Source organism: Cornus florida, unplaced genomic scaffold, assembly GCF_030987335.1.
Source record: "Cornus florida cultivar Cherokee Brave unplaced genomic scaffold, ASM3098733v1 CherokeeBrave_3.0.0_Hap2_Chr03, whole genome shotgun sequence".
Classification (NCBI taxonomy): Eukaryota; Viridiplantae; Streptophyta; class Magnoliopsida; order Cornales; family Cornaceae; genus Cornus; species Cornus florida.
Genome location: NW_026775573.1, coordinates 44,661,080 through 44,733,168, shown reverse-complemented (window position 1 = coordinate 44,733,168; position 72,089 = coordinate 44,661,080). Strand labels below are relative to the sequence as shown.

General features: G+C 34.4%; 2 protein-coding genes and 1 long non-coding RNA gene across 8 annotated transcripts; all 3 read left to right on the top strand.

Annotated features, from left to right (window-relative positions):
• Positions 1-38,057: 38,057 nt before the first annotated feature.
• On the top strand, positions 38,058-40,004 carry LOC132301540 (uncharacterized). The gene is made up of 4 exons (XM_059798782.1): positions 38,058-38,082; positions 38,201-38,250; positions 39,066-39,350; positions 39,438-40,004. Exons 1-4 carry the CDS (start codon positions 38,058-38,060, stop codon positions 40,002-40,004), a joined length of 927 nt encoding a protein of 308 aa, XP_059654765.1.
• A 647-nt stretch (positions 40,005-40,651) lies between these two features.
• LOC132301539 (protein ALP1-like) lies at positions 40,652-41,344 on the top strand. Its single transcript, XM_059798781.1, has 2 exons — positions 40,652-41,180; positions 41,262-41,344. Exons 1-2 carry the CDS (start codon positions 40,652-40,654, stop codon positions 41,342-41,344), a joined length of 612 nt encoding a protein of 203 aa, XP_059654764.1.
• A 1,856-nt stretch (positions 41,345-43,200) lies between these two features.
• LOC132300402 (uncharacterized) lies at positions 43,201-58,722 on the top strand. Of its 6 annotated transcripts, none has more exons than XR_009480419.1 (6): positions 43,203-43,674; positions 44,612-44,700; positions 44,916-45,000; positions 45,690-46,109; positions 46,253-46,330; positions 58,550-58,722. It is a non-coding gene; the product is annotated as an uncharacterized LOC132300402 (long non-coding RNA). The 6 variants fall into 6 exon arrangements; XR_009480420.1 differs by lacking the exon at positions 58,550-58,722 and having other exon boundaries at positions 43,204-43,674; positions 45,690-45,825; positions 46,026-46,109; positions 46,253-46,534; XR_009480417.1 differs by lacking the exon at positions 58,550-58,722 and having other exon boundaries at positions 43,205-43,674; positions 45,690-45,825; positions 46,031-46,109; positions 46,253-46,534.
• Positions 58,723-72,089: the final 13,367 nt, after the last annotated feature.

Sequence of the window (72,089 nt, the reverse complement as noted above, 5' to 3'; positions counted from 1 at the left end):
GGATTAACGGTTTTGTTGGAATTAAACTAGGCAATAGTGTTTATTCGATTGCTTCTATTTTTATTTTATTTTTCATTGTATATTCTTTTCTCTTGTTCTTATTATTATTTGTTCAATTAGGTACTTGACTACAAGGAAGGCAAACTTTGGAACTTGAAGCAACAATTGGAGCTTTAAGCTAATATTAAAATTTGAAGTTGCTTAAGGACCGTTGTGAGCAATTCTTGGAACTCTTGTATTTTAATTGTTTCACTTCTTTGCATGCTTGTGATAGCCCTTGTTAAGGCTTATTATATTGCTTTATCTTTGTCCAAGTATAGGCCCTTGTTAAAGCCATTATTTGTTGCATTTAGGTTTTAATTGTGAATAGAGGAATTGTTTGATCCAAGTTTGGAAGGAAATTATATCCCTTCACCTTATGTCCCTCCACCATATTTTGATCCTTATGAGGTTGAGTCCAATTCATTTCAACATGCATCATCTTATCATGGACTTGATCACTCATTTAATCCTTCTTATGACTATTGCCCTCCACCACCATTTTATGATGAACCAATTCCACCACCTTCTAGGTACTCATCCGGATTTGAAGATAAAGTGTTAGCTTTACTTGATGTGAATATTTCACAAACTCCACTTATTAATTCTCATTCTCAAACTTTAGCCAATCTTGAAGCTCAAGTTGAGCAAATTGCAAGTACTCTTTCTCGTCAAGAGGAGGAGGAAGAGGAAAATAAAAAAATGGCAAGAACTTCAATGTATATAGATGATGATGATGAGAGTGAAGATGATAAGACAAGTGAGCTAATGCCTATCACTCTATCTTGTGTAGAGGAGGAAGTGGCAAGTGAATTAGTGACTAATCCAATAGAGCATAACATGATTAATGAGGACTTTCCTTGTTTTGATTATGATTTTATCTATGACCTTGCTACTCTAGAGAGTGAAGAGATGTTGACCACAATAGAGGTAGGAGAGAATGAGGAGGAACTTGTTGAAGAGGGCCTTCCTTCTATTATCTCCAATGACCTTCTTGAGGAATGCCTTTTTGAAATGGATAAAAATTGTGGTTTTAATGAAAGCTCTAAAAATGAAATAAACTCTCTAATGGACTCCTTAGCTAACTTGGAAGGTGAGGAGATGGTTATTTTTTAGGAAGAGAAAAGGAATGAAGAGAAGGTGTTTATTGATATTCCAAATGAGTCTTTGAAAGATATTAACTTGCCAATTCATAAAAAAAGTGATTCTTTGAATACACTTCAAAAGCACAAAAATGAGGCAAGGCTAACCATGATTGATTTTGTTTTCAAGACCGTGGATGAAAGAAATAATATCATCTCTTTCATTTCTTTTCAAGTCATTCTTTTGGAGGATAATTTCATTGTTGTAAGTGGGACATTAAATGAGAAAAATGAAAAGAGGATCAATAAGGATGTTTCATATCCGGTTTTTGATTCGTTTGATTAGTGAGTTAACCCAACGTCTTACCAGAGACGTTAAACACTAGTATTCGTAGAGTTTTCAACTCTATTCCTCTCCCATTTCTTTTTATTATTTATTATTATTTTTATTTTTCATTTTTGTGTACATTCTTCTATCTATTTTTCAATCTCTATTTTTGTTACCATCATTGGGGCTTAGCATAGAGTTTTCTGCACTTTCATGTTGAAAATTGAGCATTTTGCATAAGTTCGATCGATCTCAAATGAGAGTTCGATCGATCGAACTTCATTCCTGCAGTAAACCTGCATCCAAATCACTCTCTGTCTCATCGATCCAAGGAAAATTTGGGATCTTAGTTATTTGTTAGATCGATCAGAAGACCTTCGATCGATCCAAACTCCAAGTTGGATCGATCTTGAGTTCCAACACTTGGAAAAAAATTTGAACCCAGAAAACCTGCATATTTCACCTTTCTGTCAGATCGATCGAGTATTTTGTCCGATCGATCGAACATGTCTGCAGGTTTTGAAAATTTATTTTTACTTTTACTTCTATTTTTATTTTTGTTCCTATTTCAAAAATCCCAAAAATATTTTTCTTTTATTTTATTTTATTTCCTTTTATCTTATTTCAAAAAAAAAAAAAAAAAAACTCCAAAAATATTTTCTTTTCTTTATTTTGTTTTATCTTTCAAAAATTCAAAAATATTTTCAATTTTTAATTTTTAATTATCATAAAAAAAAATTAAAAAAAAAAAGAAGAAAAGAAGAAGACGGTTTTTCAAAGTAGCATTCCATCTTGTTAGAGATGTTAAACTTAGCACCCACAAGACACATTGTGTCTTTTATCTCTTGTATAGTTCATGTTCGTTTGCATTTTTATCTCTTTATCTTTCTTGCATTTTGTTTCATTGTACATAGTTTCTTAAAAAAAAAAATAAATAAATAAATTTGCATTCCTTATTTCCTTGCATTTTCATTCCTTACATGTTTATTTGTTTTATTTTTGTGTGTGTGTACATACTTGTTATGTCATAAATATATATATATATATATATATATATATATATATATATATATATAATGAAAATGAAGAATAAAAAGTAAATTTTTTTTGTATATAGTTGCATTGTACATATTGTTTTTCATTTCTTGCATTGTATATATTATTTCATTACATTTTACCTTCTTTATTTTTCTTTTTATATTTTGTTCATGCATTTTATTCTTTATTTTTCTTACATTTTGTATATACTTGTTTTCATTAAATGAAAATATAAAAAAAAAAAAAAAAAAAAAAACTTCACCATTGTGCCCTTGTATGTATTCATGCTTTCACGCTTTAATTAGGGCTTGATCTCATATCTCTCTTTCATCTTGTGCTATATTGCCTTAGATTGCATGATTTAATTATTCTTATCCCATTCGATATTTGATGTGAGTTTGCTAATGTGGTTATTTAAGTAGGTTGTTAATTCTAAGTTTTAGGGAGACGTCTTTCGAATTGGGTCGCTACCGGGCTTCATGTCTATATCACCACGGTATACTTGATGAGCACTGAAAAGTGCGTATTTAAACCCGTTAAGCTTAAGCATTCTAGTACCTTTATCTATCTTACTTTGCCATTTTAGACTTATTACGTATTATTTATATTTTCAGGCACTAATCTCAAAATTGAGCTAACTCAGCCAAATAAGAGCTTAATTGAAGTAATCCTGAGATAAACCAAAGGAGGGAGCAAAGTGGAGAAAGAAAGGAGTAAAAAGGAATCAAAGTTGTGCAGCTGAAAAGTTCGATCGATCCAACTTAGAGTTCGATCGATCGAACATCTATGATCGATCACAGTACTTCTCAATAGATCCAACCTTGGCCTTTGCTGAAATTCCAAGTTCGATCGATCCAACATCACCTTCGATCGATCGAACCCTATTTTGTCTTATTCAAATGATTGATCTTATCCACAGCTGTACGCCTACCAACCACTTTTGTCCTTTTCCCCATAAATATCTTCGAAATATCTCAGCCTTGTCCTTATCCGGAGGAGTCGGACCACTTTGATCGATCCAAGATGTAGTTCGATCGATCGAACCCATCTTCGATCGATCCAAGTTAAGGTTCGATCGATCGAACTTCCTCCAGCGAGAAAAAGTTAAAGTCCAGCTCATTTATTCCGTCCTTCACCCAATCATTGGAGAATATGCCTTGCACGACCACAGCTCATCATAGGGTGTATTTGACCTACCTATATAAGGAATATGATACACTTTTTGGGAGGAGTCTAGAGTCTCTTGACACACATTGAAAATCATCTTGGAGGCTCTCCTTGGAGAGGAGGAAGGAGGGAAGCTAAAGCACCATTGGAGGAGATCTTCACCAACAAGGAGCAGCCATGGAGTTAGCCCTTGAGGGTTGGATCATCACTACCATAAGTGGCTAGACATTCTCTTGGGGCTAGAGTTAGCCCCAAGCATGCTTTCTATACTCTAATCTTGTGTATTATTAAGGGATTAGTGTTGTATGATACATCTTGATATTCATGTATATATAAATCTTGATTATTTCATGGTTTGTATGGTTTAATGCTTCCAATTGACTATTCTATTCTATCCATATGTCTATGTATGCTAAAGTAGGATATTCATGTGCTTATCTCTAGATTTAGTGTTTTTGATGCATGTCTATGTGTATTGATGCTATAGATCTAGAGATTATCAAGATAATATGCTTAATGGAATGCTCTTGTTATGTCTTTTGATGGTTCATACTTATTCCTTGATGGATTGTACCTCTCCCTTAGTTTATTTTCATGCTAGTAGTGTAGTTGTAGTGTAATGTTAGATGGGAGGACAATCCACTCTTGATGTTTGATGTTCCATGCTTTTGAATGCAAGAAGCATATGCTCTAATATTGTGGTGTAGTGGATTTTGAGCTTAATGAAGGATTAATGACTAGTTATGATATGTTGTATCTTTCACATGTGTTTAGACAATTTATTCCTCTCCCAATAGATATTTTGTACCTCTCACATGATGTTTAGATAATGCATATTTAACTAAGTCATCCTTATGGATTGCTTGGACTATGAGCTTAACGAAAGGTTTAATGACTTGATTTGATATTTTGTTCTCTTCACATGATGTTTAGACAATATATTCCTCTACCAATAGATGTATTGTGGCCTCACACATGTTGATTGAGACAATTTGCACTTGTTGAGTCCCTTACCAATTGAATGTCTTTTACACACACAACATTGTTGCAACACATTCATTTCCCTCATTAGTCACTTGATTATGGTTTGGAATAGTATTGTTTGGTGGTGATCTCTACACCCCAAGACCTTTCCTTCTCATCTCTTAAATCCCTATCTCTACTTAGTTTTATTTTTATTGCATTTTAATTAATTCTTTTCTAGAAGGAATCAACCAACCTAATTCTCTTTTGCAATCATTTGGTACGCTAGAGTCGAAGTTGAAATTCCAACACGTATAATCCCTTGGGACGATCCCTACTCACTCTTGCTACGTTAGTAGTGGTGTTAGTAGTGGTTTTTATAAATTTAAATTTGACATAAAAGGCTTTTCTTGAACTACACATTCACTACATTCAGTTTGGCGTATTACAAGCGACCTCGTCAATACTCTTTCCATCTTTTCCATTGTTCTCATTGCACATTGAGGACAATGTGCAGTTTAAGTTTGGGGGTAAGGTGTCTTGTTGTATTCTACTTAAAATTGAGTTTTAAATGCATGATTGAGATTAGAGATCCATGATTAGCGATGATTTTGATCTTTGGAGGACTATATTGCTTAAAATTTAAAAATTGCTTGACTTGAGAGTCCAATACTCCTTGTATGCCTTGTGGATGCCATTTAGGAGTAAATTTTTCGAAAGATTGATATCTTGCTTGCACTTGTGGTCCACATCATCCTGATTTTGTGATTGTTTTAAGATTCATTCTAAAATTCTACACTAGCACATGCGCACACTAGTATTCATTTGTGGGGTACATGCTTTGTTGATTATTGAATTGATTATATCCCAATTGGGCTAGTAGTGCATTGAAAGCTTTCATTCTTGATAAAGGTGGATAACAACCCCTTTTCACTAAGTAGCCGGAATTCTAACCTCATCAAGCACTGAATTTCTCACGCCGAAATGTGGAGGGCCCAAACTCTAGGTTAATAATTGAACTTGCTTACAAAAAAAAAAAAATTATGTGAGGACTTCTCCCAAATGGGGAGAAGTGGGAAATGATTAGATGGAGGTTGTCTTGATTTGTAACCTAGTTGATTTGAGCTTGTAAGTCCGTATGGGTGTTTGAACACTTAATGCCCTAAAACCGTCTAGTTTGGGAGTCATTGACCTAACGCTCGATCTCATGAATCACTAGAAAGCTTAAGAGATCAACACATTGCACCATGCTTTCATCTTTGATCCTCAATAATAATAAAAAAATAAAATAAATAAATAAAAATGAATGAAAAAAATAAGCGCACCTAGATGAATAAAGCTTTAATAAAAGGTCCACTTTTTGTCTTGATGATTGGTACTAGATTTGTATGCTAGTTTGAGGGTAAGGATGTGATTAATTCTTTAGTTGGTTAAGATAGCAACATATTTGATGCCGGTCCACTCAAAAGGATTCTAGAATTGTTTTGATTTGCATGATCATTTTCTTGATGTGTGGAGGACCATATTTGCTTGCTTGATGTTGAGATTTTAGGAGATTGCTTGGAAAGGGTTGAAAAATTGCATACTTGAGGTAGTTTTCTCTTAATGCTTGTTTGCAATATTGGTACCTCTTTTGAAAGAATGAGCTTAATGTTTGTGGGTATCATTTCTGGAAACCCTCACGAGACTTCACTCGTCCATTAGGGGTAACCTAGGGGTTTAAAAGACTTGTTGCATGTGCTAAGTGCAATCATGTTCCCTACGAAAGTGGCACTATTATTTCATTGCTTTCTAGTTATAGTTGTTTAGTTGTTCATTTCATTTCGTTACTTTGTAGTTCATTACTAGGGATTAGCAATATTTAAATTTGGGGGTATGATGAGCGCTAAAAAGTACACTTTTAAACCCCTTAAGCTTGAGTGTTTTAGGACCTTTATCTATCTTATTTACCCGTTTTAGTACTTATTTGTGTTTTTGTCTATTTCAGGTCAATAATGTTAAAATGGGCTAAAAATGATTTCTTAAGGCCTTTTTGGAGTCAAACTAAGTCTTAGTGATGATCCAGAGCAAAAAGAAGATGATTTGGAGCAAAAAGAGACTGATGCTGAAAATCTGCCAAGTTGGATCCATCCAACTTTCTGAGAAAATTTGGATCGATCGAAAATCAAAGTTGGATTGATCGAACTTTTGCTGGAAGCGAGCTATCTTATTCTGTGCGCGCCCAAAAGTCCACCTATCACATAATACGGGATTAGATATTTTTGGGGCTATATTCCTGACTTAGTGACTAAGAAATGGACTTTCTATATAAAGGGAAGTGACCCATTTGTAAAGAAACTTTTTATTTTTTTATTTTTTACATTGTATTTTTTATTTCTCTCTCTAGAAAGTTAGAGATTAGGGTTAGAAGAAAAGGGGGAAGTGGAGGCACATCTCAAGATCCATCTCTAGACCACTCTCTCTCTCCATCTCTAGAGCTTCAAAAAAGAAGAAGAAGGGGAAGAAGAAGATGGAGCCATATTTAGAGTTTGATTCCATGACCATATCCACCTCCTCCATGATTGGCTAGATCTACACTTAGGGCTTGGATGAGCCCTAAGTCGTATGTAATCTAAACCCTTGTATTTCTATTTTTGGGGATTTATATATAGATTGTTGTGATTAGTGCTCTAGCCTTGTGAATTTCATGAATCTTGGTATATTTCTATGATTTCTATGGTTTAATTATTCCTAGTAATTCTCTAGTTTATTTACATGTCTATGTGTGATTAAATTAGGAATTATTTCTTACATGATTCATATGGATTAATTCTTTCTATTGATTCTCTATTTGATTACATGTTGTCTTACGTGTAAGTATTTGGGAATTAATCTCTACACTAGTTTTTCTATATTAATTGCATGTCTATGTGTGGTTAATTGAAAATCTAGTGATGGCTAAGCATGGGTTTTCATTGAATGGGTTTGTCAATTAATTTGATGGTTTATACTTATGCTTGATGGGTTGTTCTACAATTTAATTCATGTTTGTAGGTAGGTAGACAATCTATGCTTGCTTAGATATTCCATGACTTATTATTGCAAATTCCATGATTCTCTAGATTGATGTGTGCTACAATTGTTGCTACTTAGATGGGTCATGCTTAAAATTGATGGGTTGTGCTACACTTAGTTTAGGTAGACAATTCATACATAAATTAGATGGTCCATGCTTAATATTGCAATTGGTAGTCGCATTTTGTTCACAACAATGTATTCCCCATTAATGGAAAGTAAGTGGTTAATTATATGAGCTTAGTGGTGATTCCAACACCTTAAGACCTCTCTTCATATGTCTTAAATTCCTATCTCAACTTAGTTTTATTTTAATTGCATTTTCACTAATTGAAGTAGTTTAATCACCTCATTAAATCTCTTTGCAATCTTGTGATACATTAGAGTTGAAGTTAAATTCCAACACGTATAATCCCTTAGGACGATTCCTACTCACTCTTGTTACTTTAGTAGTAGTGTTGGTAGTGGTTTTTATAAATTTAAACTTGACCCAAAAGCCTTTTCTTGAACCGCACATTCACTACATTATTTTAGCGTGTAGGAATGGCTCTCTGTCAATCGTCTCATATATCTTCACTTTTATATTACTCATCATAATATTGCTAATACATCCTTAAGCATTGGACTGAAGATTGAATTTGAAGATTAAAGGTTGAAATTGGGTTTTGAAGAGGAGTTTGGGTTTTTGAAAGAAAACTTAGAGGATTTAGTTGAGATTAAAACTTTGGGTCACTTTTGTTGGCCTAAGGATTTTATCTAAAGGTCAATCTAATGTTTTGATGATTACAAACCATTAATGATGTTTAAGCACTAATATTTTTATTGAGTGATGTATAGATTATCAATATTCAAACCTCAATGTTGAGCTAGAAGATCCATTCCAAGCATTCCGAGCATTCAAGCAATGGATTCAAGGAAGCCTTAAAAGTTGCAAGAAATAAAAAAAAAACTCGGACTTCAAAGATCATTCAAGCATTTCAAAGAAAGAATGCAAGTCTTCATCAAGCCTAAACAATCATGGTCAAAGAATGAAGAAAATGGTAGATAGGATGGTGAGAGCTTAAGATTTAATGTCAGAATATATTTGAATATATTTTAAAGCTCAAAATTATAGGATCATGTATATTCATTCTAATTCAGTTTTTAAATGCCTAAAATTTGCTCATAAACTTCATATATGCATTCTTAATCAAGCTACACATAATAGAAAGTGTATAGGACTTGGTTAAATTCATTTTTAGTCTTGCACAGCAATGGAGCCGCCTCCACTCAAGGTAGAGCCTGCTCCTTTCACTTAATTAGCTTATTTTGGCTCGTAAAATAATTTTTTCAGAAAAGAGTCGCCTCCCATTTTTAGGAGCCGCCTTTACTTAAAGTAGAGCCTGCTCCACTCATAATGGATTCGCTTCCACTTGAAGTAGAGCCTGCTCCATTCATATTGGGCCGCCTCCACTTTTGCAAAGAGCCAGCTCTTTCTGGTGTTTTGAATTTCAATGGCAATTTTTTCATTTAATGTTCTCCAACCACCTCTAATAGCTATATTGAGTTTCATATCTGTATAAATATAGATGGTTGGTCTGGTGAATATTCACACCACTTGAAAGAGCATTCAAGAAGAACATTCAAGAGCATTCAAGAGCCATAAATTCTTTCCCTTGAGTATTCATTTATATCACTACATTCTCTCACATCATCATAGAACTTGAGCTTCATTTATATTCTTATCTACTCTAGTTGTGAGCTGAAATTGTACATCTTTTCTTTGAGAGAGAAACAATCTTGTATTCCATTTATATTACTTCAAACTTATAAGGGTTGGTGTGACCCAAAAGAAGCCTAGGAGAAGGGAGTTCTCATAGCAAGGAAGAGAAGCAAGGTCTCGCTTCAATTGAAGGTTTTCTCTCCACCATTAAGGAGAAGCTCTAGTAGATTTGGGAAGTCTCAAGGGGACCTTGAGTCGAGGAGTAGGAGTTTTTGAATCTCGCTAAATCGCCGAATCATTGTTTGCAATTTTTTATCTCTATCTCCTTTTTACTTGTGCTATATATTGCTTAAACATTTCAATTGATTATTGTATGATAGTTAGTTGGAAATAATTTTTATAAATTGCAAAAATTGGCCATTGACTCTATTCACCCTCTTTAGAGTCAATTAGTGGTTAACAATTGGTATCAGAGTCTAATCTCTAGTAAAAGATTTAATCATTTTAGAGTACGATCATGACTAATACAAATTTTCATCAAGAAGGTCAATCTAACAATAGACCTCCTTGGTTTGATGGAAATGACTACAACTATTGGAAAATTAAAATGAGAGCATTTCTAAGGGGCCTAGATATAGATATTTGGAAAGCCACCAAACAAGGAGACCATGTTCCAACCAAAATGGTAGATGGTGAATAAGTTCCAACAACCGATATTGAATGGACCCTCAATGACCATAGGCTTATACAATGCAATGTCAAGGCTATCACCAATCTCTATTGTGCCTTAAGCAAAGATTGCGAAACGGCCAAAGAAATTTGGGATAAACTTGAAGTTACCTTATGTAGGTACTAGTCATGTTAAGGAATCCAAAATGAATATGCTCGTCCATAAATATGAACTTTTTACCATGAACAACAAAGAAACTATTAGTAAAATGTACTCTCGTTTTCCTAACATTGTGAATCTTTTGAAGGCTCTTGGAAGGTAATGTACATCGTCCGACAATGTGAGAAAAATTCTTAGGTCCTTGCCTAAAAATTGGGAAGTTAAGAAGACCGCCATCTAAGAGGCCAAAGATCTTAACACACTTCCCACTGATGAACTCTTTGGTTCATTGATGGCTTATGAGCTAGAAATGAATGATAGAGATGAAAACAAAGAAACTCAAAAGAAGGATCTAGCTCTTCAAGCTACTACCAAAGAAGTCGCAATTAATAAAGCTCCTAATGATGATGAAAAAGAAGATATTGCTCTTATTACCAAAACCGTGAGAAGAGTTTTCAAATGAAGAGGTACCAAAAGCGTAACAACTTCAAAAGAAATAGTTCATCAAGTGAGCAAGGAAAAATAGAAGCACCTACTTGTTTTCATTATGGAAAATTGGGATATTTCAAATCTGATTGCTATCCTTACAAAAATGAAAATGAAAGGAAAAAGAAAGGTAAAGCAATGCGAGCTACATGGGAGGATGATGATTTAAATGGATCCGAAAGTGATGATGAACTTAATGAAATAGTCAATCTTTGTCTCATGGCCGATGAAGATGAGGTAAATTATGATAATGGCTCATTTGATTTGGAAACTACTTATAATGAATTGGTTGATGCACATAAATATTTACTAGATGCTTTTAAAGAATTGCATGATGAATTAGGCAAAATGGTTCAAAAATGTGTTAGTTTTAGAAGAGAAAAGTTTATCATCTCTCAAAACCTTCAAAAACCTCAACTTGAAAATGAAGCTTTGAAAAAGGAAAAAGAATTAGCTAAAGAATTGGCCTCAATTGACTTAATTTCTGAAAATTAATTATTGAAAGTCATTATTGAGGATCAAATTGAGATTTTAGCCAAATTCACAAAAGGTAGAGAGAATTTGGGCCTCATGCTTGGAAAGCAAAGAAATGCTTATGTTAAGGATGGGCTTGAATATGATCCCCACAACAAAGATTCTTGTTTATTGAAAAAGAAAAAACATTTGAACAATTATTTTGTTAAAAAGTCTTCTTTAAGTCCAAAATGCAATTATTGTAAAAAGTTAGGACATAAGATCAATCATTATCCTATTAGGTCATGTATGATAAAAGAAATTTGGGCTATTAAAGGGACATATATGCCTCTTCCTAACTCTCATGAACCTAAGAAAATGTGGGTACCAAAAGAAGATTACTCAAATTCTTTTTGTAGGCTTGCTTGAAGACTCCATATTCATCCAAAGATAAATGGTTCCTTGATAGTGGATGCTCAAGACATATGACGGGAGGTCAATCAAAATTTTGTTCCATCAAACCTCATAAAGGAGGAAGTGTTACGTTCGGTGACAATTCAAAAGGTAAGGTCATTGGCATTGGAACTATTGGTATCTCATGTTCCTTATCTATTGACGACGTTTTATTTGTTAAAGGCTTAAATCATAACTTGTTTAGTGTTAGTCAACTATGTGATAAAGGATATGATGTTTTGTTTAAATCGGATAAATGCATTGTCAAAAAGGATAGTTATGAGGTATTTCATGCTCTTAGAAATGGTAATGTGTATACTTTGCTCTTGTGTGAGTTACATGATCAAGATGTCAAGTGCCTTGTATCTTCAAATGAAAATAGTTGATTGTGGCATAAAAAGTTAGGTCGTACTAGTGTGGATTTGATTTCAAAACTATCTAAAAATGAATTAGTCAAAGGCTTCCCAAAGACTAATTTTTCTAAAGATAAAACTTCCCTAGGATTACGAACAACCGATTCGAGATTAAAATCAACTGGGATAAGAGTAGGATTTAATGACCTATGACCATGCATGCACAAACAAAACAAAAACAAGTAACAAACAAGTAACAATCACTTCTCCTCCGCAATAAATCACAAATCAACAATCTTCCACATATAATGATCCCATACTCCCATGCTTTGAACAATATGTAAGAAAAATTAAATAGCCTCCATGCGGGCTCATAATTTAACTAGACAAAGAGTTTATAAAAGCTTAAAAAGTGTTCTTAAGCAACTTCAAATTAATTTCAATTTTTGTCTTGCTTTGCTTTGCAATTTTTTTAGATTTTTGCTTTTTATGCTTAGCTTAGCTTAGCTTTAGAAATTCCCCTTTGCTTCACTTCCCTTGGCTCAATTTACCTAGCCAATCAAGAACAAATACAATAAGTAATCAAAGTAAAATAAAAATAAAAAGGCAAGATCAAAAGAGTACTAATTCCAAATTGATTTCTAAAATACGACAGTGCCAAAATCCTCGGCAATGGCGCTAAAACTTGGTGTCGTCTCGAACCAAAGCTTGCAAAAGTGTGTAGTGTGACCAAGTTTAAATTTATAGATTGCCACTATCACTTCTAACTATAAATATAGCTAAGGTTAGTAGGGATCATCCCAAGGGAAATTGGGTGTATTATGTTTGGAAATCAAGGTTGGATTAGTAAGTCGAGTGATTAAAGGTGTTTTGGTTGGTTAATTAAACTACAATGTCAACTAAATGGATGTAAGGTAAAACAATTGAAGTAGAGTAAAATGTAAAGAATATAAGAGAATAATCTTGGGACTTAGAGGTTACCACTAAACATCATCTTTCTAGACATTCAATGTGTAATGAATGAGGGGGATTATATGTTGCAATATTAGTGTATGTCATTAATAGAATCATTAAGCATGGATAACTAATTAAGTATATATTGTCTAAACAAACTAGTGAATATCATAACATATCAAATTAAGCCATTATTCCTTTATTTAAGTCCACAATCAATACACATCATTAAATTAAAAAATATATATACTATTTGCATTCATAAGTATGGAACATCAAACAACAAGCATGGATTGTCCTCCAATCCAAGAAAGTAAGGCAACTACACTACAACTAAGCTGAAGATATAAATTAAACTAATTAAACTAAAGAAGATGCACAATCCCTCAAGAAATGAGTATGAACCATCAAACAAACCACAAGAGTATTCCATTAAAGTACTATGGCTTGACAATCACTAGATTCATAGCATCAACACATATAAACATGCATCAATATCACAAAACCTAGAGATAAACACATGAATATCTATTCTAACATACATAGACATATGAATAGAATGAAATGATCAATTAGAAGTATTAAACCACACAAATCATTGTAGAAACAAGATTCATATATAAATCAAATGTCAAGACAAAAATTACAACACAAATCCCCTCAAAATACAAAACATCAAAGTCTAGGATGCATGCTTAGGGTTATCTCTAGCCCCAAGAGAATGATTTAGCCACCCATTGATGTAGTCATCCAACCCTCAAGGGCTATCTCCATGGTAGGAATGATCTTCTTCTCCTTGATGGAAACCGTAGATGAGTGGAAAAACTCCCAAATGGTGTGTGTCTCTCTAATATCTAGACTCCTCCAACCTCTCTTGTGTATTTTGTTACTTTCTCTAAGATTGTATATGATTGTCTATGTGTAAAATGACTCATAATCCTTATATAGGTAGCTCAAGTGTCACACCCAATGGTCAGACCTCGTGCACTAGGACCTCCAAATTATTGCACCACGAGCAAACCTTTTAATTGGCTGGAACTCTATTTTTCTCGCACTTAAGGAGGTTCGATAGATCACAAGGATGGTCAGATCGATCGAACCATGGCAGCGTCTTTTTGGAATAAGACAAATTTGAGATATTTTGGGAAAATGACAAAAGTGGTAGGTGGGGATAAGATTAAAGAAGTCTGATCGATCGAAGTAATGTTGGATCGATCGAAGATGGAAATTTCCTGAGGATAAGGACAAGAGACTAGATCCATCTTGGCATGGTTGGAACGATCAGTATGAGATCGATCTGAGCTTGGTCTGATCAATCGAAGATTCCTGCTTTCCACCACTTTGCTCCTTTCTCCACTAAGCTTGAAATTGCATCTTTTATGCTCTAATTTAGTTAGAGTAACTTATTTTGGGGATAAGTACTTGAAAAGGAAAATAACATGAAATTAGACTAAAACGAAAAATTAAGATAGGATAAGGTCCTAGAATACCCAAGCTTAAGGGGTTTAAATGCGCACTTTTCAGCATTCATCATCATGTATGCTTGAAATTAATGTAAATTGTTATCTCATAATTTTTGTTCAAAGATAAATAAAAAAAATAAAAAATAAAAAATTTGAAAAATGAAAAAAAATCCAAAAAAGATTTTCCTTTTAGTTTTTATTAGGAATTTTCATTTTTAATTGGATGGAGATATCATGTGTGTGATTTTGGGCATGATTGATCTCATTTATCTTATGGATAGAATATGTGTTATCTTGAATACTTGTCTTTGATTCCATTGCTACTATATATCATCATGTTATTTTTGTGCTTATTGTTATATCTTATGCATAGATGATAGTTTTGATTCCTCTTCTTGTTAATTCTTCCACATTATTTTTTTTCCTTTTTTGTTGAGTTTTATTTGTCAATTTGTAACAAAAAGGGGGAGAAGTGTGCATATATTTGAGGGAGAGAATTTCTAGAATAGAGGGGGAGATATATATATATATATATACATATTGATATGTATCGTTTGTTTATTTTTCTTGATTAAGCTTCATATGTAGTTTTGTTGAGCTGATGTGCGAATTACAAGGGAAGAAAACTACAAGTGTTGAAGCTTTATGAGACACAAGAAAAGTTCTGCTTTTATTGGTTTTTGACAATCATTGTAATTTGTTTTTTTCTGCTTGGGTAGATTACATGTTATTTTTAGGATTTTGTCACAAAATTGTCAAAGGGGGGATTGTGAGATATATATATATATATATATTGTAGAGATTGTGAAAAATATATATTTTGTATTGGCTAATTTCGTTGTCAAAAGAAGTCCAATCGAGTTGTAATATTTCAGTTCAGAATTTCAAGGTTGAAGATCGGATGCGGAATTGAAGGAGTTCAAGTGTTCACACTCTAATACACTTTGGGATGATGAGAACAATGTTTTACAAAGGTATGTGAGTGTGTGAGAACACTTAGGAAGTTTTGGAAGTTTGAAGTTCTTAGGAAGTTTATATTCTACCTATTTAGTAGTGGTAGCTAAATCAAGGAACATGTAGCCAAATAAGAGAACTTCTATTCTGTCCATTGGGAACTAGTAGCCAACTTTTGGTACCGGTAGCCAACTTTTGGAATAGGTAGCCAGTTATGTTGGATTCTTCTCTGCCCATCCAGAATCGGTAACTAAAATCCAGTACCGGTTCAAGGCATCAGATCTGCTTTGGTAACTTCAGTTTCCTGATTTGTTTTGATTCCTTTTGGTCTAGACTTCCTTCCAAAATCCTATGCACGAATTTACCTTATTTTTTAGGCATATCTAGGTTTTCAAAAGTTTATAAAAATATGTTTTCTCAATTATGATTTCATGACTTTTGCACTACAACTTCAAAATTCTTAATATCCTTTTGAGAGATATTTTTATTCAGAAAATCAATCTGATTTTTTTTTATTATTATTTTGGAGAGCACACACATAAACACAAGAGTGATTTTGGAGTGTTGTTCTCTATCTCATCAGAATTGGAGCATAATTGAAGATTCATAAATTCTGAAAAGCAGAAATCATTCATTCTTCATCAAATTCAGATCTTGAAGAAAAGAGGTGAAGTGATCACATTTTAAAGGGGTCAAAACATTCGTGGAGTGTTGTTTGATCTACCTGCAACTCTTCTACATAGATCAAGAGTAAGCCTGAGGCCGAGAGTTGTTGGACAGGGGAGTCGCAAATCCAGGGATTGTCAGCGATTGGTTTTTGGTAGAACGATAGAGTGTGAGCCTGAGTTAAAGTTTGATGTACTTTGCTTCAAATACAGTGGATCATTTTTCTCCGGACTGCATAGTCCATGAGGTTTTTCCCACAATAATTGGTCTATTCTACCAATTGGGATTTCCTCGCTAAAAATCCTAGGGTCATCTTTCAAACTTTATTTACTTTACTTGCACTTTATTTTTGCTTTGTAGTTTTGATTTTAGTTTTATTTCAGTAAAATTAAAATAAGTAAAAATTAGATACAAGAGCAAGTTGAATCTATTCACCACCCTTCTAGGTTAATTATCTATATTATATTCCACAACTATTCCGCCGCATACAAACTCACACGTAATAGAGAGGGGGGCTTCCATGATTCCATCTAGGGCTATAAATGAACTGAGCTATTTGTTCATGAATAACTCGGGCTCAGCTCGGGCTCGTTCATTAAACAAATGAGCCAAGCTCGACTATGATTTCTAAGATCATATAGTAAACAAGTAGATCCCAAGCAATGTTGGGTTCGGCTCATGTAGGTTCGTGAACATGAGCTCATGTAGGGTCGTTTGTGTTCATGAATATGAGCTCATGTAAGTTCGTTTATGTTCATTAATTGTAGGCTTGTTTACATTTATTTTTATTTTTTAATGAAATTCTTTAATTTTTAAAAGTATAAAATAAATATATAGTAATTTACTAAATGAGTTGGCGAGCTTGAAAACGAGCCTGAACAAAATTTGACTATGAATTCAATTTATTCTTTTAAACGAGCCTAAACAAAATTTGACTATGAATTCAATTTATTCTTTTAAATAAGCAGGGCCTGAACCGAGTGGGAGCATTTTAACACCATGACCAGCTTGAGCTCAGTTTTTTTAGCTCACCACGAGCTCGAGTCGACCCCAAGCCAAACTATAAATTCTCTCTTCAGACTTGTTTGGTTCTAAGAAAAATAAAAGAAATACACATTTTTGTGCTTCATAACAATTTGCAATTTTTTATTTATTTTATTTATCTTTTTACTTTGACAAATAACTAAAAACTCACTTTGTCTCTATGGCCATCTACAGTAGCCTTTCCAAAATTTTGCGCTTTAAATTAGTTACATCAGCTTTTCCAAGAGCCATGTCAGCTTTTCCAAGAATCACGTACCAGCTTCTACTATTCAGATTTTGATTCAACAGAATCACTATTATGCTCAGCAACTTTTGCGTTGTGTGAGGCAGCGGTACATTCATTCTGACCGGGAGGGAAGCCATCGCTAGCTAATGAACTACTACTTTAAAGATGTTTTGAACTTTTAGGTAATAGAATATTTATTATGGAATTGCAAATTTTCATATTAGAAATAAGTGGGGGTATTTATAGAGTTGAAAAGTTTATTTATTTATTTTTTACCTTTTTAAAAAAAAATATAGCCGTTAAGATACTTATTGTGTCAGCCAAATAGTGTCTTAATGGATACATTAGAATATTTCAATGAGGGGGAAAAAGTGAAAAGTAATTATTTTTTAGGTAAAAAACAAAAAATAAAATATTTTTTATTTTATTTTGTATGCCAATATAGTCCTTAGGCACTATTTGGGTCCGTCAAAGAGTGTCTAATGACTATATTATTTATTCACTGATTTTGTAAAAAAAAAAAGGATATCCAAAAAGTAAAGAAAAAATGCCAAAAAAAAACTATTTTTAAGGTAAAAAAAAAAAAAAAATTGTTTTGTAGGTCAATATAGTCCTTAGGCACTATTTGACTGATCCAATCCAAACAGTGCTTGAGGACTATATTATTTCTTTACTGATTTTTTTATTCTTTTTCTAAGAAAAAGAAAAAACACACATACCAAAAAAGTGAAAAAAGGAGTTTTGGGGGCAACTAGTCAGCCAAACAGGGCCTTAGGATTGTTGCACCATTTTGTTTTTGAAAAACAGAAGTTGAACAGTAGCGTGTTGAAAAATTTATTTTTTATTTTTTATTTTTGAGAAGGATTTTTTTTTTTGAAAAAAAATTAAGATCGCGGGACAGCTCGATCTTAAATTTTAAAATATAATACTATATTTTAAAATATAACATTTAATATAATACTATATTTTAAAATAATTGAACATGGTTGAAATTGGTTGCAAGTGATTTGTCAGGGATGAAGTTGCCTTGAGTGTAAGAATTTCACTATAGGAAAGTCTAAGTACTTTCCGAAAAAAAAAAAAAAAGGTCTAACGGTGGTAAAGAGGCCAGATACATGGCCTGGAATAACACCAAACAAAACCAGAACATCATGGAGCCGCAGAACCAATCTAAGAATTGGACATCCTCCATGGAGCCACAGAACCAAGGAATATCATATGTCACTCAACTAGTAGTCAGAGATATAGAAAATCTTCTCCTGAACAATCTCCAAATTCAACATGAGAACTAAAAAAGTTCCTGAACTAAGACGCTATGTGCAACACACTACAAATGCTATGTTTTGACATCCAGCTAGCACAAAATAAATTCCCGTTGATGATCATCTTGTGCACAACAAGTATAAATCGAAGACCGTAAGCATGTGTTCAGTGAGCCAGAATAAACCTAGTGCAAGGTGGTCAGTAGCAAATGAACACCAAAGTTACTGCAACAATGAAATGTCAAGTATTCAATAGCAGGGATTACTCCAAAAGCCGCTCTCCTGAATCACTGACACAACACCACAATAGATGAAGTGATTTACATTGACAGGAGCTTGTAGACCAGATTGTTTACATAAAGGAAAGTTCTAAGCAGAATGAACAGACCAACTCGACTTATGGCACGCCATACATTGACAATAAAACAGCACAAGCATGAAGCAACAGACTTCTCAGCATAGAAATAGAAGCCTCCAATTGAAATTGGATCTTGCCATTCACACCCAATTGAATATAGTCCCATCAACAGTACACAATTTAACAAATATTAAGCATCACACATGGCAAAACCATCAATGACAGAAATCAATTTTGCAAAAATTAAAAGAAAGGACCTACTTATCTTGGGCTACCATTCCTGAAAGGTACAAAGGTCATAACTGCAGCTTAGTTTCAGGATTTGGGAAAATTTGCACGCTTTGTTGTGATCTTGATTATTGCTTTTAGAATGAGGCCAAATATTATGCTAAAATAGACTCAACTTTCAGATTCAAAGAAAAGAATCAAAGTCAAAGCTCAATACAAGCCCAAACAATGTATATAAGGGGTAAAGATTTCAGCAACGATTAAGCGCGCACAACAAAAAATTCATGACAGAAAATGGCATTAAAAAAAGAAAAAGAAAACAAAAAAGCGAGGGAGTAAAAAAAAAAATACATTTTCAGCATGGCATATAGAAGCCATGACAAACAAAATGGCTTTCTTTCTCCAGGCTAGCCACTTCTATCATATAAAATCATTCTCGTTAAGAAGAGAATATAATTCAGGTCAAGTCTCATATGAGTTGAATATTAGCCACAAATGAACCATTAGTCAAGCTAAGTACATCATCAATTTTAATAAAGTGTTAACATCGTCTCTGTGTAATAAACTAATGATATGAAAACAAGTAGTGAAACCAAAACCAAATGCGGTAACCAATAAGATCAACATTGAAACTGTAGCTAATACCCCACTAAGATAACTAAATCCAACTCTTTACTAGTAGAGATTCATGACCACTTATTTTGATGCAAGACCGGTTTGACATTCATATTACATCTCATACAAGAACTACTAATAGTAACACTGGATGTGAGCTTAAAAACAATTCCCCATAAGTGGGAACATATATCTTGCCTGCTCTTTGTGTCATTGTTCTTGCAATCCATTTGCTTTGTCGATTAATGCTAAGCTCGCTGTGTAAGTATCGACAGAAAATGCATAACGATGTCCACGGATTCCGAGATACTTGAATGTTTGAGCCTTTATGTCAACTGAAATCATCTCTTCATCTTTTTCCAAAAGAACTTCACCATTCCTCCTCAACCCAATAACTCGAACTTCCTGAGCAAATGCTCTATGAAAATTAGTCCATGACTCCATACCACCGTAATGTTCTCTGTGTTCTCTCAGATCAAATCGTCTACTATAATCAAGATGAACAAACATGTCCATGACTCCACAACACCATATTCTTTCATCACCCAGATTGATGCTTTTCGTTCGGAAGTGTCACTCTGGAAAACACAAAGTGAGTCTTGAAACACAGCAAGATACAAGCTACATGCTTGCCCTATGTGACCTAGAGTTTTTGGTAGCTCCATCTGGGAGAATACCTCAGTACCTAAGTCGAATAACACAATGAACACGCGACAATCCCGACCTCCGGTAACCCAATGGATAGCCCCATGGAGATAGGCATGTGATGGCTTCCAATCGATTTTAGGTACCGGATCAGAAACACTAATGCTTCTCCAACCACCCTGTTTAAGAGAAAAAATTTCAACCTCAGTGCCACCAGATATATAAACAATTCTAACAACCTTATAGTCATTCGTTGTGGAATCGAATCCGAATCCAAGAGCACGACCCCTTGTACAGAAGATGCGGGATCCTGGGAGTACAATAAGTTCCACAAATATAAACTACTATCATACAAGCTCAGTAAATCATTATTAAGGCATACCAAGCCATTGCAAGAACCAACCATGGCAGAAAGGGAATAACAGCCTGCGCCTGGAGGAAAAATGTTGTTGTCTATCACGTTCGGTGTAGTGCTCGAGGAGAAGTAGGTGAGTGTTGTTCATGTTGTTCATATGTTTTGTCTGATTGAACCAATAGGTAACAAAATCATCACCACTGATCAGGGAACACCAAGATTTACATACGCACCTGATTCGCAGAAGAGTTTTCACCGGTAATCTTCCCAGAATTTCCATCATCACTTCGTTCGGTATGTTGTCCGACATTGTTAAATTAATGATTCTATGGTTGGGGTTTTTGAAAGCTGCGGTTTAACCCTAGAAATAAGGGCTACAAAGGAGAGGAATGAACAGATTCTGGGTATTTTTTTTGTTTTTTTTTTTTTTTTTTGTGAGAGGAATGCTACGTATCGCGCTTCTTATTAGTTAGTCACAATTTTCATAATTAGACGTTCATTTATGATATGATATGTTTTGTACCTTTATAGAAATTAAAAATATAAAATTTTAAAAACAAAATAATCCTTCAACCCTTTTTTTATGTCTCTTTTTATTCTTCTCTCATCAGTTTTATGCTTATATCAATAATGTTTCATCCTTATATGAATAACATTCTAGATTGCCAAAAAAAAAATTGATTTATTTTATTTCCTTTTTTTTAATTACATTTTAACTATATATACATATATGCGCTCTATATATGGATTCATATTCAATTCCTATAATCACAATAATTCCTATAATCACAATTCATATTATTTTTTTTTCTTTTTGGATTTGCCAAAAATAGTAACATTATGAGAATTGATTATTTTATTTCTTTTTTTAAAATTATATTTTAACTATATATATATACACCTACTATATATATTTTATTTCCTTTTTTTAAATTATATTCTAATTATTTATATATTGGGGGAGTAGGGAGCAGTACACTCAATTTTATTTATAACCTTAGAATTTAATCCAACGACAATAACATAATCAATCTTTCTTTTCTCTATTTTAAGACACTTAAAATTTTTTACATTATCATTAAATATAATTAGAATGAAATGACAAAACTAGATCCCAATTAAAAGAAACAAAAATGAAAGATTTTGGCAACTCCCTCCTATTTCGGTGATTTCATAATTATTATTATTATTATGTTTTTTTTGGCCATATCCATTCTCATGGGAAAGAGGAGTAGCTAGAAAATTATTTGTTAAGAATTTAAACAATCAAAAATTTTGTATAGAAGAAACATCCAGTACCAAAAAAAAAAAAAAAAACATGACAATAAGATTTTACTAAGGTAAAAAATGAAACTAAAGGCTTATTAAAATATTAAGATCAGAAACCTCCACTTGTTTAAGAATTTTAAAATTATATACAAACAAAATCAAAATTTAAAAAGAATTAAACGAGGGCAAGTGTCGGGCAGTTTAAAATTTTGGTTTATGCAAGATGAAAATATAAAAATTCTTATATACCGAAAAAAGTATATATAAAAATTAGTAAGGAAGAACAACTACCCCATGTAGCGTTGTCAGTTTGTATAAGTAACAAATATGTCGGACCTTAAAATTGGGCATGCATGTTGAAAACTTGGTCGTCTACCTTGAATTGGATAGAATTGCAGTCCAAAACAATATTTGCATGAATTGGCTAATAAGTTCAATAAGAACTGGTAAATCCGTTCCACCAACAAATCTATTCATTCAAGTCTTTTAATTCTGCTTGCAATCCAATCTTGAATTTAGTTCCCCGTGGCAAAAAAAATTCTCAACCAAGAACCATATAGAGTTGCATTGCTGCACAATTGGGATGGATTGCAGGACCAGTTTGTATTCTTTTTTCTTTCTTTTTTTCCTGGTCAAATCTTGCATGTTATCATATATAGTTAAAATATAATTAAAAAAGAAAATAAAATAATCCATTCCCATAATAATAGTCACTTATATATATATCTCTTTAAGAGTTGTGATGTTTTGTTTTAGTATATTGACCGTTGTTTGCAGATAGATGTGTCTATTGATGGAACTAACGTTTCTCTTTATCTTAAATGATAAGGAACGGTCCCAACCCTCTATAAATATGCTGTAAAAGGGTCTAAAATCCATCGTTGGGTTTCGCAATAAAGGTAGAGGGTTGAAGAACGTTTCTCTCCAAACTGAATTTTTATATCGGGTATTTCTTCTATTAATTTATGCATTTAGATCCATGAGTTATTATTATTAAATTTTCTTACATAGGGGTGTTATGTGCACATTGTCTTATATATATATATTTAAAACTTTTTCTCTATATATATCTCTAAATATTTTTTTAAAAAAATTTTGAGAATGTGTACCAACACTGATAAACAAAAAACAAAAAAAAAAAAAAAAAAAAAATTCCCAATCTCACTTTGCACTAGTTTTCGGAGTTTGGAGCAGATTTGTTGCACCAGATTGAAACTTTAGGGGTATTTTTTGCACACGAGGGGCATCCTCCAATAGTGTCATTTTTGGTCATTTTACAAAATTATGTATTTTTATATATTTTATAAAATGATTTAGTAAGGGTAATTTAGTCAACTTAGGGTTTAAATTTGTCAGGGGGACATATTTGCACCAAATTGAAACTTTAGGAGTATTTTTTACACGTGATGGGGTGTAATATATACACTGTAAACATACTTTAGGGGTGATTTTTACACTTGACCCTTAAATTTTCCATCCAACTTCTTTCTCTCTCTACTCTCTACAACCACCATTACCAGCACCCACCACCATCACCACTACACCACCACCCACCATCACCGCCACCAATAGTTACCCACCTCCATTCTAAACACATACACAACACCCTATATAACTACCCACTCCATCACATGGTATGATATTGTCCAAGAGCAAAACCGTGCAGGCTCAGGCCCAAAACGGACAATATCATACCATGTGGTGGAGTAGGTCGTTACAAATGGTATCAGAGTTTGACCCAGCTGGGAGTGTGTCGACGAGGACGTCGGGCCTCCAAGGGGGGTGGATTGCGATGACCTTATGGGCGGGTGTGCCGCGGGCGGATGCAAGAGACACTGATAGGCTACCACACTGGCGAGCTACGGGTGCACAGTCCCACATCGCCTAGGTAGAGAAAAGGTGAAGTGCTTATATGTAGGTGTATCACTCTAATTGGTATAAGGCCTTTTGGGGTAAAGCCCAAAAGCAAAACCGTGCGGGTTCAAACCCAAAGCAGACAATATCATACCATGTGGTGGAATGTAGGTTACACCCTACCACTACCCCCACCAATAGCTTTAATTCCCTTTTCTTTTTCTTTAACCCGCACCAAACCTTACCTCCATCCCCACCGTCCACCATCAACACCCCTCATCGCCGACCACCAATCACTCCTACCATCTCTCTCTGTGTATACACACATACTTATATATATATATATATATATCACCAATCACGCCCACTACATATACCACCACCGCAGTTCCACCACCCACCACCACCACCGACCTAGTACCTCGGTGTCTCCCACGATGATGAAGACAAAGACTCAGAGTTACAGGTTTGAAGGAAGATAGAGGGAGAGCGTCGAACTGAGTGTAAAATGGCGAAGTGGGTTGCTGGTGCGATGGTGGGTGGTGAGAACCTCCGCGATGAAGAGGATATGCAAAGGCCATAGATGGTGGTAAGAACAAAGATCAAGAGGATGGTGACGTTGACGGTGAAGAACCCAGCGTAAGAGCATACCGGGGAGGAGTCTTACCAAAGGCAGATAGAAGGGTGGGCCTAAATGGGCTGTAGCCCACCCCAAAATAAATATAAAAAAATTTACTATACTAATATTAGCCCAGCCCAAACATATATATTAATAGTATTAGCCCACCCAATTAAGTCCAAGTCAACTCAGCCACCATACTAAAATTAGTCCACCCCAACTAGAAATTCTGGATCCGCCCTTGAGTAAGTTCACCTACCAAAAAATCAAACCCACACTAGTCCTCGACCTTAAAGATTAACCCTCTGCGACGCTGATTAGGAAACCATCAACTCTCCATTGACACCTACACCACCATGGAGACCCACGTCATCATCAACAACAATAAAAACACACACCACACTCAATTAGATCAACTTTTGCAATTGTGCCTAATGGTGGTTTGTAGTTGAAATAAAAGTTGCACATAGGTAGCCAATGGTACAACACTACGAGATAAATAATGGCCATAGTGAGATAAAAACCAAAAAATATATTTATTTATTTTATTTTTTCAATTAAACATAAAGGCCCCTATAATTCGTCCTTTATATAAAACTCATGGAAACATAAAGTCTTTTATAAACTGTGTTGTTTAATCTATTGTTTCAACTCTATCATTTTCGATACACGTATTGCACTTTATAGTGGCCATTTTTAATGTTTGGGCATCAGAAATACTGCACCCGTGCAACAACTCTTTGCTCCGGTGCTACTTCATTTTGTGGTTAGTGGTTGTAATAAAAGTTGCACACAATAAAATAATATTCCATCTGTTCCAAAAAAAAAAAAAAAATGTCTTACTTCTCCTTTTGGTCCGTCCTAAAATAATTGTCACTTTCCATTTACAAACAATATTTTTTTTATATCTTTTCATATACGTTCTTGGAGTTTAAAATTTCAAACTTGAATATTCAAAACTTAGAAGCGCAAATTAGTAACTTTTCAGGAAGACAAGGTATGTCTCACTTGTGCCCTTAAAAATTTCATACTCCCCAAAAGCGACATCTAAATTGAGAGAGAGGAAGTAGTATGAAACTTGGAGATGAAATCTAGACACGATGTTATAAAAGTTGTGTACTACGTACATCAGCAATTATTTATGTATGTATACATTTCTCCAGCTTTTTTTCTATGCGAATTTGACTACCTAATAGGCCAATTTTATTTATTTTTTCCTAGTTGGTACTCACACACACATATCTCCACCGAGACTCAAATCTTTAACCTCTCTTTAAGAAGTAGGGATTTGGTACTGCTAGGCAACTGGCTTGTTGATTAATAGGGGGAAATAAATTGATTGAAAACAAAGAAAAGGGAGTGGGTTTGTCAACTGCTTTGGTGGACAGTGGGTGGTGGGAATGGTGGTGGTGATGGTGAAGAACAGTGGTATTGTTTGGGTTGGTGGTGGTCAGGGGCGAAGCCAGAAATTAAATTTGAGAGGGCATAGTGTAAAAAAATAAAAAATAAAAATCAATAATTATGACAATAAATATAGATTCTATAAATTAAGAGGCAAATAAAAAAAATTACTCAAAATAATATGTCAATCAATGAGTAATTTAAGAAAGATAAATAGTTAACAAAAAATTTAAAAAGGAAAGAAAAATGAGAAAATTTTGAAATGGAAAAAAATTGGAGTTTAATTCAAAAAGGAAAGTTTGACTTTTTTAAAAGGAAATTAAACGAATTTAAAGAGTTAAAAAGAGAAAAAATAAATTTAAGAGATAATTTTAGAAAATAAAAATTTTAGGGGGGGAATTATATAAATTTAGTATATATATTATAGTAAGCGGGTCAGGTCCTGGCTCATGCACCCCTGGGTATACACTGGCTCCGCCCTTGGTGGTGGTGGTGGGTAACGGGTACGTGGTGGTGATGGTGGATAACGGGTACGTGGTGGTGATGGTGGTAGGGCCAGGGGTGGAGCTGGTAGGGGCCAAGGGTGCCCCTACCACCCAAAAAAAAAAAAATTCGAAATTTTTTTAGTAGCCCCCAAAATATTTATATTGTAAATAAACTTAATTTATAATCCCAAAATTCATAATAAATTTTAATTTGGAACCCCCCAAAATATTTTCAAAATATTTATTTATTAGCCCAAAAATAAAGAGTGAAAATAAATTTAACTTATTTCCCCTTTTAGCTCATACAATATCAATTTGAAATCTTTTAGCCATACTTTTGAAAACTTAAATCTTGTGAAATAAAAATGTAAATTTATTATTATTGCGATCCCTAACAACAACAAAAAAAAATGTTACTTCATTTGCATATATAGACATGAATAATATTCATTATATAAATTTAGGAGAGAGAAAGAAGAAAATTATACCAATGTCCATCATGTTTAATAAAATAAATAAAATTTTCTTTCCGGACATTAAGTGAAAGTAAGGGTCCGTTTGGTTAGACGGAAATTATGATGGAAAGTGAAAGAAAGTAAAAGAAAGGAAAATGAAATCAAGTTTCCCTTGTGCATTTGGTTAGCAAGAAAATTTTTCAAGAAAATTGTAAGAAAATATTATTTTGTGAGTTTGGAAAGTATGAAAATGAAAAGAAAGTAATTGTAGTTACCAAAACTACCCTTTTAGTTATAAGATTATTTTGTACTCTTTTGAGACATTACTCTATCTTTTGAATTATGAACAAAATTAAAATTTGAAGTTCAAAATGAAACAATGAATATGATATTTAATAATTTGATATATGTGATTATAGGTACAAGTTAGAAAGAAAAAACAGTTTGAGTCTAAACGAAATATAGTGCTTCAACTAAATTAGTTTGATACATCTAGTATATGTAGAATTAAAACTAAATTAGTTTGGTATATCTAATTTGCTTAGAGTCTTAAAGTCGAGAGAAGTCTATGTATGAATTAAATTGTAAATTGTATAAGTAGGAGATTAATCTTAGTTTTTCACCCTACACTCGCTCCTAAATATTCATATATATATATATATCACTCTAAATCATTATTAATTATGAAAGGAAAAAAATATAATAAAATTTTAATTTTATGCACACATATAACACTATATACAATTAAATTAATATTATATTTTCATATAAGCAATTTACAATAAAAGGAAACTGAACTATTAATGGAAAAAGTGGCCTGGGTATAATAGGAAATTAAGATATGAAGGTACCACTTTTACGGAAAAGTAAAATTTCCCTGTGTTTTTTGCGAGAAACATTTTGAGGAAAATTAAGCGATTGCGAGAATTTACTTTCCTAAAATTTTTCTCTTTCATGCTAACCAAACTCCTAACAAATTTAAAAAAATTCTATTTCTTTTCCTTTCTATCTACTTCATGCTAACCAAACGAACCCTAAAAGAAAGTGAAGTGAAGGAAAATTAAGTTTTCAAGTCAATTTGGTTAGCATTTGAAATTTTTTTCAAGAAAATTATTTAAAATTATTATTTTATGGTTTAAATAGCATGTAATTTACCATAAAGGCAATATTGTAAATTCACAAAACTTTCTCAATAAATCAAAATTTTCTTGTGATTTTTGGAAGAAAATTTTAAGGGAAAATTAGGTTGTTATGGAAAGTGATTTTCCTCAAAATTTTCTTTTTCCTGCTAACAAAATTCCTAAAATGTTTTAAAATTTTTCATTTCTTACTATTTCCATTTAACCAAATAAAGCAAATATGGCGTTTACAAGACAATTGTGTAGAATTAAATATAAATCTTTATCAACATGTCTTAGGAGCATGGGAAAAAAGAAAAACTAAAATATTGTGAGAGTACAATGGCAAAAATGCCAACAACAATAATAATATTATATATGTCAATATTTTTAGTTATAAATAAAAAAATCTATGCTTACTCATTATATAACTTATTAAATTACTTCTCTATTTTAATCATAGTAATTGTGTTTTATTAAACCTTGTGAGATCTGTTTAGTTACAGTTATTTATTAAAATTTTCAATGTTTATATATATTTGCGAAAGTACAATCAAAGTATGAAAAAAAAAAAAAAAAATCAAAAATTAAATTTTTGAAAATTTGAAACAATTACTAAAGAAATTTTGATTTTCTTTCTTATATTAGTTTTCCATATATATTTTTTTAGGTTGCAATTTTTTTTTGGATTATATATTTTCAATATATATGTATATATACACACCTACTAAGATCAATATTTATATAAAAAATTATATTACAATCTTTTACAATTTTTTTAAAAAATTTACGTAATACTAAATTGGCCCACCAAATCCAGATTCCTGGTTCCGTCCCTAAGTGTGGTGGTGGTAGGTATTGGTGATGGTAAGGGGTATTATAATGTAAAGAGAGAGAAAAAGAGTGGCGGTTGGCGGTGATGGGTCACCGGAAAAAATGGTGTGGTAGGTGGATAGTGTTGCCAACATTTGGTTCATGAGATTTCTTAGGAAAGAGGGAATTAAAACTATTGGTGAGTGGTAATCTGGACTCAAATTATATAGGTGTTTGTTAAATATGTAAATATTAGTGTAAAGTTGTCATAATTTTGTAGTACATTTGATTAGAAATATCATTTTTTATAATATATTTTGTTAAGGTGTCATTTTTATTCATTTTTATTTCTTTTCAATATGACCGTATTTGTAATGTATTCAACAAAAATTGTGGTAGTTTAAATATTTTCTTTTAAACCTTAGGAGGAGAGAGAGCAACCAGCTGGGAAAAACTCTGAAAAGTGAAAGCAGTTAGTGTAGCAGCGTGACAGAGGTGGCGAAAGTCCTAATAGTGTGGCATCCATGGGTTAAACGACGCCTTGTATCCAGCTGAGGGAGTGATCAAATTACCAAATTTACTATTGAATTAGGAAATCAAAAATTTTACTATTGAATTAGGAAATCAAAAATTTTACTATTGAATTTACGTATATGCCCCCACACTGCGTATGTTTAGAAATATGGTTTTAAAATATGTTAAATTTGAAAAAAAGAAGAAGAAAGAAACAATTTTTTTAAGGATGAAAGTATCAATTATCATTATATAATTTAATAATAAAATGCAGTTAAAATGTTGGTGCAATTTGTTAGAATTTAATAAAATAATTAAAAGATTTATTCACTTTTTTTTTTTTTTACTGACTAAATATACATACATTTTTTATTTTAGCTATTGGTAATAGTATATTTGAATCTTGAAATCTTATTTGGCATACATCAACCTTTTTTTTGCCAAAATACAACTTTTTTTTTTGTTTTTTACTAGGTCAGCCCACCAAGCACATTTTTTCCCAACTAAGCTAGGCCGGCTCAAGTCTAAGGGTGCATAACAGGCCAGGCCGCCCTGCAATTTTGGGAACCCAAGCCTGAGGCCACGTGCTTGGACTTTTCAACAGGCCGTGGCTAAATTGCATTTTAGGAATCCCAAGTCAGGTTGAAATTTTATAAAATAATTAAAGGATTTGGTTTTTTCACTTTTTTTTTTTTTTACAATTTTCTAAATATACATATATTGGAAATGTTGTCAGTGAATTTTGTCAACCCTTTTTTTTTTTTTTTTTTGATAACCCAGAACTCTCCACGAAACGGCCCTTACGGACCCCAACATATGGCACCAAACTGGAGGTGTAAGGCTGCCCCTACCGTACACCGGGTGAGTCGAGAGAATCTTAGCAGGGGGAAGGCTCGAACCTAGGCCGAGTGATGACCCAAGCCAATACCTTACCATCACTGCTAGGCCCGCGAGGGCAACCCTCTTTTTTTTTTTCTTATCTCAAAAAGTAACGATTTAGGGAACTTTTCCTTGCATGCAATTTGCATCAAATTAGTGTTATTTTCCACCATAACCATTTAAAATATATATTAGTTAAAGTTTTGTTGAACAAGTAAAACTATATAAGATTTACAAAGGCCCCTTCTTGATGGAAGATTGAGAACTCAAATCCTTAATAAATTCACGCGTATGATATTTAACTACTAAAAAAGGGTAAAAATATGTTTTAATTATCCTACAAATTTTATTTTCAAATCTCTCTTTCTTTAATGTCAGAATTTTCTTTATTTGCATATTTTACATCCATCTTCCATAACCTTCCTTTAACCAAATCATTTCATGAAATGCTATGACGATGTTTCCTTTTTTCTTTTTCTTTTTTTTGGCTATGTCAATCCACCGAGCACATTTTTTCAAGCTAAGCTAGGCCGGCTCAAGTCTAAGGGTGCATAACTATGATACCCCACGATTCCAAAACACAGGTCGATCAAGTCCGTGCACAAAACCGAGGGAATATCTGTTGACACCCTTTTTGGTAAAATCGCATGGGCAGTGATGTGGCAGTGTTTGAACTACAGATGGATGATATTTTCACGTGGATTAGAGCTGGAATTTCATGTAAGAGCGATAAAGATGAGAAAAGCCTTTGAATAAAGTGATAGATAGGGATCATAGTTTTAGTATTTATCTTTAAGTTGGTTTTAGTTAAATATTAGTAGTTATTCTTAAGATAGTTTAATTTAAATATATTGTTTGTTATGTGATGTAATCATTATGTAAGTCAAGTACTTGAAGTTAAAAGTTTGTTTTTACGTTATTCTATAAATAATTATAGAGGCATGCTGTGTTAGTGGTCCAGTACCCTCTAAAACATTTAATTATTGTTATTGTTTTCTCAAGTCCTTTCCCTAAATAGCATCCTTGCTATTTTTCTCTGGCTCTATCTCAATCTCTTCATCTAGTTCTATTTCTCTCCCTCTATCTCTCTCTTTCTATCTCTTCTCCCTATCACTTTCTATATCTATATTTTCTCCTCTTTCTATTATCAAATTGTTACTATAATTATTCACTTTTAACGTCCTTTTAATTAAGGCAATACTAAACTCACAGAAGAGTATACTTGTTCTATTTCTCTTCGCATCGCCTGAAAGTCAAAGTTCTCAAAGGGACTATAGTTGACAATTTATACTCGAACCATATTATTGGTTCTGGCACGCCTATATTACATCAATTTAGAATCGGCTCTAGGCAGCCGATTTTAGCGTCAACATTCTTGGCACGCCCAATGGGACCCCACGGGGGATAGCCGATGGCCAATCAGTCATATGGTTGGATTGAAAGTTATCAGCAACTAGTATCAAATTATTAGCAAAAGAATCAGGAGATTAAAGCAATGATGGCTCAATTTTTAGCCCTAATCCAGGCCGAGGAAGCTCAAGGGCGTAGACGTCCTCAACCACCGGTACTATATCAGTAAAATCAAAATCAGTAACACTCTCAAGCATTGCCAATTTTGCCTAAAAAAGAACCCCAAGAGATGAGGGCAATCAGAACTGAGGGAAGAATAACTCACAAGCTCCACTAGTACCACCGGGGCTACCGAGGGGCATGTGATTGCTAATTCGCAACGGGAATGGGTTGACCCGTATGCTCCACTTCAGCCTAACAATGATTTTGCGACTCTCACCGGTAGAAAATATCAGCCATATAATCAGCATGATTATTATCGGTCACCAGCAAAATTTCAGCCACCAGTATCATATTATCGGTAAGTTCCAGCAGCCGATTATCAGCAGGTGGTAAATCAGTCACAACAGATGATTTATCAACAACAAAGTTGGAAAATCTATCAGCCTAGTACTGATGAATGGAAGGGTACATCGGCTGAAAACAAAACGGCCTATGTACCAGAATTCTTTGCCGATTGTAATATCTAATAATCGGCAAAAACAATCATCCGTTAAAATAATTATTTTAGTTCCCTATCCTCAGCCCAATTTCAAGAAAAGGAAAAAAAGACTAGCCGATGTTAATTTCAAAAGGTTACTTAGAGCTCAGTTAAGAAAATCAGCAGAGACAAAATCGGCTGCAAAAAAATTGGCTAAAAAACCAGTGGCTACCGGGGGGCACGTGATTGCAAACCCCCAACAACAGTTCGTTGATCCATAAGCTCCACTTCAACCCTCCGATTATAGTGAGGTCATGCTTGCCGATCAATGGAATTTTAGGCATAATGCAGTCTTGCCGATAGAGCTGAATGCAAAATTAGCTGAAAAACAATCGGCTGAAAGGAAATCAGCTAAGAAAACTCCTTCTTAGCAAAATATCATAGAGATAATAGGCAGATCGGCTAGAATGACGTTTCACAATAATTTAATTCCTGCCAATCATGATCATGATTTGCTAATGGAGTTAGAAAATGCATAGGGGGCAAGTCCTTCCTGAGTTTATGGGCAAGTGATATCGGCAAACTTTATGAGATTATAGGAAGAAGCCAAAATCGGCAAATTTGGCTAAATAAAGATTACCTTAAGGGTGATTCAGAAGAAATAAAGCTTTGGAGTTCATTGATTTGCAATCTTATTCCAAGTGACTAGCGCAATCCTTGTTCAAAAGTTCTTTCCAATGTACTTTAAATTTCAAATATCTTATCGGCTTAGGTGGCCGATAATGTGTGTTTTTATTTATCAATAATAAAATATCACTCACAATAGAACGAATCCTTGTAGGATAGGGTTATGTTGAGGGTGTCCAACCTTAAGGACTGTGGTAGTTTATCGAGTTTTCAATTAATACTATTTTAATTTAGAAAGGAGATTTGATTTGTTGTGTTGTGATGTAATTCAATAACATAAAAGAAAATAAATGAAATAAAATAATTGAGATCAAGAGAAGAAATACTTAGGAATTGACTTCATCACGAACCTCATACTATGGTCAACTATTCAATTTTGGGATTTCAATAATTATGTATCATATGGAATTAAACTCAATAACATTCGTTTAATTCAGATTTAAAGAAAGATGTTCATGAATTTCAATTAACTATAACCTATCTTCGGTTATCACGAATTATTTACCTATCTACTTCTAACTAATTTTGCAGTATAACTCGTGTTCCCTAGGCATAGACTATGAAAACATTCATTCATGAAAAACGTTTGAACACCATTGCATGATCTCCATTCTTATGTCCGATAGGCCTCCACCAAATACCGTCCAATAAGAATAGGTGGAATATGATTTAAGAATAATTAAATCTAAGACAAGGTATTAATCATTAAAAAACTATGTAATCATTAAAAACCAATTGAATTAAGTCAATTGTTCAAGATTATGCAATCAAAATACATAATATATTAAATTCTCAAAGTATAGAACAATCAAACCATGGTATTCAAATTTGGGCTACATCAATGCCCTAAGAGAAGAATTAATTACTTATGACGACGCAAGATTTCATCTGTGTTGTTGTAGTCTTCATCGCCATAAACCGTCAAAACTCCTTTGGGATCTTCTTCTTCAAAACCCTAAAAGCTGCCATGAGAGATAGATTAATAACTATGAAAAAGAGATTTTTTGTAGCCTTCTCCTCTTTTTTTATAGTGGAGAATCGGTCCCAATCCCATTTGGATTGGTTTTACAGCTTTTGGTAACAATTGGGCCCATAAGGAAACAAAGAGGAGTCAAAATATATAATTCCCGCATGTATTTTTAACCTTCAGGACGTCAAAGCTCGAGCTCTGGAGTCAAGGCTCGAGCTTTACCTGCCAACAACTTATTCTGACATTGTAACGTGATTTTGACACATTTAGAGTGCGAATATCGAGATGGATATTATAGACAAAAACATTGGGCTTCGAGTTTTCTTTCCAGAGCCGCTGAGTTTACTTAATTTAGAGTTTTGAGTCAAAAGTTATACCTAAAATACTAAAGTAGGTCCAGAGTTTCCAGCAATGCTCGAGCCCTGAGTGGTTGTGCTCGAGTTTTCTGAGTTGGGCTCGAGCTTTGAAGCTTGGGCTCAAGCTTTGAAGCTTGGGCTCAAGCTCTGGGAGCAAAATATGTCTGAAACGTCTTTTTATTGATGGTGATCGATCCTTTCTTCAGTGTGCTCGATCCTAAGGTGTTGGGCTCGAGCTCTGAGGCTATGGATCAACTTTGCAATTCCAACACAAAATGTGCTCGAGCTCTTAGACAAAGGCTTGAGCACACTTAAATTAGGCTCGAGCTCTGAGTTCAAAGCTTGAGCTTTGACACTTGAATTCTTCCAAAGTTTACCATTTTGACTCTCGGCTTGCTATGAATACTCGACAACGACATGATAAACTTCATTATCAATCTTTTCATTATAAAAGCTCGGTTTTAACCGTTTCTTTGGAAAATCACCTAAAAATACGAAATAAACATAAATCAATATAAAACAGGATAGATATATCACTTTAGGTCTTAACATATGCATATTTAGGTACTCGAATATGCAATATTCAGTGCTCATCACACCCTCAAACTTATATATGGCTAGTCCCTTAGCAATACAGAACTAAAAAGCTGTTTTCATGGGAATCACGGTTGCATTTAGCCTATCAACAAGCCTTTAAACCCCTACGTTACCCCTAGTGCACGAGTTATAGTCTCGTGAGGGTATCCAGTGAAGATACCTACAAACTTCTCAAATCAGTGCCTTAATTGCACGATAATCTCATTCAAACCTATTTTCATATCATAATGTCCCAGTAATGCATCAGTCAGTCAATTACAACAAGTATAACAAGTTATATTAATCAGGAAAAATTTTAAACCTTCAATCTCAATTTAGTAACTATGGTCCCCACATATCAGTTTAATTATTTATTCAACAATCTTAATCCCCGAAATCATTTTTATAGTGAATTCACAGTTTTAAACATGTGGCTTACTATCCATACTTATATTTGACTCATGTCATTCCTCAATTCACAGATAAACTTTTTAAATTTTGATACCCAAGGTATTTTTATTTTTATTTTCTACTAGTATGCATTTTTTAAAAAGGATACTGTGTAATGTTCAGGTCTATTAAGCTTTCTAAATCACCTATGTAACGAACTTTCGGCCAATAACTCCCAAACCAGTTGGTCTTAGGGCACATTACAAGAAAATTGATGTTTTACGACTGTAATTGACGACATGCATAAACAATAAGCCTTCTTATGTGCTAATTTATGACTTATGTTTCAAGCAAGTCATTAAAAGCTAAAACATGGTTATATTAATGACTAGCACTTAATTGCCCTTTGAATTTTCTTTTTAAGACCTGCATTTTATATTATAACAACTTGTATGCTATATCGTTAATATTGTGCCCAAAGTTTATGTAAAGACCACCACTTCCCCTTTAATAGTTGGGCCCAAAATTCCTTTGAAGACCCATTTTCCCTCCTATATGACTACAAGGAAATAATATTCCCGCACTATAAGGGCCTGTTTGGCATGTGTTTTACTTTGGTGTTTTTGTTACAGGGCTCCATTTCAGGCCCAAAAACATGTTTGGTAGTACTTGTTTTGTTTTAAACAGTACAAAAATATTGTTTTAAACAGTACACAATTTGGGCCCAAAAGTGAAACACCGAAACGGTGTTTTTTTGTTGTTTCTGAACTGTAGCCCAATAATAAGCACTGTAGCGGTTAAAGTAAATGGGTCTAGCACTGTAGCGGAGGAAGTAAGTTTAAAACGCGTTTGCAACATTTGGCCTGATCTTTTCTCTCTCCTCTGAAACCCTAGAGAAGAGGCGACTGCGATACTGTGAGTACTCTCTCTATCTCTTCTATTTCGCTCCTGTTTAAAGTTTCCTTTGATGTTGCTTTACTTCCGAAAACCTCTTTCCCCAGACAATATCCATTTAAAGGACCATCTAGTTGTGGGTCTGCAACACTTCTATTGTATTAAGGATTTCTTTTTCTGGCAGGCTATTTCTAAGTTTTTATAAATATACATAGATATATATATATATGTGTGTGTGTGATTGTGTGTGTTCTCCAATATTCAGCGTCTTTCTCTCGTCTGCAATTTCATTCTAAGCTGGAACGAAGGTAATTCGAAACCAACTCCTTATGCATATCTTGCTGCTCTTCATTATTATCTTCTCTAATTTTAATTTACATAAAATTAAATTGTATGACTTGTTGACTCTGATTTCAAGTCCTATCTATTTTTGAGGTTGTTCATGTTATGGAAAATTTGCTTCTTTTGTATATGTATTTATGCTGACTCGAATATTGTAGCGATATGATATTGGGGAGGTTCTATTTGTTCATGTACTTGATCTGTGAATTACTTTTCCGAAATTAATTTTCATCCAAATTGTGAAATTATCAAAGATTTTTTTATTTGAAATGTTTTGGTTTTTGTTTCAATTTATGAATTTGGCACTTCAATTTTATTTGGAAGAAAAAGGATTTGCTTCTTACACAATGGATCAGTTACACCAGAAAATGAAGAAAGAAATATAAACAAATAGAGTCCTATCTATATATGAACGATGAGTAGAATTAATCCATTTTCTTTTCGCAATTTTTTTTTTCCATTGCTTGTCGGGGGCAGGAAACGGGTTAGATTTATGAATTTCTTAAAAAGAATGCTGAAATGGGCAAGGTTTTATATATAATTGGGTGCTGCTTCTTACCAATTTTTGTTTTTCAATTTATTGCTTATGCTACTTGGGTGCTGCTTATGCTACTTGATTGTATTCTGTGATGGTTACGATTTTGGCATGTGCATTCTTTATTTTTGTATGTGGATCTCATGATCTTGAATTCTAGTTTTGATGCGGAACGGAAAGCTTCATCTTTTTTAAAGCGGTCAAGATGCCTGATTTATCCTATTAAAATTACCACAATTTTTTATTTCTGAAATAATAAATTAATTGGGTGCTAAGTGGTAAAGTTGATACTCTATACTTGGATTTGTGCCGTGCAGACTGTGCTGTTGATATTGAATTTAAGCCGAGACATATTGTGGGGCTGAGGGTCCTATTTAGTCCTTGTTGTTTTTGTGGGATGCGTTCAAACTTTTGAATGCTTTCTAATACAATGGTACTTATAAAAAGAAGGATATTTAATAGAAGCCGATGAGGTCTCACATTTTGATGCTGATGTTGAGTCCTTATAATTTAAAGCTATGAAACCCAGGTTCATTATGTAGTGTTGTGTGCCTAATCTTTCAAACGTCTAGGCTTTAATGATTTGGGGTCCCTTATGTTCATCGATTTGCAATTTTCTCAATGGAATTGGATTGATCCTTGGATTCAATACAGATCTATCTACCCAATTGCGGCCATATAAACCACAACATTCTCTTCCTCTTCGCAACCGTTTACTCCCCCACTCACGGTTTCACAGAGCCGCATAATTGCCCTCTACAACACTCGATTATTCGCTCTCTTCTCGTAAGAGTATAACCCTCTTCTCTCTATATATATATATCTTTATATGTATATATGCATGTGTATGTGCAAAATCTTCGTTTAATTTATTAGTTTGTGCCAGAGTGCATCGGAACTTTTCGTTCCTCGTTACAATCATGTTATCATGATTTTTTATCCGAAATCTTTTTTTATTATTTTTGAATTTTTAGACATCTTTATTTCGCTTAAATTAGTTTCTTGATTTCTATATTGATTTAGGTATGGCTAAATCACAAATATGTGACACTCTGTGGGTGCCAATTGTGTGAGGAAGAATTCATTTACCAATTTGGGAAGAGAGAATTCATGACTTTGATATCATTTTTTATGATTGATTGCAAGATGGTCTTGTTATAGTCACCTTTTGTCTTTGGTTCAAATTCAAGATCAATGGTTAACTTTAAAGATGACAATGGTTAGCTTTGTAATTGTTTAAGAACTTAAGTATTTATCGGAAATTTGAATACTAGATGATATATGCGTGTTTATTGAATTGCATGTAGAATATTGAATAATTTTTTTTATAATTTCAGGTTCGGAATCGTTTGGGTTTGAAGAGGTTGATTTTGTAAAATTTTCAAAGGTAAATACTCAAAACTTGATGTGTACATAACATACAATAAGTATAGTATATATAGTATAATAAATTATTGTATTATTTTCTTTAATTTTATCTTCCATGTTGTACACTTGTACACCCTTACTATGAAAAATAGAAATTTGTTTAAAAAAAACACTTATGAGAATAGTGATTTATATTCATCTAATCTTTTTGTTCAGGAGTATGTGTTATTTTAACTAAGTGGGTTATCTAGATAAGGTTTGGCTTGGAGAACTGTTTCGATTCCTATTGTTATGCACCTGTTATTTTTTAATTTTTAAGCATAAATTACACTCATTTTCATCTTTTTATTTCTGTGTAGTTAGATTGTATCTATTGCTTAGTGTCATGATATAATCCTGTTTAGTTTACCACTAATGTTTTGTGTTGTTCTTGATTACCCATAGTTGAAATTGTGTTTCTTTATTTTTTATATTTTGATTCAGTATTCTTTATTAAATGTGTGAACTTCTCCAGCACTTATGCCATATTAACTATATGTACGTTTCCTAGGAACTAAGTAAAACCTAAAATCATAAGCTCTTTCTAGCAAATGTATAAAAGGGGAATAAACATATTCTAATAGTATAAACATTCATGAATCAGTAGTTGTGATAGAGTAACTTTAATACCATCAATAGTTTTTCCTAGTTTAATATTATTTTTTTTTGTTATTAATTATAGTGTTGTTATTAATATGTTAGATGAATATGAATGTTGAGAATGTGGAACAATGCGGTGATTCTCTCACAGTTGAAGAAGTGGTTGAAGTTACGAATGATGGAAAATTGTTATAGGATGAGTCACTCATTGAAAAATTCGCGAATATTATGGTGGAAGAAGTTAAGGCTAATAATCGCAGTGGCACAACATTTAGTAAAAGTGGTTGGAGTAATTTAGTCAAACAAATGAATGTTCAAACGGGGAGAAAATTTGGTTTAACCCAACTTCGGAATAAGTTTAATGGTTTGAGGAAAATTTATACTGAGTTTAAGAAATTATTATCGGAGACTGGCGTGGGATATAACCATGAGACGGGCATGGTTATAGTTGAAGAAGAGAGATGGGACAGGTTGTGCAAGGTTAGTAATTTAATTATTAGTCATAAATAAATAATAAAATCTTGTATATTATTGGTTATGTGGTTAATATTGTCCCAAAATTTGTAGGTTGTTACGAATGCAAATAAGTATAAAAAGTATGGATGTAAGCATTTTGACAAGATGTCGACTATATTTGGGGACACATATGCAAGAGGGATGCATGCCCACCCATCCACTACAGCACCACCCACAATCATTTTGCCCACTCCCAATGATGACGATGATGAGGAAGAGGGTTGTGAGGTCAGTCCCCCACCTTTACGTAAAGGTAAGAAAGCCAAAAGAGATGCTTTATCTCCTGGTATAGTTGCACTCTTGTCAAACATGAATGAGAATTCTGAGAGGAGAGCTGAGAGAATGGAAGCTGCAATAGAGAAAGCAGCTAAAGCATCTTCTACTTCTACTCGTGTATCTTCATGTGAGAAAGGAGATGATGAAGTTCTCTCTCCCTCAAAAAAGGATAGAGATTATGAAATGTTTGACGCCTCCATGCTCCTTTTACAAAAAATACCTGGAATTGAGATGGCCCAATTCGCTAAGGTATCGAAGTTATTACATGATTCTGAGAAGTGGCAGAAATTTTTTCTTTCGGCACCTGAGGATGTAAGAATTGGTTGGGCACTGAATGTTTGAGTTTTTCTTTATGGATGATTGTGTTTTGTGTCATCGTTTAACTTATTACTATCTCACATTTGGATGACTGTAATAACTTAAATACTTTTATTATCTCACATTTGGATGACTGTAATAACTTAAATATTTTTATTATCTCACATCTGGATAACTGTAATAACTTAAATACTTTTATTATCTCACATTTGGATTACTGTAATAACTTAAATATTTTTATTATCTCACATCTGGATTGCTGTAATAACTTAAATACTTTTATTATCTCACATTTGGATGGCTATAATAACTTAAATACTTTTATTTCTTGGATGCCTGTTAGTACTCAAATACTTTAATACCATTATTTAAATGTTTGTTTTATTATTTAAATGTTTTGTTTATTATTTAATTGATTTGCTTATTAACTTAAATGCTTTGCTTGTATTAAATCTTTAAATAGGGCAATGGATGTGTGGAACAATATAAGAAGAATAATTTAATTATCTGACGATGAGGAGGATAATGAGAGTGTCTTAATATTTGCTGCTCTTTTAGAAGAGCAGAACTTCTATCAAAAGAAGCGTTGTAGGGATTCCATTTTACAAGGGGAAACATATGTTATGGAGATTTTAAACGGCCATAGAGAAAGATGTTATGAAAATTTTAGGATGTACCCTGAAGTTTTTAGAATATTGTGTAGTACCCTGAAAGGTATAGGGCTAAAGGATTCTAAATTTTTAACTGTTTATGAACAAGTGGCAATCTTTTTGCTCACTTTATCTCATAATCAAAGGAATCGTGTTGTAGCAGAGAGATTTCAACACTCCACTGAAACCATTTCTAAACACTTCCATGCTGTGTTGCATGCAGTATGTCAGTTGGGCACCCATATCATTACCCCTCCTAATTTTTCTGTGATTCCGAATAAGATTAGAGAGTCTTCTAGGTTTTACCCTTACTTCAGGCATTGTGTGGGAGCTATAGATGGAACCCACATTCCTGCAACTCTGCCAACAAGTACACAACTTCCATTTCGTGGTAGAAAGGGTTATACCACACAAAATGTAATGGTTGTATGTGACTTTGACATGAGGTTCACATATGTGCTAGTTGGGTGGAAAGGCTCAGCTAATGATTCGAGAATCCTAAATGAGTGTACTGAAAATGAGGCAATGAACTTTCCAGCTCCACCAGCAGGTAATATTTTTTTATAAATTCACTTAATATATGGTTAGTTTATCATACTGTATATATCTTTATGTATTCTAAACATGGCAGGTAAGTATTATTTGGTGGACTCAGGGTATGCCAATAAGCCTGGTTATTTGGCCCCATTTCGAGGTCATACTTACCACTTTTAGGAATACCGTAGGACTAGACAACCTCGTGGTCGGGAGGAAGTGTTTAATCATAGGCATTCATCTTTGAGAAATATAATTGAGCGATGCTTTGGGTTATTGAAGATGAGATTCGCTATTTTAAGGGCAATGCCTCCTTATAAGTTTTCAACACAAGTATTGATTGTAATGGCTTGTTGCACATTACATAATTTTATCAAAAATCAGCATCAGCCTGATGACATATTTGATGGTAATGATCCTCCTCAAAGTGATGGTGAAGATGATGAGATTGTTGAGCATGTGCCTTCGGCTCAGCTTCGAGAAATGGATCAATTGCGTAATACTATTGCTGATCAGATTTGGAATTCTCTTTAGCACTCTTGATCCTTTTGAAGGTGATGGTATATTTTTTTCTTTTATATGTAATATATTTGTTGCTATTGTGAGCTTGCAATATATATATGTAATATAAATATTTTTTGCAGATATATAATTCAACTTAAATGCTATTATTGCAGATATGAAGTGTGTTGATGCTCTCTTGAAGGCCACATGTGCTGTTATGAAAATGATGTATCGTTGCCATTGTTATCCACTTTATGAACTTCTTATTAATTTTTAGTGACAACTACGTATTGTTAATGCTTTGTTCTAAACATTTTATGTACAACTTAAACGTGTTTAATTTATTGGTTGAATATTTCAGGACTTGTAAATGTTATACACTCTATTTCAATTATGCTTTCAATTGAGTTTGTTTTTATTTTAATGTTGTGTTGGACTATACAGGTATCAGGATAACAAAATTGAAGCAGGTTATTGTAAAGAACTTGTAAATAGGTTATTGCAAATTTTTTTTACAAATGTTGACTCTCATGTAGTATAATAAAATGTGACTAGAGATTATTTATTTTTAATATTGAGTTGGACTATACAGGTATAATGATAATAAAATTGAAGCAGGTTATTGCAAAGAACTTGTAAATAGGTTATTGTAAATTTTTTTACAAATGTTGACTCTCATGTAGTATAGTAAAATGTGACTAGAGATTATTTATTTTTAATATTGAATTGGACTATACATGTATAATGATAATAAATTTGAAGTAGGTTATTGCAAATAACTTGTAAATAGGTTATTGCAAAAATTAATATATATATAATTTGGTGGGGGTTTACATTTTTTTACAAAAGAGAAGGCAAGAATCTATATTATGGAGTTAAATTCCCACCAGTGCAGACTTACAAGAGTCGAAAATTATTATCAGAGCTGTGTAGTATTTTTTTTTTCTTCTTTCGCTAATGCGAAAAATGAGCAAAATGAATGAAATACAAACCTATGGACAATCATCACCAAAGGAACAAACTATACCAAGAAATTTCAAATAACTTGAAGTGTAGTTTCAGATCAAGATAACATGCAAAATAGTTGAAATTATTGGTTCAATTATTAGAACTAAGATTCTACATTTTCGCTAAAGCAGTTGCTTCTGTAATTACACTTTGGCTATATATATATATATATATGTTTGTGTGTTCAAATTTCAATAAATTTATTAAAAATATATAGACTATTTATATAGAAATAAATTTATAAATAAATTTAAAATTTATAAAAATAAATTAAAAACAATGATAACCAAACATAATTTTTATTTCTGTTTTATTTTGTTTACAACAGTTGGAGTTACCAAATATGTTTTGTTTTTAAAATTCTTGAAACGCATGACTTACCAAACGTGTTTTGCATATTTTTGTTTCCCACATTTCTACAGTAAAACATCGTTCCCAAACGTGCTTCCGATTTTTGCCAAAACACTCTAATAGTAAAAACGCTATTTCTGTTTTAATCAAAAAAATAAAACTGCTAAAATAAAACGCATGCCAAACGGGCCCTAAGCCAATAATACAAACGAGTGTTTGTTTTCCTTCTGTAAACCCTAAATAGACTTGCTTCAAATTCCCAAAAAAACAAAACAATTCAGCCATTTTTGGCAGAGCCCTCATCTACACCATCACGGGAAAAAAAAAAAAAAAAAAAAGTCGAAACTGCCATCTGAAGAATAGAAAAATGAGTTTACGCTTCAGAGATACAACCCGGGATAAACAAAAGGAGGATGAGCCACGGTGGTCTCCTATTAAGAAGCAGTGAATCCGTGTCTGGTGAAAGAGAAGAGAAGGAGTCTCTGACCTAAAGTCACTAAGATCGTAAAGATTGATTTACAGAGAAATGGCCCGTATCGGCGACCAATTCCTTACCTTCCTTTGCGCCTATCACGCTGAAGGATGTTTGTCTACGGATTTGAAAAATTGAGGATCACGGTCATCGCCTCTTTCTCGGCTTCCACTAGGTAAATATATCTTCTTTACTCAATACGCTCTTTCAGATTTTCAGTTCCTATCAAATTGGCATGCGATCTCTCAGACAGAACATGGTAAGATTTCCTCTACTGCTTTCTTTCCCAAACTTTTCTAGTTTTCTTGAATTTGTTTTGTATGTATTGAGATTCAAATATGATTTACATATTGCTTCGAGTGAAAATTGGATGTGTCACCTACAGATCGAGAACAAAAAGAAAAAAGGAACCTCACCCCAACAATTAAGGTCTAGTTTGGGTGATTCAGAGTTATCTGATGTATCAAGTCTTCTTCCTTCGAGTGAAAATTGTTTGCTTAATAACAAATTTGTTTTGGGGAAATTAACAAAAAATGAACAAGTGACGTTGTTCAATTGAAATTTTGATTTCTCTTTGTGGAGATTGGACATCTGATCTAGTTGTTTAAGATTTTCAAGACCTGCTCGATCGCTTCGGGCACCACCCTCACCTTTTCCTCTTCACAGAACTATAAGCTAGGTGTACCTACCCTCGCCGAAGGTAACCTTTCAAATGTCCTCACCACTAAAAATAAAAGGAATGATTTTTTTTTAGGAAGGGGATTATATGAAGCACAATATATTTGGAATGCATTTGAGAGACATGAGGCTATGGGATTCTTTACTTATTGCAGAGAAATCAGTTCATAAATTTAATTGACAGAATCTTAATATGTTGTTGAATTGCATTTCTAAAAGAATTTAAAGGTCTAAAAGCAGTATCGCTTTTTTTACCTTTGGAAAATTTAAGTGATATATGCTGTGTATGTTTATTAAAGAAATTTTATATTATGTCAATCATATCTTTAACTTGGTTCAATTATAATCTGTGCATATCTTTAACTTTCAAACTGTTTCATTCAAGAGGAAGTTCTAATAGTAATTTTTGCCACAACTGGCATTATTCGTTGTAGAAGATGTCGCACATTTGTGAATCCCTATGTGACCTTCACAGATGGTGGAAGAATGTGGCGTTGCAACATTTGTGCTTTGCTTAATGACGGTAAATTAACAACTAACTTGTTTACTTAATAACTGCAAATTTACAATCAATCCGTAAACACAGCAATATGATTTATTATTTGGAAGTGCTGGGGCTTTATAGAAGCAAGATTTTTGAACATTGAATTCTGTCATGAACATTTTTGGGTTCTTCAGAAAGTAGCGGAGGGTGCCTTGTTTAATAACCCCCTTTTTTTTTTTGGTACATTCATTCAGGTACATGGATGCTATGGACTTTGGTGTTTTGAGTGACATGCCTGATATTAGAAAGAAAGCTTGTCGTAAATTGTTTAAGTAACAAGTAATTTTCTGTTCCATTCTAATGATTTTAATACTTGGATTTGAGCTACTTAATTTTTCTGAGTATTTGTTTCTCCTTGTCTTTTACGATTGCTTCCGCTTATAAGCATGGGAAATTTGGCATTTCTACTAGAAAGTTGGACGAATCATGAGTTATTGGGGAGATTTTTAGAAAATCTGATTAAATTAATCAGGCAGAAAGTTTTAGAGCACACGAGATGGTGGTTAAGATAAAAAATTCTGAACCTGGTTAGTGAAAATCACTTGCTAATCTTTCAAATTATATAAAGATAGAAATTTGGCATCATTTAACCAGTTCAAAGAGATTGTTGATGAGATGCAGAACTGAAAAGAAAGAGTATCCTGAACTTCCACTAGATTGGTCGTTGGTTTTTTATTTCTCTCTTGGTTTCTAAAATATATTTGGTATGGAATGTATGTCTGTGACATATTTGAAAGAATGTGTTCGGTTCTGCATTTGTTATAGTCATCAAACGAAGTCAACGTCCTTGCATAAACTGATTTATGCTAAAGCAAAAATAAGATATTATGTGAATTAATGGATCAATTTAAAATGAATAGAAGTGGTATAGGTGCAGTAGTATTTTAGATAAGTGTGCACTTAAATTAGTGTAATACAATGAAATGCTCATATCTCTGATAGTAGTTATTAAAAAATATTTCTTTCAGGAGCTTCATCGGGGCAAACTTTTATCCAGTTACGAGGATATGGTACATTGACTTAATGGCTATTAGTTTCATTAGAAACATGTCTCATCTTAGATCACAAGATTGAATGCAGTTAAATAAACAGCCTTCTAATTGAGTGAGTACGCATTTGTTTTTAAGTTGGAAACTTAAAATTGCAGCATTGAAGGAACATCATTTTTTCAAAATTGTTTCATTGTCCCCAAATTATGAAGTGTACCAATAACAGAACTCTGAAGATATATGTCCATGTTAAACCACATGAATTAACTGCTGTGGACCGTCAAAGATTTTCACTTTGAACCATTGTATTACTAGTGCAGGATTTGGAGGAAATTAGTTTATATCCATGAGGATGGCTGACCTTTCATCTTAGATCACCAATCACATCAAGAATATAATGTATGTTTTTGTACATTCATTTTTGTATATCTGTATGTCCTCTCTTTCGCCTTTTCCTTCCCCCTACTTTTTTAAGGCTTTTTAATATTTTCGTTATGTGACACAATTAAATTACTAAACTTGATATTTCTTTTTTGTTACAGAATGTGATTGAAAGATCGATTCTTACCGTCAAGATATTGTACGGACAAGAGGGAGCTAATATATATTCAAAATTGATGGTTATGTTCTTATTTTGCAAAAGATGATTGTTTCTTTTCGAATTTTGTGGTTTAGTTTTTATTCCTTGTTGACGTCATCATAGTGTCTTAATATATATATAAATATTTTTTTTTGACACGATACTAGACTTGATATTTTTGGTTTAACGAAAAGTAATGGATTTTTGTTATTTTTACTAATACATGTTATGTTGCAAGTGGCTATATGATATAATGTGCGCCTTATTTTTTCAAATTGAAGACAGGTATCATTTGTAATATTGAACACAGGTACAGGTGCAAGACAGATTGTTAGTTCCATTGGAAAGAAAAGGGATTTTATTTTTATTTATTTTATTTTTTATAAAAAGAAACCCCTCTTGACGACATGCGATGGACGTCATGATAGGACATAATAGTATAGTCGTTAAAAAGGCAAACACAAACCCAACATGCTTCGTGTGTCGTAAATGTGTGCATAGACGACTTTCCAATCATGTTGTTAAAAAAGTGCGTATTGACGACGCACGAGAAGAGTCATAAATGTTTGAAAGCAAAATTCATTTGGTTGTTTAACGGCGTCACATTTTAGTATTAATGACTTGTAAATCACACCATGAATAATATAGACTTTTCACGGCTTATTCAGTAAGAGCATGTGTATGAATGTCGTGAAAACCCAATAACGACTTGCATCGCATTTCGTTAAAACCTTTTTCCTTATAGTGGCATTAAGTGATAAAGCACCCTTCCAGACCTAATTGTTCAAGTAATCTAGGCAACCTAAACTCCTTATGTAATACCCCTAGTTTTAAAAATGATATAATTAGAATTTAATGATTTTATTTTCTTATTTTTCGGTGCTTATGTGGCTATGTGTTTATGTAGCTTAATGATATGTGTTTAATTGTTTAATTGATTATTTGACTAGTTGTAATTGTTTAATGTTAATTGTTTAATTGTTTAGCTTGGTTTAATTGTTTTAAATTGAAATTGTTTTGTATAATTGTTTAAATTGCTTTACTTATTTAATTAAAAGTAAATATTTATATTATTTTTATTTTTAAACGAAGTTGGACTTGGAAAGGATTAATGGACTATTTGGATAGTGTAAATGGATACAGTTTTTACTCATGGATGGATATACATATATATATGGGTATATATGTATTTTGGGTTAGTTTAATTATTAGTAATTGTTAATAATTAAATTAGCGTCATTATTTGTTATATATATATGTAATATCAAGTTTTAAGGTTTTAGATATATTCATTAAAATTATCGACTTGTATACATATATGTATTTTATATTTTATTTCTGTGTTTTCTTTGCCGACTCCTCACATGAATAGAATTAGGTTAAAACTATTTTACCTATATATATATAAATATATATATATATATATATATATATATATATATATATATATTTATATATCGTATTATGTCCGCTTAGGGTTTAAAACACAAAGCCAATTCAAGAACAGTAAAGGTTGAGAGAAAACAGAGAGAACGAGTTGGGGTTTGGCCAAGAACAAGGGTTGAACTGAGGAGGGGTATTGGACGCTTGCTCGTGGGTTGAACCTAGGGCAACAAAGGAGTTGACAACAATCAGAGGTCGCCGGAAAGCCTAGACAGAGGACAGTTAAAGGTTTCAATTCAAAACCTAGAGGCAAGTTCTATTTCTTACTTTCTCTCTTTGACCTGTGTTCAGTGCATGCCTAGGTAGTCTCCAGGAACTTAACAGACATTAAAATTGATTATGTATGCATGTAATTCAGATGTTAAACTATATTTTATGTGTTGATTAATTTCAATGTAATTGTTGAACAAATTGTTTCATATTCTGCTTTAAATCTTGTAACGATGCATACTATGATTTAAAAGTTTCTGGGAGAGTTTTGGGATATAGACGGACCTCTGAAAACCTAAACAAGACATTATGGAGTGTTTTTAGTATCGTCGAAGGTGAAGACGACGACAGAAAGCAGGGACAGAGCCGGCTCCCAAGGGAATGGAGCCGGCTCCCTTAGATTTTTGGCCACGGTTCTCTGTGTGAGAGAGAGCCAGCTCCCTAAGTCACAGAGCCGGCTCCCAAGGTAGGGGAGCCGGATCCCTTTGTGTGGGAGCTTGCTCTCCACTTTTGAGAGCAAGCTCTCTTGCATAGTTACTTAATGGAATTGTTTTCAAGCACGGTTTTGATATTTTTGGGGTTCCTGTACTGTTCTAGGTTATTATTAAGGATTTTAAATATTATTTCATGATATATTAAAATCCCATAATGCATAATTAATGTCTATGTGTTAATGGATTGAATAGTGTGAAAGTTTGAACAATTTTGTATACTGTTAACGGATATGAGGATTTAATTGCTTAAACTGATTTTAGCAACTTAAATGACTGAGACATTATTTTTAAATCTATTTTGGATGCATAATATGGTCATATACTTATTAGATTTTATTATGCTTATTCTGGATTTTAATTGATGAACCATTAAGTTCTGTTCTGTCAATTACATGGATGTTATTTTGGAGTATAATTGATGAACTACTTATTTCTGTTTTATCAATTATTAGACTGTTTTGCGGATTTTAATTGATATTTAAATTTAGCATTTATTGTATCAATTATTGGATTTGTGGATTTATTTGATGTATTACTTTGGATGTTGTATCATTTATGGATTTTGTGAATTATATGCACCGGTATGGGACGGTGACATATTAGGGATGGATTAGATCAAACTGCTAATTCCTACCTATTCATGCATAATGGAATGGATTTATAAAAAATGTAAATCCTACATATTTTCATGTCAGGTCAACTAAAACAGTTGAATGACATGCCGGATATTTGTTTTTATATTCTGCATTAGGAAGGATATTATATATATATGATTATGGTACCATGATATGAACTTGAGTCTCAGGATCATGGTTAGGGTGCGTATATCGCCTTGGATGGATAATTGGAACATAGGTAGATGTTCCCTAGTAGGTCTAGGTGTACATGGCCACTTTATGTACGATTTACATGTTACCTCCTATTCAGGTTGAGACAGACTTATGGACTAGCGAGTGTCCTATAGTGTGTATTTATACATATATGGACTACTTAGCTATTGTTGGGGTTGTCTTGGATGTATCTGCGTATCGGGTCTTTGCTTGGACTGTAGTTAAAATAGAACTTGTTTGTGGGCCTGACCTACTATCATTTTTCAGGTATTCATCAAGAGTAGGGATCGTCTACTTCATTCTTCCGGATTGTCTACAGGAGGACTGGAAATCAAAGGAAGAGGATCTTTTGTTCGAAAGATGGTGACTGAATCCTCATCAATGACATCAATAAAGAAGCACTCATCTTTCTCTAAAGAATATGGAGTGGCATTGAAGATGTTTAATTTGAGCTTCATGTTCCCAAAAGAAATATCCATAGCCCCAGTCCTACAGTTAATGTTGGCATTTGCTGTAGCTAAAAATGAACGACTAAGGTCACAGGAATATATCTATTGGGATCGTGGGCAGGTTTTGTATCCAGGACAAGAAAATTCAACCGGAAAATAAAACTTGTCCACTTTAATAAGAACATCTTCAATGATCCCACGTGGTTACTTCATAGATTAATCAGCAAGTTGCAACACTACTGACGTTGGTTTAAGCTCTCCCAAGCCTAATTGCTCATACACCGAGTAAGGAAGAAGATTAACACTCGCTCCAAGATCAAGAAGTGCTTGATCTATCACATTATTTCTAATGGTGCACGAAATGGTAGGAGCACTAGGATCTTTGAATTTAGGAGGAGTGCTATGCTGAATAATTGCACTGACTTGCTCAGTGAGATAAATTTTCTTAGAGACTTGGCTTTTTTATTTTCTCTTTTGAGTGCACAAATCTTTTAGAAATTTAGCATAGGCAGGGATTTGATTGATAGCATCTAGGAGAGAAATGTTAACTTTTACCTGTTTGAAGACATCCATCATGTCTTGAATTTTCTCTCCTTACTTACCAAAATAAGAGGGTCCCTTGAGGCATTCAGAAAAGGCGCTCTTGGCTTATAAGCTGTCTTAAGGTTGGGAGTAGATGAAGAAGTGACTTCACCTTCAACTCCTTTAAAGCTTGATGGAGTATGATGTGAGGGAACTGTTGGGATTTATATGCCCTGGCATAGCAAATTCCTAGCTGGATTATAGTGACATATGTTCCTGACATATCTGAAATATTTATGATTTATATAATTGGTGAATTCAATGTATTATGTTTCGATTCACTATGAAATTGATAGTGTCCATATAATTACAAGAAATATTTATATATATGTATGTGATGACAATCAATGCATAATATATAAATAGTAATTATAAATTGTTCATAGTCGGTAATTATGGATGGACTCATAATTAATTAAGACTTGAACTGGATCCGCGTTAGGTTGAGATATATTGCGAGAGCCGTCGTATGCAATTACTCCCTATCACCGTCATGGCATTTGACTCTTAAGCATGAGAAAAGTATAGACTCTTTTATTAATTAATAATTACTTTGATTTGTTCGGCGGATTCTTCGGGATCCTTAGACCGACACTTTGGGTAGTTGTGTAATTAATAGTTAGAGGGTTATATTTTCAATATTTGCATCATTGCTACTTGTATTTATTTTGTATTGATTATGGTTGATCACAAAGTAAATTCGAAGGCCTTCGTGTGTTTTTAGACAAAATGATTTATTATATATTTATTTATTTAAATTATTATTTTTGTCAAACAAATGTTTTATTGTGATCGAGCCAGAAATAATCAAAGGTACCAAAATAAATATATTAATTAAGTAGTCGGATTGATGGCTATATTTATCCGATAACTAATTATGCATAGAGGGGTCAAAGTGCAATATTGACTTAGAGGTTATTTATTATTTAATTGGAGTTCAATTAATTTCTTTTAGTGGAGTAGAAATTAATTTATGAATTAATTGAATTGGGTCCATGGACCGGGCCAATTATTAATTCATTGTAGCCAATAAAATAATAGGCCCAATGGATTCTCACTCATAGCCCAACTTGATATTGGAATCATATTAGATTTGAGACATATGAATTAGAGATGGAGAAGGATTTGTTGTTTCCTTTTCTTTATTTTTATGTTGCCTATAAATATACATGGTCTATGTATATTTTAGGGGGTGATTTTTATGAGAAAAAAAAAGGAATAAATTTTCTCTCTCTAGAAAATTAGGGTTTATGTTCTCATCTAATGGAGGCTCCCATAAGCCTAGTTTTCCAAGGTCATTCATGGAGGCTTATGAGTGATTCCTAAAGGCAAAACAATTACCAAGAAGATGGAGATCCATGGAAAAGGTGTCTAGCAAAAGGGATCTACAATAAGTGAGAACATTCACTTTAGAGGAGAGATCTAAGGTTTACTCAAACCTTGATGTAAGTATTCAATCTTTTAATTGAATGATACATCATGTTTTATTTTTGCATAAAACTTGTCTCTATGTGATGAATCAAGATCTATGAATTTAAATCCTTCGAAAAGTTTTTAAAACTAGCACGTTTCCCAACAGGAACATCTGTGGGATGTGGAATTGGAAGAATGAGATTAATGGGAATCTTACGCTTTTCTTTTTCTACCTCTTTTTCCTTCACTTGATTATCAATGATCACTCCTCAAAGTAGTGATAGCATTAACTTGCTCATAACGAGAACATGAAGGAGTAGTCTCATCAATCATGTAAGTTTGCCTTTTTGAATTTGCAATTGGCAGGCTAGGCATATTTCCTTCCTCTCTTTGAGTCAACACTTTAACTATTTGCTCAACTCGAGTCTCTATCTTGGCTATAGATTGGGAATGTGAATGTACCAATTGAGTGGTGGAATTAAAATCATTAATTGTAGACAAAACCTTCTCTTCAAATTCAGACGAGTACCTATGAGGAGGAGGATCAGGATTAGCTTAGTTCTTAAATTGAGGAGAAGAGTAGATGGAAGATTGATTGAAAGAATTATTTTGCAGAGGATTAGATGAATTATGGTATTGTCCCTGAGATTAGGGAACAGTATTTTCTTAGCTTTGATTCTGCCATGATACATTGGAATATCTCTTCAGCTTATAAATATTGGAATTCGGATTGTAACCCGAACTGGAGAATATATCATTGGTTTGCACTAGTGGATTTTCAAAAGATTGACCCATTAGAGGAAAACTGTTAGCATAATGAGATGGATTAGCACAGACATAACACACCTTCTTTGGCAAAAAGGAGTGTTGAGAAGAACTAAGAGTACTGACAACTGACAAAACTTGGTCAAACTTTCGATTCAACACTTTCATTTGAGTGGCGAGCTCTCTAGATTTTTCTGTCTCATACAAACTTTCAACCTTATGGATACCAGGACTGGACCTAGACCTAGAGGAAAAAGCATGTTATACAGAATTTTCACTTAGGGCCTCAAACAGTTCCCAAGCATCATTCAGGCTCTTATGAAAGAAACCACCATTATTAGAAGCATCTACTATGTTCCTATGTGGATCATGTAATCTATCATAGAAGATTTTCACCAAATGTCATTTAGCAATATCATGGTGTGGTCACTTTCTTAGAAGATCATTGTATCTCTTCGAAGTATCATGAAGTTATTCACTCGGGATTTGAGATAACGTCATAATCTCTCTTCTCATTTGTGTGGTTTTACCCACAGTGTAGTATTTTTTTAAGAACTCTTGTTACAACTTATCCCATGTGCTTATGGAATTATGAGGTAGGGAGTGCAACCAAGTTCTAGCTTTGTCCTTAAGAGAAAATTAGAAGAGTCTCATCCTAAAAGCATCATCAGAAAGAGTAGACAACTTAGTAGTTGAACACAATTCCAGAAATTCATCTATGTGCTTATAGGGATCTTCAGTATCAAACCCATGGAAAGTTAGAAGCATTTCGATCATAGCTGGCTTGATCTCAAAGTGGGTTGCATCAGATTGTGGAAATTAAAAGAAACAAGGGGATGTATATGAGGTGGGAATGAAGTGATCCCTCAATTGTAGTTGTGGTAGAGGAATAGGTGCTTATGGCACATGTGCCCCATTACGATTATCACCATTATTAGCCATGTCTGATTTAGAGAATTCTCTTAACAATTTAGGCTAAGTTCAATGGTAATAAGTAAAAAGAAAAATTTCAAGCAAAGAAATAAATTAAAAAAAACTCACAAAAGGTCCTAATGTCGTAGCTTCTTCACCTTAAGCTTCGTCACCCTTTCTCCTTAATTCCTGTACTTGAAAAGAAAAAGAAATAAGGTGAGATATCAGAAAGTCGTAAAACTATAAATTAAACTAGAATTAATCTCGAACTCAAAAAATTGGTAACACAGTCCCCGACAACAGCGCCAAAAATTGATGTGTGTTTTTATTTATGAATAATAAAATACCACTCGCAATAGAACGAATCCTTGTACGATAGGGCTATGTTGATGGTGTCGAACCTCAAGAACTGTGGTGGTTTATCGAGCCTTCAATTAATACTATTTTAATTTAGAAAGGAGATTTGATTTGTTGTGTTGTGATGCAATTCAATGACATAAAAGAAAATAAACGGAATAAAATAATTGAGATCAAAAGAAAAAATACTTAGGGATTGACTTAACCACAAACCTCATACTATGGTCAACTATTCAACCTTGGGATTTCAATAATTATGTATCATATGGAATTAAACTCAATAACATTCGTTTAATTTAGATTTAACGAAAGATATTCCATAAATTTCAATTAACTATAACCTATCTTCGGTTGGCACGAATTATCTACCTACCTGCTTCTAACTAATTTTGCAGTATAACTCGTCTTCCCTAGGCATAGACTATGAAAACATTCATTAATGAAAAACGTTTGAACACCATTGCATGATCTCCATTCTTATGTCCGACAGGCCTCTACTAAATACCGTCCAATAAGAATGGGTGCAATATAATTTAAGAACAATTAAATATAACATAAGGTATTAATCATTCAAAAACTATGTAATCATTAAAAACCAATTGAATTAAGTCTATTGCCCAAACTCATGCAATCAAAATACATAATATATTAAATTCCTAAAGTATACAATAATCAAACCATAGTATTCACATTCGGGCTACATCAATGCCCAAAGAGAGGAATTAGCTACTCATGACGACGCAAGATATCATCTATGTTATTGTAGTCTTCATCGCCATGGACCGCCAAAACTCCTTTGGGATCTTCTTCTTCAAAACCCTAAAAGCCGCCGTGAGAGATAGATTAATAACTATGGAAGAGAGAGATTTTCTGTGGCCTTCTCCTCTTATTTTATAGTGGAGAACTAGTCCCAATCCCCTTTAGATTGGTTTTACAACTTTTGGTAACAATTGGGCCCATAAGGAAATAAAGAGGAGTTAAAATATATAATTCCCACATGTATTTTTAACTTTCAAGACGTCAAAGCTCGAGCTCTGGAGTGAGGGCTAGCTTCACCTGCCAACAACTTGTTCTGATGTTGTAACGTGATTGTGACACATTTAAATTACGAATCTCGATATGGCTATTAGAGATAAAAACATCAGGCTTCGAGTCTTCTTTCCAGAGCCACTAAGTTTACTTAATTTGGAGTTTCGAGTCAAAAGTTATGTCCAAAATACTGAAGCAGGTCCAGAGTTTTCAGCAATGCTCGAGCCTTGAGTGGTTGTGCTCGAGCTTTCTGAGTTGGGCTCGAGCTTTGAAGCTTGGGCTTAAGCTTTGGGAGCAAAATTTGTCTGAAACGTCTTTTTATTGATTTTTTTATGCTCGATCCTCTCTTCATGGTGCTCAATCCCAAGGTGTTGGGCTCGAGCTTTAGGGCTGTGGATCAACTATTCAATTCTGACGCATCATGTGCTCGAGCTCTTAGGCAAAGGCTCGAGCACCCTTAAGTTGGGCTCAAGCTCTGAGTTCAAAGCTCGAGCGTTGACACTTAAATTCTTCCAAAGTTCACCATTTTGACTCTTGGCTTGCTATGAATGCTCGGTAATGGCACGATAAACTTCATTATCAATCTTTTCATTATAAAAGCTCGGTTTTAACCGTTTCTTTGGCAAATCACCTAAAAGCACGAAATAAACATAAATTAATATAAAACAGGATAGATATATCACTTTAGGTCTTAACATATGCATATTTAGGGGCTTGAATATGCAATATTCAGTACTCATCAGCCGACAGCCGATAAGACATTTAAAAATGGGGGCATTGTTGACATCTTTTTTTGGTAAAATTGCATGTGTAGTGATGTGGCAATGTTTGAACTACAGGTGGATGGTATTTTCACGTGGATTAGAGTTGGAATTTCATGTAAGAGCGATAAAGATGAGAAAAGCCTTTAAATAAAGTGATGGATAGGGATCATAGTTTTAGTATTTATTTTTTAGTTGGTTTTAGTTAAATATTAGTAGTTATTCTTAAGATAGTTTAATTTAAATATATTGTTTGTTATGTTATAAAGTCATTATGTAAGTCAAGTACTTGAAATTAGGAGTTTGTTTTTACGTTATTCTACAAATAATTGTAGAGGTATGCTGTGTTAGAGGTATAGCACCCTCGGAATCATTTTATTATTGTTATTGCTTTCTCAAGCCCTTTCCCCAAATAGCATCCTTACTATTTTTCTCTCTCTCTATCTATCTCTATATTTTCTCCCATTTCTATTATCTCAATTGTTACTATATTTATTCACTGATAAAAGTCCTTTTAATTAAGACAATCCTGAACTTAAAAGAGGAGTTTTATTGTTCTCTTTCTCTTCGCATCGCCTGAAAGTCAACGTTCTCAAAGGGACTACAATTGACAAATTACACTCGAACCACATTGTTGGTTCTAACACTCCCACAATAGATCAATTTAGAATTGGCTCTAGCCAGCCGATTTTAGCGTCAACAATATCAAAACAATTAGGTAATAAATGAACACAGAATACAAAAGATAAACAAGAATAAATAATAACGCTGAAAAGAAACTAAATAATAAATCTTCAATTTAATAAAATAATCCTCCAATATAAATAATTCAAATCTTCTTATACTAGTAACCATCTAGATTACATCTCAGGAATTCATAGTGTAAACCCCTAATAAAAATCCCAAATAATCCAAATTGAAAACTGAAAGCATAAAATAGAATCATACGTAGAATCGGAAGAGTGAAGTAGATTGTCTCTACTCAACACGAACAACTTCTAAGTGTGGAACTAACGAACACCTGAAAAATAATAGTGGGTTAGGCCCATGAACAAGTTATCCTCTACTACATCCCAAATAGAGATCCGATACACGTATACATCCTAGTCAACTTAACATTAACTACATAGTTCGTATATATATAGATACACACTAAAGGACTCTTTTTGGACTATAGGGAGGCCTCAACCTGAATAGTAGGCAACATACAAAACGTACATATAGTGGGCATGAGTACTATGATTAACCAGGGTACACAACTATCCACTATATTCAGCTATGCATCCCAAACAATATACGCTCCCTAACCACTGATCCTGAGACTCAAGCTCATATCAGGATACATATCTATATATATATAAATTCATCATATCCATAACATAAAAGTAAACTATCCGCCATAGTCTTTCAATGGCATGTCATCCAACTGGTTTCGTGGCCTGACACGAATAAATGGGAATCAACTTGTAATATTTTCGATTTTTGTTATTTTTTATTTTTTGGAATTTTATGTTTTCACAAGGGCATTTTTGTCTTCTTTCTGTTTTGCGTATTGGATGCTATGGGGTGTGTCCGAGAGTTAGTTGGGGCATTTCTTTAAGTTCAGGACTCTTAGAAATGTAATGGTGGTCAATTTTACATTTTTTCATTTTTCGGACCGGACAGTCCCGGGCGGGACCCGTTACCGAAATTATTATGTACAAGAGTTGTGTCTCGGGTCATTTGTACACCATGCATAATTATTTTATGTATTAATTAATTATTTAGAAGCAAAATTGTGTGGTGGAAGAGTAATTAAAACATATGTATAAATTGTGGTGGAAAAATAAAAAGAAAAAGATATTTTAAGTGGTGAGACCCACCACTTCAATCCTTTAGTGGCCAAGAGGCCATTTGAAGTCTCAAATTCTCTCTCTCCCGTAAGCTCCCTTTTCTCTCTCTTTTCTTGTTCATTTTTTCTTTTTCTTTTCAAGCAAAATTCAAGCTTCAATTACTTTTTCATTCCTTGGAATTTTTGGGTGCCTTTTGTGGCAAATCGGAGAGTACGGCGAGATCTACGTGTTGATAGGAGCAGTTCATCACTTTGGCCAACCCTTGATTTTCGAATTTTAGGACCCATTTTGGGGGTTTTTGCATCTTAAGAAGTAGGGGTTTCTAATATACAATTTTCTTTGACTTTTGTAGGTTTTCTTATTAAAGTTGTTAAGTTGTTTATTAAATTATGAGTATTGTTTATGGTCATAGACATTTTATGTATAATGAGCATGATAAGGTGTACAATGTGTTGAAAGTGATATAAATTACTTGTATTGTTTATTGATTTTGATTATATGCACTTGAATGCTTGAATGTCAAATTCTATGTTGTCAAAATTGTTAATTGAGAGTTTATTAATTTAATTTTTCCAAAAGCATGCAAATGAGATATAGATGTATTGCATCGAATTGTGAACTTAACATGGTATGGTAATCAAAGCATGAAGCATTCATGCATTGTATTGGGCAAGAAAGTGAAAATTTGTTTTGAAATGAAATGAAATAATTTTGGAAAAATTGTTTTGAAAAGTGTTGGTGAAAACCGGACGCCTAGGAGACGCCTAGTGGTTCGTGGTGTTAGTGTAGTCTAGAGAGGCTAGGGATTGAATTAACTAGGCCGGATGCGACGCCTTAAAGGTACCTTGTGGTCGTGGATAGTTAGCCAATCCCCCTTTTTCATGACGCCTTGGAGGTGCCTTGGGTCGGATTACACTAACGGTTTAGAAGTTGAAAATGTATTGTTTCAGAAACGGGGAGTGACATTGCATGGCATGGCACATCATTGGTGTATTTGGTGCATTTAGTAGTTGGTTGATATATGTATGTTTGTTGATGATACAGTGGTTTTACTTGACTCCCGATATATGATCTCGTTCTCTTGTTTTCTATTCTTTATGTGGATTCACGGGGTTATAAGAGGTGTGTCTTAGACACTTCCTACTGAGCGTTTAACTCACCCCATTATTTAACATTTTTCAGGTTCAGGGAAAGAAGTGGCCCACCACAATTCTAGACGGGATTGGGACTTTTGTTTTGTTACATTTTGTGTATGGAGCCTAGATTCTTTAAAGTCCTAAATGTAACTCTTAAAAATGTAAAATTTGTAAATCGTTGAATCATGTATGAACATGTTGATATTAATTTTAAACAGATGTTGTAATCTATATTCATTAATCTTGCATGTGTATTGGATGGAATTATTCAGTTTTAAAGCTCCATGGTAGACCTTAGTGCACTCTCAGGTTCATAGCAGTCCAACAGCTAAAACTCAGCTCGAGGGGTCATTTCGGTCAATCGAAATGGCTGTTTCAGCCGACCAGTTCTTCCAGTAGCCTCAGCTACTGTAGAGGATCACAATCGGCCGAACCGGTTGGCTACTTCGGTTGACCAGTTCAAGAGGGCTCACTTCGGCCGACCAAAACTCCACTTCGGTCGACCGAACTGTGCTGCCTTGTTCCATTTTGTTCCTTTCTCCGGCATGGTCCATCCTACGTCAAGGGAAGTTGCTTAGAGCTTTTGTAAAGCATAATTATGACCTAAGAATGACGTTTGACACTAGATACGAGGGGATTAACTCAGGTGACCTCGGGTTCGAGTAAGGACCCAGTTAATGGTTCAGACCCACGGGTTCGGGTCTTTACAAATTTAATAGTAAATCTATCCATTATATGCCCCCATATCCTGACAATGGTGCATTTAAATCCATATTCCAACAATTGATACAACATATATATTTATACATTAAATAAATTCAGAAATAGCGTGGTATAAATCATACATATATTTATTGCATATATTTAAGCAATGATGACAATTTAAATAACATGCAGTTAACTTACACCACACGTAATTAACCTACATCTCAATTAACTCATATAAATCCTTCTAGTCCTGATAAAAATCATTTAAACACTTATTTCAACTGTTAAAACAATTAAATAAATCAAAACATCCATTAGATAACTTAGAAGTTATTTATAAATCCACATTGTCCAATTCCTTAGCACATTAAAGTATATTATGCATTCTGGGAATTTTCCCAAGTCCATTTAACCCGTAAAATAATTAAAAATAGGTTAAAACAAATTCTAGAACTCCAAATCGTATAAACCCAGTCCCAACCTAACTGAGTCGGCTCCTTCACAGAAGGAGTCGATTTAATTGCCAACCGAGTCGGGTTGTTCCTCAACCTAATCGACCCAATTCCAACTGAGTCGACTCGTTCTTGCTACAAGTCGTCATCTTCGTTTCTCCAGCCTCTGCAACTCCTTCAAACTCCATTGTTATGGGTCTTAAGCTTCGGTTTAAGTCCCGTACATCCTAATTAATTTATTTTAAAGCTTTTAGATATAATTACATCAATTTAAAACACAATTCATGCATCAAAGCATTAAATTATAAAAATTACATGGAAACCATAAACATATAAAACATACACTGTTTTAATCTAATTTTAGCATGCATGCATACATGTTTAATAATTTCAATTAATCTTCCCGAAATTGTCCTAAGCGTGTATAGAACACGTGATCTAAGGAGAAGAAATAGAAAAAGAACTTGCCTTAAGGTTTCGGATTGAAAACCTTAACCTTCTTTTTCCTTTACTTTTTCGGCGACCTCTAATTGCCTTCACAGCCCTCTACTACTCATAGTCTAGCCCACAAGCAAGCCTTCTTTCTCCCTCCTAGGGTTCGGCCTTGAACCCTTAGCCAAAACCTCATTCTTTCTCTATTTTTTTTCCTCTCTAAACTCTCTGCCTCCTCTAATACTTGAATAGGGTTTTGTAACTATAATACTGAATCCTAATTATACCCTAAGTCTGATAATCTCAAGAAAAATAAAGAAAAAGGAAAATATAAAAAAGAAAAGAAAAGGGAACTAACTACATACATATATATATATAATCCTACATCAGATACACGTGTGTGTGTGTGTGTGGGTATATATATATATATATATATATATATAACTAACTATCCATATATATATTATTACTAAAACTATTACTAATAATAATAATAATACAACTATTCATATATAGATGGGTAAAGTGCAACCCCCCTCCCCCCCCCCCCCCCCCACAAACTTTACTCTTTCTCCCTAAAAACCCCCCCGAACTTAAACCCTCTAAACTATTTCAATTTTTGTAATAAACACCAAGCAACACTGTTCCGGCAAGTTATGTCTGTGAAATACGCACGTGACCTATGCTACAATTTAAAAATGGCAATTTTACCCTTATTTAATAAATCCTTAAATTGAACCCTTTTTCAGTCTATAGTTAACCATAGCTTGCTCCCCATTAGCTTCCTTCCTTAACGCCATATCTTTCATGGAGGTCTCATTCAACAATCAGTAACATCCCTCTTAAAATTGTGATATAGAGAGGAAATAAGTATACAAGTCTTATATATGTGTGTGTGTGTGTGTGTGTGTGTGTGTGTGTGTGTATATATATATATATATATATAGTTATACAGACCTGAAACCCAAGGATCCCTTCACAAAATTCAAATACTATCGACTTCATCTGCACCTTCAATCACAAGATCAATAATATTTTTCCTGATTTTTCAAAATTACCTATTTACTTCTTTCTTTGACATGCCTCCAAAATTTCTCTCTTCGGCCAGTTTCCACTGGCACCGAAGTTAGTGCAATATCGCCTTTCCTCACCACCACTCAACAGAGGACACTTTTCATGGCCTACCGTCACTATCGCAATATATATATAGCTGAACAGTGGCCTTTTAAAAAGCTATACCACGGATTACCATTCTATTCTTCTCTAAATTCAAGTTCTCCAATTGGTGTCGCAGCTATTTTGTTTGTGACATGGCCGTTGCTCGTCGAAGAGTTTTACAAGGAGAAGTTAATTACTCAAGTGTTAAAGATTGGAGTCAGAGGTGTGGAAATCCAGATTTAGGATTATTGTTGGGAGAGATAAGATAGAAAGTTATAGGTCGATTGATGGACGTTCGGCAAAATCCAGAGCTTCACTCCGCCAAATCAGGTTCCAATCAAAATATCTGGAGATGGTGACGGTTGTTGCCGGTGATGGTTGTAGGCTAGTTCAATTTACGGAGGTTGTTGCCAAATAAGGATAGCGTATAGAGGGAGAGAGTAGAGAGAGAAAGAGTGTAAGGAGGTGTTTGGCTGCTAACATGAAGTAGTGTGTTAGATAGTGTTTGTGATATATATGGTGATGTGCTAGCAGATTCCTATTGGATATTGAGATTGGATTTGGACACATTAGCAACAACATCTAATAAAGTAATAAAACAGCGTCGTTTAATCATAGGGTAAAATGGTAATCTTCTATTTTCAGTTAACTTTGATGACGGTGACTTTTAATTTTGTCCTTAAATGCAACTTTTTAATAGTTCAGGGGGGCAATGCTTAATTCAGGGGGGTTTTGTGCAATTGCCAGATAGTATAGAGGGGTTTATTGCACTTTACCCTATATATATATACCCATATATATATATATATACACACACACACACGCACACAACTATCCATGAGTAATTATTCAAACCCATAAAGCCTCATATCCAAGTAGTCCATGTGACCAATTAGGTTGCTCCATTACTACTATCCAAATCCAACTCTTTTAAAAGTATAAAATAAAATAAAACAATTAAAGTCATTTAATCCTAACAACTAAATACAAGAAATTACAAACATTAAACAAATAATTTTATAACAACAAATTAATTAAAATACACAATTTAAGCATATAATTAAATTAACAAGTAATTTAAATAAACACATAAACAATTAGCCACCTAATCAAATACTAAAATAAAAATTCAATAATATAATTAAATAAATCCCAAAACTATCCTTCTAAAATTAGGGGTATTACAATAAGAGGCGGAGCCACCCTACAATTTTGGAACCCAAGCCTGATGTAATGTTCCGTAATATTTCAGATTTATTATTATTATTATTATTTTTATTTTATTATTTTTCATGCCTCATTTTGCTTGTCATGTGCATCACGGGGTTTGTTTGAGACATTTCTTTAAGTTTAGATCTCTTAAAAATGTATTTTTGACCATTTGGTCATTTTTTAATTTTCAGACCCGAGAGCCGAATTTCCGTGTTTGAGAGTTTTTTTTTTATTTTTTATTTTCACCGACTTATTCATTTATTGATCCATTTGTATGTATATATATATATATGTGTGTGTGTGTGTATATATGTAGATAGATATTTTATGGCATGTGGTAAATGGCATGAGAGTTGAATGGCATTTTAGGATTTTTAGAGTGTGTGGTGGGAACCACCTTTGACCAATGACTTAAGGAAGTAGCTAGAATTCTATTTTTGGCAACATTTTGATTAACCATCTCCTCTCTATCCGTGAGTCTCCCTATCTCTTTAGATATATTGTTGATCTAAGATGCCTATCTTGAGATTTGCTCTTTTAATGTCAAAATGAAAGTAAAAAGGTTCAAAGAAAGTTGATAATGAAGCATTCATTTATTGGGGTTTGATCAAGTGCAGATTGACATATAATGGAGGTTTACACAATGAGTTACAAGTTGATATAAGCTTATAGCTCACTAAATTATCATGGAAGTCACTGTAGCTCTCTTTGTGCTTGAAAATTCTGTGACATTATATGCAATCTGCCTACAGTGCTTGCCAATGGTATTTTTGTCTTTATACATATTTCAATATTCATACTTCAATTGTCTGAGAAGATACATTGGTCATTTGAGCTTAATTATTCAATATGACAGAGTTATTCAATATGACAGTAGTGTTTTTAACCTTTCTGTCAAAAGGAATCTGCAATTTGAGTAATTTTGTGTGAGGCTGCACATTGCTGACACGTACATAATGGTCCTGGAGTGAGAGACTATGGTTAGCATTATATCTCTTGGGGTTCAAAATCAAAAAGGCAGTGCTGATATATATTATTGTACATTGACATAGTGAGCTGGTACACACACTACAAAGTGAGTTGGCAAAGGGTAAAAGGGTATTTTCATCATGATAATGTCAGAATATTCTTCCTAATGGATTGGAGGACCTCAGCTCAATCCTGTCCATTGGTTTTGGGGCTGTATCATCAAGGGTTTGTGTATAAAGGCAATGTGATAGCAGCAGATAGGTTTAAGGGCCTAAAATATACATTTTCAGTACTCTCTAAAGGCTATTCTTGAGTGACACGAAAAGGGGAGATAAATGAGAATTTCTGAGTACTAATTCAACTATGTAAACCCACTTTTATCTCAGAAATTGTTGTGTGGACATGACATCTTGAAGACTAACATAGAAACAATGCTGCTAAGCCTTGTATGATGCTGTCAAGACTAGATTGAGGTGTCCAAAATTGTTTCAGGGGTTCAAGGTGCTAGGAGAAGGTTGAAGCAAGCTTGATATATTTATTTACATCTGCTAAACTTAAGTATTTGGCTAAACTTGCACAGAAAACAATTATGAGTTCATTCATCTCAGGTTCAGCCTACTTTCTGGTTTAGTCTTTTAATTTGTGTAGTAAATGATCATATCTTGTTATGAGTCACAAGTTAATCATCCTCGCAAGTTCCTATAGTTGATCAAAGATTGTTGAAGTTCAGTAATTGCCAAAAATAGAACCAACTTGTTGTTTGGTATTGTGAACCTAAGGAGTTAGGGTTTAAGGCTTGTTTTCTGTGATTTGAACTGTGAAGATATGATACCATACTGTCATTCATGAAATTATCATCTGAGCATGTGTGTTATCATGAAATAGAACTGAGAGTCTCGAGCACAAGACTGTACAACAGTGAAATTACATTTCAGTCCTTTAGTGCAAAGTTTTTGCAGAAACAAATAGGTAGCAAGTTTTGAGGTTGTGATTATTGAACTTGTTGATGTGATTAACCTCTTATCTTTTGTGTGAAGATGAACCAAGCTAGTGAGAGTATTTTTCATGCCTGAGACATAGCAGAATACCACCTATACCCTTGGAGTAAAGGCATAACAGTAGCACCAAAACTGACCCTGCAATGAACTGTTTTGTTGCTGGTTTGATACTACATTGTCCTAATCTTGCAGTGTTAATTAAGGACACTTTCTGTGCAAGTGTATAATGATCCTATAAGAGTGTGAGAAGCTAAACAAACCTTGTGAAAAGTCGAATTTCCAGAATTGATCTTGAAATCAGGTTGCTGCTGTCTTCAGTTTTAAATAGCCTGTTGTGTGCTGTCAACGTTGCATATTCAAGCGCCCTTTCTTGCATTAGTTAAGTCCATTATTAGAGGATAATGTACAGTTTTAATTCATTTGTGTATTTCTTTCTGATTTCAGGTATTTTTTCCAAGAATGATCAAAGAAGCGGTTTTAACATCACTTGTGTTGAAACATGTGCGCCGTGCCAGGGAGTCATCTTTTGGACCGAACCTCTTATGTTGCAGTTTTTGCGAAGCCATGGCTTAATGCTAATTGGGCTTCTGAGATGAAAGCATGTCCATGATCCGGGTTAAGGAAGCTTGCAAAAAGAATAGTCAAAATTGCAAATGGAAAGCACCCGCGGGCGCCCGCCGCTGGCACCCGCCAAACCCTTCTCCTTTCTGCCAACTTCTGCGGGCCATTCCTCAGCGCCTGCAGAAGCCCCCGCGAGCTACCTCGGGCACCCGCCGCGCCATCGCGGGCTCCTGCCAAACACTCCAGCATGTCTCTCGCGATCCTAAGCCCGCGCAGGCGCCCGCAGAATTGTAGCAGGCAGTTTAACTGCCCCTGATTTTAAGCATTTTGGTCCCCTTATCCTTCTTTTGTGTGGTCTAGCTTCATGCAGAGGGGGGAGCTCAGGATTTTGAGTATGGGGAGTAGGTTTTGAGTGTATATAGAGGGGAAGCTCATTATTTGGAATCTATCTCACATTTTTAGCTAAGTTCTAGAGAGGAAGAGAGGTGTTCTTGAGGTCTTGGGTTCTAGCTTCCTTGAGGTGCAAAGATGGAGGGTGGACTTGCTTCTTCCTCTTTATTCCTTGCAGTGATGGGTAACTAAACCTCCATCTAGGGAGGTGATGAGGCCTTCCCTTGTAATCATGTTCTAGATTAAGCTCTATTTTGGGGATAATAATGTATAATTTTTGGTCTTTTCATAATCTAGAGCATATTACCTCTTGTAATGAATTCTAATGTTTATAAATGATTATTGTAAGTTAATTATCTTGTCTTAGATGGTCTCTTATATTAATCATAATGCTTGCATTTTCATGGTGACAATGGAAATAAGATTATGAATGGTTTTCATGGCATGTTGATAGAGAAACTTGATAGTCCATTGCTTAGGTATTCTCTTTGATGGTTTATACTTGATTCTTAGCTTCATGTGCTTTATCATTTGATTTAAGGCTTGATGATCTTTTGCTTAAGAGAGTATGTTTGATGCTACACCCTAGTTTAGGTAGTTCGAATGTATAAACTTTTGATGGATCATTCTTGTTTTGATTTGATGAACTTCTCGATGATTATAGGGCAACCATGTGTTGCTATATAATTCTTGACCATCATTTATATTGTCTATCCCCAATTTAGTCTTGATCTAAGATGTGTTTAGGGCAGTGCAGATTCACTTCCCTAGTTCCCTTTTTAATTGTCTTTGCCTCTTTACTTCTTAGCATTAATGTTTTATGCACTTTTCAATTCATAATTTTAGTGACAATCCAACAAATCCTCTATAACCCCCTTTATCATTCTAAAAATGACTCTAAACACCTAAGTTGCCATAAACTAGCAGTCCCAGTGGTTCGACTTACCCGACCAATAGCCCTATTTTACAATGTTTTGTGCTATTGCAAAGGTTGATGTATAATTGTCATTCCGATCAATTTTTGGCGCCGTTGCTGGGGACTGCACACGGTTTAGCAAGCGAAGTTCTAAGGTTAATTTTGGTTTGATTGTCAATATTGTGATTTGTGAATATTTCTTGTGCGGTTTTGACCATCTTGGTGTTGAAAGTTGTTTGTGAGATTCTAGGGACTTGATGCTTGCCGAGGGAACGCTAGCGAATTTGTAAGTCTACAGGACTCTAGGTAAGTCTCTTGGCCTTTTAGTTTCGAAATTATTAATATTGTGTATGTGTAAATTTGGTAATAGTTAAGTTGTGAAGCCCTTGTTGAGGCTATTTTCTTGTTTATTTTCAATTACAAAGCATCGGTCCTTGTTGTGGCCATTTAATTTTTGTCTTGATAATTGAGAAAAAAGGGAACATCGTATGTGGAGTTGATGGTGATGATTTATTGTATTGATTGTGGGGTATGTTGTTGATGTTTGGCCGTAGATCACTCTCCCTACCAACTTTAGAATTGCCAGTTGATATAAATTATTTTGAAAGAACTCTTAGACGAACCCTTAGGAAATCTTCTCATATAAGAGGGCTTGAAACTAAATTTAACACAATGGATGAAAATGTAAGAAATGTCAAAAATGAGGGGATTAATAATGATAGGGTCGAAATTCCAAATGTGGTTCCCATGACTCTTAGGGACCACTTCATCCCTACCACTTATGCTTCTCTCTCTTGCATAGTGATGCCAAATATTGAGGCCGCTCAATATGAAATCAAATCTAGCACTATCCAAATGCTTCCATCTTTTCATGGCTTTGAAAATGAGGACCCTTATAAGCACCTTAATAAATTCCTTGAAATATGCTCTACCATCAAGCTGAGGGGCTTTCCTGATAATGCTCTCCAATTGCATCTCTTCCCATTCTCATTAAAAGAACGGGCAAAATATTGGTTGAACTCCCTTGCTGCCAATTCTATCACCACATGGGCTCAACTGCAGTAAGAATTCTTAAAGAAATATTATCCAGTGAGTAAAACCAATTTAATGAGGCGTTCCATTCTTAGCTTTTCACAAAGCGAGGGGGAGCAACTCCATGAGACTTGGGAGCGATTTCAAGACCTCTTAAGGAAATGTCCGCACCACTTAATTCCAAAATGGAAATTGGTGCAAGCCTTCTATGCTGGGTTAACCAACCCACATAGATTCATGGTTGACTTATCTTGTGGAGGGATGTTCATGTCTAAAAGTGCGGATGAGGCATGGACCTTACTTGAAAATTTGAGTGAAAACTCATTGCAATATAACTCTCGTAGTGGTCCAACCTCAACCAATATAAAGAACACCAGACCTTGTCAACCAAAAACACTGAGGGAGGAATCCTCCCAGGTGGATGTCATAGCTCATAAATTCTATCAATTGATGGCACCACATCTCTCCCCCTCTTTGTCTCAAAATTCGGCAAGTGCGGTTTGTACATCATGTACTAGTCCATTCCAACTCTCAGAAGATTGTCCCACACCGGAACAATTTCCTAATTCCAATCAAGAGCAAGCAAATGCAATGTTCTCAAGGCCCGAAAATAATCCATATTCCAATACTTACAATCCTGGATGGAAAGATCATCCGAATTTCTCGTGTAGGCAATAAGCCCCACAAAATTTAAATTTTTAAAATCAAGGGCAACAAAATCAGCCCTCTTCTCAATTTCAAAATAGGCAATTTCAGGCCTCCTCAAGCTACCGTCCTCCATACAATCCAAATGTCTCCAATCAACCCCATGTGTTCCCAACTGATGAGATCGTAGCTGCAAACAAGCAAATAATGGAATCATTGAATAAGCAAATGATGGATTCCAACAAGCAACTCTTGACATCTTTGCAACCTACTCTCCAAATGGTTCATTCTCATACTCAGTCCATAGCTAAGTTTGAGAATCAAGTGGGCCAAATAGCTAACTCCATGAATCAATTGCTCCAAAAGGACAAGGGTAAGCTTCCCGCTCAACCATTTGAAAATCCTACAGGGATACATGTGATTAACGAAACCCCTCCTCCGAGTGGGCCAATTCATGAACAAGTCCAAGTAATCACCACCCTTAGGAGTGGTCGTGTTGTTGACAACAAGGTTGATGGAAACAAGGATGAAAAAAATTCTCCTTCAAAAAATCGAAATCCAAGTACCAACTCTTCTAATCCAAATCCTACCCATGAAAATTCTAAGCTTATCACCCCAAATGTGGAAACTTCTTATGAGCCTAAAGCTCCGTTTCCTCAACGTATCTAAAAGTCGACACATATTGGGAACAAGAATTGCAAAATTCAAGACATGTGGGAAGTTTTCAAGCAAGTAAAAATCAACTTGCCTCTCTTAGATGCTATAAAGCAAATCCCTCCTTATACAAAATTTCTCAAGGATTTGTGCACTCAAAAGCGCACTTCCAAAAATCATTTGCCAAAGAAGGTGAGAAAAACTGAAAATGTGAGTGCAATCATTCAACACTGTGCTCCTCCAAAGCATAAGGATCCGGGCGCCCCAACTATCTCGTGTGTCATTGGCGACAACAAGATAGAAAGGGCCCTCCTTGACTTAGGAGCTAGTGTAAATTTGATTCCATATTCAGTTTACTTATAGCTTGGGTTGGGAGATCTAAAGCCAACCTCCGTGGTCTTGCAGCTTGCAGATAGATCGGTCAAGCACCCACGAGGCATTCTTGAGGATGTCATTATTAAAGTGGACAAATTCTACTTTCCGGTAGACTTTGTGGTTCTTGACACGAAACCGGTCCATGACCCAAAGAAGCATATTCCCGTGATCCTCGGTAGGCCATTTTTAGCTACGGCTAACGCTTCAATTAATTGCCGAACCGGGGTGATGTATATCGCCTTTGGAAATATGCAAGTCAAACTCCACATCTTCCATGCAACTCAACATCCTTTTGATGAGGATGATTGTTTCCTTATCGATGTGGTAGATGAAGTGGTCAAAGAATCTTTCCCCTTTATTCTAAGCAAAGATCATTTGGAAACTTGCATGTCTCATTTCGACTTCTTAAACTTTGATATTGACCAATCAATCTAAGAAGTAAACTCCTTGCTTGACATTAATGCTGTCATGGATACTCCTCCTTGGAAAATTCCAAAAGAACCGCTTCCTCAACTTTCTTCTACTCCTCCGGTCCCTTCTTTGGAGTCTCCTCCACAACTTGAACTAAAGCCACTCTCGGCTCATCTCAAGTATGTGTTTCTTGGTGCAAATCAAACTCTTCCAGTCATTATTGCTTCTGACCTTTTAAAGGATCAAGAAACTAGCCTTTTAGCGGTGCTACAAGAGCACAAAGAAGCTATTGGCTGGGTAGTGGCTGATATGAAAGGAATCGACCCTTCTATTTGCATGTATCGCATCCATATGGAGGAGGACGCTAAACCTTCTAGAGAGGTGCAGCGCTGGTTAAATCCCAACATGAAGGAAGTGGTCATGAAAGAAGTGATGAAGCTATTGGATGTAGGAATCATCTACCCTGTCTTTGATAGCAAATGGGTGAGTCCCACTCAAATTGTTCCTAAGAAATCCGGCCTCACCGTCGTTGAAAATTCCGCGGGAGAACTCGTGCCACAACGCACCACCACCGAGTGGCGTGTGTGCATCGACTACCGGAAACTTAACTCTATCACTAGGAAGGATCATTTTCCACTCCCATTCATTGATCAAATCCTAGAGAGATTAGTCAGCCAAAGTTCTATTATTTCCTTGATGGTTATTCTGGCTATAACCAAGTGGCAATTGATCCACAAGATCAAGAGAAGACCACATTCACATGCCCCTTCGGAACCTTTGCTTATAGACGCATGCCTTTTGGGTTATGCAATGCACCGTCCACGTTCCAAAGATGCATGATGTCCATATTTTTGGATATAGTTGAAAAATTCTTAGAGGTATTCATGGACGATTTCTACGTCTTTGGATCCTCCTTTGACTCGTGTCTCCAAAATCTATCTCTTGTACTTTAAAGGTGCAAGGAAACAAATCTCATTCTAAGTTGGGAGAAAAGTCACTTTATGGTCCAAGAAGGCATTGTTTTCGGACATGTCATTTCAAAAAGGGGAATTAAGGTTGACAAAGCCAAAGTGGAGTTAATATCTAATCTCCCTCCTCCAAATTCGGTCAATCAAATCCGTTCCTTCCTTGGACATGCCGGCTTCTATCGTCGCTTCATCAAAGATTTTAGCAAAATCTCTCGGCCCTTGTGTAATCTTCTTGCCAAGGACGTTCCATTCAATTTTGATGAAGCTTGTATGGAAGCTTTCGTGAAACTACGCACTATTCTCTCATCCGCCCCAATCATGAAACCGCCTAATTGGTCTCTTCCATTTGAGATCATGTGTGATGCATCCGATTATGCATTAGGTGTGGTTTTGGGCCAACGTGTAGAAAAACTTCCATACGTCATCTATTATGTTAGCAAGACTCTCTCCGATGCTTAGTTAAATTACACCACCACTGAAAAAGAATTGCTAGCTGTGGTGTATGCCTTGGATAAATTCCGTTCCTATTTTCTTGGATCCAAGGTTATTGTTTTCTCGGATCACGCCGCTTTTAGGCATTTGCTCGCTAAAAAAGAGACCAAACCCTGTCTAATTCGATGGATACTCTTACTTCAAGAGTTTGACATTGAAATCCATGACAAAAAAGGGACCGACAATGTTGTCGCAGACCATCTCTCTCGTTTACTCATTGAAAAATCTTCTGAATTTGCTGCAATTCGTGATTCCTTTCCGGATGAGCAACTTTTTCAGATTTCCCATTCCAGTCTCCCTTGGTATGCGGATATTGTCAACTATCTAGCGATAGGCAAAATTCCTTAATTGGTCCAAACAAGAAAAAGACCGGTTCTTCTCCCAAGTTAAGCATTTCTTTTGGGAAGATCCGGAATTGTTCAAATATTACCTGGATCAAATCATCCGGAGATGCATTCCCGACAATGAAACCACAAGTGTCCTAAATTTCTGTCACTTTTGCTTGTGGGGGACACTTCAGTGCCAAAAAGACCACCGACAAAGTCCTTCAAAACGGATTTTATTGGCCATCCTTGTTTCGGCAATTCACCGGCAACATAACCACAAGCACCAATAAATCTTTCTTAGCATGCCGGCTATGGTTTCTCGATTCGGTCCTGCCCAAGAACGTCCTACACATGCCAGGCCATTCTGAGCGAAAGGGGGATTTTCTAAAAACTCTTTACTATGCTGGAAAAGAGTGTTGGTTTTGTGTCCCACAGCTTGTCTGGGACCAATTGCTAAAAATCTACAATGAATTAATCTTGGTTCGGTCGCGCACCACCACCACCTGGGCATTCCTATTTCCATATCTTATTACAAGGTTGCTAAAAAATGCGGGGTTCCGAACTCCCCGTAGTGAGAAGAAAAATAAAGATGTGTTGAACTTCAACCTTGGGGTCTAGAAGTCCAGCACAGCTCAGCTTCAGATGTCCCGTCAGGTCCACATTGGTGGTGAGTTGGATTGGGGTGCTCCGGCCCCCCCTGTGGCTCCTGCTCCTCCTGCTCCTGATGCCCTTGCATCTCCAGCTGCCCCTTTTGTACCCCCGCCAGATGTTATGACTCACGCTGACTATCTCGCCTTGAATGCTCGTCTCGATGCCTTTTCCTTGCGCTTTGATGCCATAGAGGGTGCCGTCCAGAAGACTCAGGAGAATCAAGAGATTCTGCAGGC

Bases quoted from the DNA above. Each gene is read 5' to 3' on its own strand.
- LOC132301540 (XM_059798782.1), top strand. From the start codon at position 38,058: ATGGTTAACTTTAAAGATGACAATG. The intron at 38,083-38,200 runs GTTAGCTTTGTA...TTATAATTTCAG, and splicing joins TAACTTTAAAGATGACAATG to GTTCGGAATCGTTTGGGTTT. The intron at 38,251-39,065 runs GTAAATACTCAA...AAATTGTTATAG, and splicing joins ATTTTGTAAAATTTTCAAAG to GATGAGTCACTCATTGAAAA.
- LOC132301539 (XM_059798781.1), top strand. From the start codon at position 40,652: ATGTACCCTGAAGTTTTTAGAATATTGTGTAGTACCCTGAAAGGTATA. The intron at 41,181-41,261 runs GTAATATTTTTT...TAAACATGGCAG, and splicing joins CTTTCCAGCTCCACCAGCAG to GTAAGTATTATTTGGTGGAC.